Source organism: Schistocerca americana, chromosome 6 (assembly GCF_021461395.2).
Source record: "Schistocerca americana isolate TAMUIC-IGC-003095 chromosome 6, iqSchAmer2.1, whole genome shotgun sequence".
NCBI classification, from domain to species: Eukaryota; Metazoa; Arthropoda; class Insecta; order Orthoptera; family Acrididae; genus Schistocerca; species Schistocerca americana.
In genome coordinates this window covers 58310735-58382823 of record NC_060124.1, presented here as the reverse complement: position 1 = coordinate 58382823, position 72089 = coordinate 58310735, and the positions used below count along the sequence as shown (strand labels likewise).

At 43.6% G+C, this 72089-nt stretch overlaps 1 protein-coding gene across 1 annotated transcript; it reads right to left on the bottom strand.

Annotated features, from left to right (window-relative positions):
* Positions 1-11854: 11854 nt before the first annotated feature.
* On the bottom strand, positions 11855-67672 carry LOC124619956 (glycine-rich cell wall structural protein 1-like). Its single transcript, XM_047146619.1, has 3 exons — positions 67627-67672; positions 67310-67512; positions 11855-12094 (listed from the first exon to the last, which is right to left on the bottom strand). The coding sequence occupies exons 1-3, from the start codon at positions 67670-67672 to the stop codon at positions 11855-11857; spliced, it is 489 nt and encodes a 162-aa protein (XP_047002575.1).
* Between the last annotated feature and the right edge of the window lie 4417 nt (positions 67673-72089).

Sequence of the window (72089 nt, the reverse complement as noted above, 5' to 3'; positions counted from 1 at the left end):
ACGTGACTGACGCACAGTGTAAAGTAGTAGCTTAAAATTTGTCAGCTAATGGAAGGATTTATAAAGACTGTTGCATCTGATTGCATCATTAGCTGAAACAATATACATGGAAATTGGCAGTTAAATGTATCTCCGCCGCCGAAGTGTGTTGTAAGAAATTGACAGTAGCAGTTTCCTTTCATGCGTTGACCTCTGGCTAAGACTGTGGCAGCCTTCTGAATATATGACTGCCCAGTTTCTATGAATCCTATGAGTGTAGACGTTAGAATATAACAATACCAGTAAAATATTTCTCATGTGGTCAAGGAAATTTTTTGTGGATGACGACACCAAGAAAACCCTGTTAGAGACTCAGTCGTGCAGCTGGTTCACACAAGTAATCGTTTGCAAAACTTGTTTAAAAACTTCGTTCTATCTCTGAATGACATTTGCAATCTTTTATTGCAATGTCACGTAGCTACATCAAACACATGATTGAGACAGTTATGGATCACTCGGTGTTCGCTCCATCTTGAACTACGTTTTCTTAAATCCACTCTCCCGCAAGAAAACTAGTAACATAAACACTATCGCGCTAATATTTGGCTGGTCATAAATCCATATTTACCATATAGTGGTGAATCTTTCACGTTGTACCTGCGTTAGGACATTAAACTTATCGCTCCTGGTGCTTCGTTCAGAGCTGCATTGTGCACTTTCATGCTACTCCTGGTTCCGAGGCGGCAAGAATCAGCGGAAGCAGGTGCACCTCTGAAGATGTTCAACGCTGTCTGGACGAAACGTCAGGAACTTTGGGGACCTTGGCCATAACACCAGATGATTCACTAGCATGTAATTCCTATTTACTTACATCTCTGTGAGACGTAGCTCTTGGAACATCGAAAACAAAAAAAAGCGAGAAATATTACATGACCTTAAAAGATACAAAAGAGAAAAAGTTTGAGAAGACGTCAGACGTAGCAGCTTATTTACTGTCGACCGTTTTTAATTTATTAACAAAACGAGAAATCAAAGCTTATCAACACAATTTATTCACAAAATGAGAAATCAAAGCTTATCAACACAATTTTTTTTTTTCAAGACAAGGAAGCGGAATGGAGGATAAAGGAAAGGGACACCATTGGTGTTACGATATTGCAACGCCTGTGTTATTCCGAATTACGATGTGAAGTTCCTTCGGACATGCATACATGTATTAAGGAACATAGCATCCTAATTTGGAATAACACAGGCACTGCAATATCGTATTTATCCGCCGATACCGGACAAGCGAATTTCAAGTAAAATATCTCCCCTGTACGAGAATATACGTAATGGATGTGCGAGCACAGAATGTAGACATGGTCGACCACATATGGAAGTTTGGATCGGGGCCCTGAGTCGTGCACGGATTGTCAAATGATAAGGCGACCGCTCGCGGTGAGCTGGAATTCCGGGTGCGAACTCCGGTAAACCACAAAGTTTCATTGTCGTCATTCCATTACACACCTGGTGGTAGCCCATATTCGCAACTGTGCATACATTTTGTGTATACATTGATGTTAGATCATAAAAAAAAGAAAAGAGAGACAATGCACTTCTACTTGTGTAAGGCTTTATAACTCTATTATATAGTACAATAGGGAATAGAATAACACGTTATCAAGAACTCCAGCCTGAATCACAGCTTAACGTTCGCTCGAGAGGTGTCTACAAGGTCCTTCACGTACTAGATGTCGTTTACAGTCGGTCACAGAGTTAATTATTACCTCAGCTGTCGTGGTCGTTTAAGAGTGGGATGCTCGCAGTTAATGGACTGATTGCCTTTCCAGTGCTGGTCACGACAACAGGCTATTTGCCTTCGTGTTCCTCCGCCCCATTAACCAGCTCGTTCAGCTGGCCCGAAGGAGATTTATGTAGGCCGACGTGAGATCTGATCTAGGACTGTCAGCACTTAGCGTGACTCTACTTAGTTATAACGTCAGAGAATACAAGTTTAGAAGTCGGATTTCTTCTCATTTCGCACGGCTTCACGCGCTTATTTTTGTTACCTCTCCACATGTCCGACATAGTAAAACATTTTTTTCTGTATGCGTTAAATAAGTTTTTTTTCTCGTAATACTACACATGGGCGTCCCTGATATTCACTAATGTATCACGATATTGAAACAAGGTACGCAATCAGACGCACAACGCAACGGAGTTTATTATGATGGAGAAATGGAATTCGTTAGTAGGCAAAGAAAGGAAAGAAAAGTTAGCAGGTGAACAAAGGCTAGAGGAACGGAACAAAAGAGGGGAAGCCACTTGGTAGAATTCTGCACACAGCATAAAGTAATATTTGATTTAATACTTGATTTAAGAAACATGAAAGAATACTCTATGCATGGAACGGACTTGGAAACATTATAGTGTTTCATGTAGATTCTATAACGCTAAGACTGAATTTAGAAATCAGAATTTTCAATTGCAAAACATTTCCAGAGGCAGATGTGAACTGTGATCATTATTGATTGGTCATGAACCGCGTCTTAAAAGTAAAAAATTTCAAAAAGGTAGAAAATTGAGATGTGATCTGTGTAAGTTGAAAGAACAAAAAGTTGTTAACAGTTTCAAATGAAGGATTAGGCAACGACTGAATGAAACAAAGGAAAGAAATACAACTGAAGACGAACAGTAGCTTAAGGTCTGAAGGGCTGATATACTGAAGACAGCAGAGGATCAAATAAGCATGTTGCGAGGTTTCGGATAAGTATCTGGATAATGCAAGAGATAAATTAATTTAACTGATGAAAGTGTAGTGTGGGATTTAGGTGGAGTGGGATTTGGGTTGAAGGTTGTGCAGCCATGGGGTTCAGTTTAGCAACTGTGTTATTTAGTCAACAATTTGTATTCTTCGGGACTTGCTGTGCAGTACATATCTTTTAGGGACATTGTATAATTATAATTTATAATTCCAAGTACGCTGCTGAGTTTGACTGTTTTTATTTTACGATAGGCCAATTTCGGCTGAATTGCCGTCATCAGGTATCTGTAAGTAAACAGTATATAATTTTCCTACATTATTTCTAATTATTAAATGGATTTCATTATTACACATTTTACACACGTCTGAAGGTTTTTATATCCATGTGATATCGGTAGTATTGTCATTGTCCATTTGCCTGTTAGTACATTCCGATGATGGTATTATAGGAATAATGGATGTTGTCACCTTACCTAACTTACTACTTTTTGTAGTTTCCGGATTATACTCTTTACACTGGTGTTTTCCTGAAAGGTTGTTTGATAGGTAATTGTGTGGTTAAATGCAGTACTGTTATCATTGCTGTCATGTAGGTGTTGATCCTCACATGTCCATACGACATCGCTGGATACTGTTATTCTAATCTAATGTGTTAGTACATAAGTTCGCAACGTTTCCCCGTAAATTTTATAAACACAACAGATACTCATAGAGGAAACTTTAATCATCACTGACATATTCTCCTTCACTATTTACAACAATCTGCCAACTCTCGCGTATTTTTGATTTCACGACCAACGAATTCGTCGAGACATGTTCAGAGAGCATTTTTATCAGGAAAGAAAGTTCCTCGAAGGGCGTTCGAAAAGAGTGGAAAAAGTTAAAATCTGAGGTCGCAAGATCAGATGAATAAGGTGGGTGCGGAATGAATTCCCAAGCCAACTACAGTATAGTGTTTTTGTCAGTCTAACAGTACACTGGCGGGCGTTATCGTGGAGTAGCATTACTTCGCACAGTCTTCCTGGTCGTTGTTCTTCGATTACCCCAATACATGAATTCAAACAGAACAATATGTCGGAAATGTTCCGATTTCTCTTCTTGGCACTCCATTTTCTAGTGTCCACAGGTCCACTCACTGTCTCCAATGACAATACGACAACATGCAAACTCAATAGTGAACTACAAATAAAAAAATGACAATAGATAAACAAATCCATAGCAACAGGAGTACCAACATTGAAACAAAAACGCTACGAACTTACGCACTAACCCAATATTACCGTGACGACATTCGATATAGGCTATGTTTCCTCCTACATATATGCCATTATTCAATTATAAACGGAATTAAACATTTATTTCTTGTTATTTATGTGCTCCACGTCCTTTTCGATTTTCATAGGCGTGTCGTTCTGCCTGCTTGTTGATACGTTTTCCGGTGATGCTGTATGGTTACAGCACTGTTTGTTCGAATCCATATCTTGCGAATTTAGTTACAATGTAGTCTCTTGTTGTCTCGTGTTATTTGTTTGTATGCATCTATCCACTGTCTTGGTGGATAATTTCAGCGAAGTTCTCTATGTACTTACTGCTTGTGTTTCATGTCTATTTTCTCGTTTAATATTTTTTGCAGGTATTTGTGTGTATAACATGAAAGAAATGTCTCATTCCGTTTATAGCTGAATACAAGCGAATACATAGGACTAAACATAGCCTATACGAAATCCTTCTACGGAAATAGATTACAATTACAGCATATAGCGATGCCATATGGATATCCGAAGATCAGTACCTACATAACAGCAATATTCAGCAGTACTGCCTGTAACAATACAATACCTATATTATCTGTCAAACAAGCTGTCATAAAAATACTGATATAAAATACACTGGTGTCCAAAACTAAAGCAATAAACCCCTATTACCTCCACAAGCTGCGACATCGACTGTTGTTTTAAACAGTAGTATTACTGACAACATGACTCGTGCATGTGATGTTATTTATATATATTTGACGATGCTGGTGCTGTTTCCGCATTTAACATTTGACGATGCCACTATGGCTGCAGTACATTCGGACCTTGTTTTTATGAGACAGATCTGATGATGGTCATTAAAGACCGAAACCGGTAATCTATTAATAAACAGTTTGTGACCACAGACGTAAATTAAAGGAAACTTATTACACTAGTACCACGTCCGGTGTGGTAATTCACGATACAATTATACAAACTATCAACATATGTCCATACGACCGTGGTCCGCATGGAAGATTGCAGCGCCGATGATGACGTTAGAGCACCTATCAGACGGGGTAGTGTTTGGTGGGTAGTCCCATATCCACAATTGCTGTGCACATAGTCAGACTGTGCGACATGACACAGAGAAGGTGCCTACTAAACTCTCTGCCTTGGAGGGTCATAGGAAAAATGGACACAGGTCAGTGGCGCGATGGCTTAATGTGAATCGTTCTGTGGTTTCTCGGATGTGGTCGGTCTATACAGACCGAAACTATATCCCGAGGACTAGGGTAAGGCTGACCACGTGTGACATCAGAAAGAGAGGCTGTAAGGACACAACGGTACCGGCTTAGTACTGCACGGCAACTGGCATCTGACCTCTCACCATTCACTGGACGTGAAATTAATACAAAAATGTCCACTGTTTGATTTAAAATTTCCTCTAGTCCTAAAAACAGTCACGTATTCGATGCCGCGGGAAACCTATCTCTGTATGGGAACATTGTATTCAACTGGCAGCAGCACTGCATCGATGAGACGAACAGAAGTTGCAGAGATTCGTAAGTTTGTTAACACTGTCTCCCTCCCGCCCCGGTATCACAGACCCAGCCTATGGTGCGATATTGCAGTCTACAATGCCAGTGAACTTGAATTGAAACTGATTTGTGTTATCGGTAACAATACGATATTTTTGTTAGTAGCTAGATTCTTAACGGAAAAAATTTAAAGGCATTCATATGGTGCAAGCTATAAACTGAAAGTAACATCATATGCAGAATAACATGGAAAGAGAACAGCTTGAAACGTCCCCTCAGAAAAATTATCAGTGACTATGCTTAAACTGACACACAATATTTTTAGCGCAACGGAATCTGACTTTCAATAATCCCTACAAAAGAATGGCCCCGACTAACATTAAACTATACCTTTCAGAAATCAATTACCTCACAAAAATCTTCGTTACTCAAGCTACTGCAATACAGCGAACGCCACTACTGCCAGCTAAATAAAATATTCAAACTACTGAAGGCACTAACTACTGATAGGCATAATTAACAAATATAAGATTTTGATAAAGAACAAACAATGTATTTACCTTAACAGTACTCAAAAGTCATAATATATATATATATATATCAGTTCCTGACATTTACTGTCTCTGATGGACACGGACACACGTCCAGATCATCCGCTCTCAAAACTCCGCCACCTCTCCCCACATCCACCACTGCTGGCGGCTCACCTCCAACTGCGCAACGCTACGCACTGTTAACATCCAGCTGCCCAACACGACAATAGCCAACAACAATGCAAACCAGCCACAGACTGCACACAGCACAGCCAGTGATTTTCATACAGAGCGCTACGTGGCGTTACCAATATAAAAACCTAAACAGCCTACTTACATAGCCCCCATGCTCCCCACAAAAAATTTTACAAATTGTTTTGGGCAGTGGCCAATAATGATTTGATAAAATTTTTCATAATTACAATAACAAAGATATCAAATGAACACACTTATTGATACAATGTTGGTCAAAAGCTAAAATTTTCCCACAGTCCATAAAGACAAATGGTGCAAATGGCTCTGAGCACTATGGGACTCAACTGCTGAGGTCATCAGTCCCCTAGAACTTAGAACTAGTTAAACCTAACTAACCTAAGGACATCACAAACATCCATGCCCGAGGCAGGATTCGAACCTGCGACCGTAGCGGTCTTGCGGTTCCAGACTGCAGCGCCTTTAACCGCACGGCCACTTCGGCCGGCCCCATAAAGACAGTCCTGATCGTTCATCACAGTAAAATTGCAGTGTTTTTCTCAAAGTCTAAGCAGTAAAAGAAAATGCACACGGAAATAGTGGATTTCCATGCAGTCTTGAAAAAGTAGTGTTGTCCTGCCAACGGAAAGACAGTGCTGACTCTTGACATGCAGACAGGTAATGGGCCACAACAGAGCAAACCCATCGCAGAGTCTGTCGAAGTTTTGAAGAATATTGGTAGGTAGGTCATCACAGAGCAGACCCACTATAGTCCTGGTAGAGATTACGGTGTTGGTTGGCCACCAGAGGTGCAAACCCACTGAAGTCCTTGTAGAAATAATGGCAGTGGTGGGCCATCAAAGATGCAGACCCACTGTAGTCCTTGTAGAGACGGCCAGCAGCCATCTGTTGCGACTGTGCAGGTGCACATCACCATCGAAGAGTCTTGCGGACAATATAGCAAGTCCATGAACCACCACTCGTGCACTCACAAAATTTTTTTTTTTGAAATGTCCTTAGGACCAGCAATGCTGTTATCCAGTCCCTTGCTTGATTATCAACACACGTGCAAACACTAACGGTCCCAACGTCTCACATATTGTGCACATACTATGATCAACAGAAATGTGTGCAGTGAAATGTAACTTACAAGTTACTTAATTTGATGAACTGGTGTCAATTACAATTTTATAACATAATAATACAATAACAAAGGTACAAAATACATCATTAAAGAACATAACAGTACAGATGACATTTGCAGTAACACAGACTTTACAAAAGAATAGAAATAAACGTATACATCAGTACGTAAGTAGGCTGTTTAGGTTTTTATATTGGTAACGCCACGTAGCGCTCTGTATGAAAATCACTGGCTGTGCTGTGTGCAGTCTGTGGCCGGTTTGCATTGTTGATGGCTATTGTAGTGTTGGGCAGCTGGATGTTAACAGCGCATAGCGTTGCGCAGTTGGAGGTGAGCCGCCAGCAGTGGTGGATGTGGGGAGTGAGATGGCGGAGTTGTGAGAGCGGATGATCTGGACAGAGACAGTAAATTTTGTAAGACTGGATGTCATTAACTGATATATATATAGTGTGACTTTTGAACAATATTAAGGTAAATACACTGTTTTTTTCTTATAATTTTTTTTTTTATATTTTAATTACGCGTTGTTAACATTCAGCTGCCCAACACTACAATAGCCAACAACAATGCAAACCAGCCACAGACTGCACACAGCACAGCCAGTGATTTTCGTACAGAGCGCTACGTGGCGTTACCAATATAAAAACCTAAACAGCCTACTTACAAGCTGAGTGGCATTTCGGCCCTTCACCAACAGAAGAAAACCATTTGCGATTGGCGGGCTAGTAAAGAAGAACTGAAAAAAATGACAAAGAGTGACTGTGCAAATAGAAGACCGAATAGAAAATGGCCAAACTAGAAGATGATATATTGAAATGGATTGAAGGACATCGTCAAAATAGGATTTTAAGGAATAAAAAATAATTCAAATACACAAATCCGTAAGCTAACGCTACAGTGTAACTTCCCAGGTTTTAAGGGTGGAGTTGATTGGTGCTATAGGTTTATGAAGCGTCATGGACTTAGCATGCGAATCAAAACCAAGATATCTCAGAGAATTCCACAAGAGTATCTTTCCATCACTTTATCGTTCAACATCGAAAAAAATCTAATCTGGAAAAAAATTGGGAATTTGTGGTAAGGTCTTACGGGACCAAACTGCTGAGGCCATCAGTCCCTAAGCCTGTACACTGCTTAGTCTAACTTAAACTAACTTACGCTATGGACAACACACACACACACACCCATGCCCGAGGCAGGACTCGAACCTCCGACAGGGTGAGCCGCACGGTTCGTGACAAGGCGCCCAAGACTTCGCGGCTATCCCACGCGGCAAACTAACGTGGAATTTCCGAAAATAGTAAATGTGGACGAAAGTCCACTGCCATTTGATATGCCGAGTAACAGAACTCTTGCCATGAAATGTTCTAAAACTGTAACTATAAAAACAAGTGGACATGAAAGGAATGCACTACACTGTTGTCCTTTCATGCCGTGTTGACAGTATTTAACTTAATCCAGTGATAATTTTCAAGCATAAAATAATACCAAAACGTTCTGAAATATCGCCAGATGTTGTTCACTTACATGGCAAGGGTAGGTGGACGAGGCTTGTATGAAATTATGGACTAAAAGGGTGAGGGAGAGAAGGAAAGGTGCTTTATTGAAGAAGAGTTCTCTTATAGAGGTTACTGTTATTCCTGGAGGACTTAGTTGCAACCTCTTGACGTCTCGACAAATAAACCAGTTAAGGTGTATATGAGAGAGGAATGGGACAAATGGATGAAAACGACCTCCAATCAAACAAGTGTATCAGTGAATACAACAGTAGTGATCTAGAGTGAGAGAAAATATTGTAACGTTGTTACTTTAATTTGCTATGAAAGCGGTGCTGATAGACAATAAAAGCGGGTTAAAAGCTGTGAGCTATCTGGGGAAGTTAACCTTGCATTACTGCGCAACTGTTTCACCAGGTATCCAGTCTACCTTACCAAATTCCCAACCAGACTAACATTAATTATAATCTTTTAATAGTCATACGACAACCGGTGATATATATATATTTAAAGGAGAATTTAAATAAAAAGAAATAAATCAGATTATATTTGGAAATTTATTTTAACACTGATCATTGAAATTTCAGCATATTAAACTTGAGTCATAACTAAACTGGTGCCTTATTTAGGACTGTGAAAATGTGAGTTTGTAATCTTACGGAACACATCAAATATGGAGCCAAGATTGGGAGACTGCATACAACACTGCATTCAATAAAATAAAGCACAAAGAACGTTGAAACATATGCAAGAGGAAATTAACCACAACCAACCGATTCAATTGTCACCCAAAGAACTTACGTTCGTAGCGTAATCCTGTCCGTCATGTAATTACCACACACTGGTATACTAAATTCCCGAAAAGAATAGCTGATGGCTACTTTGATGATTACACCACATGCTTCACGCGGTCAACTTGGTTTACACAAAGAGCGTAACTCCACAATAATTTTGATAATTAAAATAAATTAGATCGAAAAGCAATTTACAAAAAAAAAACCTCGAACTGGTTACTATCGTCATACTATTAACCTGATGGGTCAAACAATTGTATAAGCACGTGGTACTGGTCTCACAAAGTACACCGCACGTGGGTTGAACATAAAGAAAAGTTGCTATATTGAAAAATATTGTCAAGACGAGACGTTATAATCTCACGCACCTTCTCTTTTAAGATTGATGATCTTAGTTAGAGTTACTGATCAACACGTGGTTCCACTTTACTCACAAAGTAGTGACAAAGCAACTACCGGAATATATTCTGAACCGTACACTCGAATCACACTGCGTTGCAATTTGAGATAACATTAGATATTTTAGAGCTAAACCTGAAATAAAGGTGATTAAATTTTCAGTTAGGCTGAACTTAAGAAATCCATTGTCCTACGGTCTTAGCCGACACGCGCTTAGCCGGAGATCTTACCACTTCAGACGCTCGCCGCGGACCGACTGCCATGGGTCCCTCCTGTGGGGTACCTCACAAATACAAACGGAAGTGACCAGAGAGGCAGCTTCCTATACCAACATGACAAGGGACAGAGAGGACCATACTAGGGATAGGAACCTCTTTGCTTTTAGAAAGCGTAGCTACCTGTTCCGACGTTGGTCCTACTGTTCCCTAGCAGACAGGCTTGTCTGCTACCATTCAGCATGCAACTAGAAATACATTTGTTCATTCATTCTTTCACACAGAAGGGAAGGGGGATGATAGTATCTTATCATATACAGTATATAAAAGAAAAGTGGATGTAGGTTCCGTATGAGACTGTGTGACATGAATTACATATAAACTGTGTTTTAAAGTGTAGTAGTGTGACAGATCGTTCTTGTTTATGTGTAAAAGTAACACGTTTCACTGCTCAGTCTCCTCCCAGAGAGTCAGAAAAACCACAGTAAATTTAGAAGAGGATTTTTATGCCGTAAATGACAACAGATTTAAGAAATTAACATGAAAGGAATCCAACAGAGACCTTTCAATATTACTGTTAAATCTTTCAAGAAGGGAGACATAAGTAACGTTCTCGATGGCAGTGAAGACCGTCACATACATGAAGAGGACAACGATGACGACGAAGAAGGAGAAGAAGGTTCAGATAACAATTTTCGGGGATTTCAAAGATTATTTTTTTCTTTTTTTTTTTCTTTTAGCCTGGCTTTGCAGTCTAATAATAGAAATGGTACTCCGTCTTCAGGCCACGAGTGGTCTACCGGGACCATTCGACCGCCGTGTCATCCTCAGAGGAGGATGCATATAGGAGGGGCGTGGGGTCAGCACACCGCTCTCCCGGTCGTTATGGTGGTATTCTTGATCGAAGCCGCTACTGTTCGGTCGAGCAGCTCATCCATTGGCAATCAGGAGGCGGAGTGCACCCCGAAAAATGCCAACAGAGCCTGGCGGCCTGGAAGGTCACCCATCCAAGTGCTGATCACGGCCGACAGTGTTTAACTTCATTGATCTCATGCGAACCGGTGTATCCACTGCGGCAAGGCCGTTAATAATAAAAATGGTGAAAATGGTATTTTAAAAAAATGCTTAAAAATTAAGGTGCGTCTTATAGTCTGTAGCATCCTACAGTCCATAAAATGCGATATTGGAATACTGCTTTCAGAAGAAAAATATGTTGCATAACTTATTGAACGCCTCTTTGTACATTCCTAACTCTGCCCAGGACATATACGACTCTTTTTTTCTATGACTGGAGCATTTTTCGTTCTGGTTGTTATTAAATGCAAGGCAACTGTGGCACGTTGGAAACTGGAATGATAGTACATCGCATTATGAGCACGTGGGAAGGGGGGGGGGGAGGGGGTTGGAGGGAGGAGAAAGTAAGCAAATGTGACATGTGCCCTCCCCCGCCTCTCTACACCGCGAGTCCGGAGGAAAATCCTGGATCTGTGCTTGTTACCCATTGCAGTTTAGTGAGCATTTCCGCGGCACTCTGACGGTCGCTAAACAACACCGCGACGAAATGGTCGTCGTGTAATGCTCTAACCGGGGTCAACTAAACGCTCCCACTCCGGCTGCCGGCCCAGACAGCGCCGGCGGCGCGGCCAGCGGAAGAAGACAGCGAGGTAATGAGCCCGCGCCGTTTGCTCAGCTGGCGCGCCGCCGCCCGCAGGATTAGGACTCGCCGCGCCCGCGCCGCCGCTAATCGGCTTGGCCGCCCCCGCCGCTCCCGCCACCCCCGCCTCCCGCGCGCCGCTCCCGCCACCCCGCCATCCGCACCGCTGTCACCGCCAGCGCGGGCTTCCCTCTCATACACGGCCCTATTCCTGACCCGACCCGGGGTTGAGGTGGGCCGGTACTGCACCGCACAACTCGGTCACCCAGCCAGCCGTCCGCGTTCTCTACTCCACCCCGCCTGCAAACCTTTCCTGTGCCACTGGACACGCCGTCACAGGTCACGTGGCTTGTTCGTACCGAGATCTAGCGCTGCCCAAAGCGAGGTTACGCAGTAGTTACAGCAAATTTCGAAAGCATCGGATCCAAAATCCCTGTCTGGCCAGACAGATATAGTGATGGGAAAAACCGACCGATTAAAACCTATACCGGTATTTTAGTACTGAATAACAGGTTATTTTTTATATCTGCTTGGTCTCGGTTATAACAGATTTTTTCATGTGACACCTGAGTTTCTCCTGGCGTATACAACTTTGAAATAACTTCCGGGAATTCAGGGAGGTAACACTTTCAGCGACCGCCGATATTTCGGCGGGAGAACACCACGCATGTCCGCTGCAGTTTGACTTGAAAATGGCGGGGTATTCTGCCGCCGAAATATCGGCCGTCGCTGAAAGTGTTACCTCCCTGAATTCCCGGAAGTTTTTGAGATTTTTTCATATTTAACTAATAACCAGGTAAAAAACCCTCATACAAATTTTCCATACTAGTAGTGCTAAAGTTTTTCTTCTTTAACTAACACTTAAAAAAAACTAATAATGTTTAATCGTAAAATTTCCGGTGCTCTGAAATATTTTTTATTATAGAAACTAGGAAAAGCGGTCGGTAGGTGTTTTAACAAAAAACGCCCGCAGTTAGAAACTAGCAATAAACACGTTTCGTAAGTATCAGTGCGACACTGCAGACACGATAATGTACCTATTCCCGTGTGGCGTCGCCTGGCGGATAGTATGCCTGTACGTGCAGCATGGAATACTATCCGACATCTGGTCTATATAGAAGTTTCTCGATGTCGTACTCGGACATAATCTGTAGTGCAGAATGTTACCATCCCTAGTCTGGAATTATTTTAAGAAGGACTGTAGCAATGAAGTACATACCACCTTTGCTTTAAACAATTAAAAACGAGAAGAGCACAACAAACTTGTGACATCATGTAAGTGGAAAACATTCACAATGTTACTTGGAAGAGAAGGTATATTCGATTGATATACTTGTATTTCTATTGACATACTGTCAACTGTGGATAATAACTGAACCCTTACTTCTGCAATTGCTCCAGGGTGAAAAATTGATACCACCCAAAAGTGATGAAGCAGAGAAATCATAAACTTATGAACTTTTGCCTTCACTGTCGCTGTAGACGTCGACTTCACCTTAGCCGACGGCCCCTGTGGCCGAGCCGTTCTAGGGGCTTCACTCTGGAACCGCGCGATTGCTACGGTCGCAGGTTCGAATCCTGCCTCGGGCATGGGTGTTTGTAATGTTCTTAGGTTAGTTAGGTTTAAGTAGTTCTAAGTTCTAGGGGACTGATGACCTCAGATGTTAAGTCCCATAGTGCTCAGAGCCATTAGAACCATTTTTTTTCACCTTAACAATCTTTGCTGGAGACACTAAGACCGATTTCCGCCGCAGCCGCGACCCCATATCGATCTTGATATCCGACTCCTTCACCTCCATTAGACGTTCTTGATCTTTCTTCGAAGTCTACGTTTGTTACTTGAAGTACTATCCATAAAAACCGAAATGTATTTGCAACTGGCTGGCTGATTTTTCAACCTCTTCAAACCGATAATTGGTTATTTCAGAAACTGTTAATTCTGAGCTATTTTAATAGGTTAAACTGCAGACGAAAAGAATCGGTATAGCCAAAAAGCAGTTGTTTCAGAGATAATCGCCATCCCTAGATAAATATAGGAGAAGACTTTTTTATTTTTCCTCAATGTCGATGTTATTTTTGCCAATTTCAATGTTACTTTTTGCTTACTTCTTTGTTATTTTTCTGACGATTTATTTTTCAGATATGTTGCTCAAACCGGAGCTCCGTTACCACACGCGTGTTGAAGCGTGTACGTTACGTACGATGGGGACACAACAGATGAGCTGCAGCTGAACATGACGATGGTGGTTTTTCTATCAGTTTTCTAGGATCTCGCGTGACTGCTCAGGCAGACGTTTATGCAGAAGCGAGAATTAAGAGAGGTTATTGAATTACTCAAACGCGCTAACAGCATGATTGGGGAGGACGGCTAGAAATTACGTGCGGTCTAGCTTTCAGCGATTCCAGCCGGACGGACCGTATGTGTTCGCTAGCCAATAACACTACTTGGCACGGATTTGGTTGACTGGTTGGTTGGTTGGTTGATCTGGGGGAGGAGACCAAACAGTGAGGTCATCGCTCCCATCGGATAGGGGGAGGATGGGGAAGGAAGTCGGCTGTGCCCGTTTCAAAGGAACAATCCCCCCATTTTCCTGAAGCAATTTAGAGAAATCACGGTAAACCTAAATCAGAAAGGCCGGACGAGCATTTGAACCGTCGTCCTCCCGAATGCGAGTCCAATGTGCTAACCACTGCGCCACCCCGCTCAGTGACTCGGATTCAACAGCAGCCACGAGTGAACTGCCCTGCGGCCTTAACGCTTCGTTGCCCCCTGGGTATAAGCTGCCGATTTGCTATTGCCTAGCAGTCAGCAACGAGAGTCGCCTACCAATAACTTACTACAGTGTCATAGGCAATAGCCTGCAGATACGCTGTTTCCTATCTACCAGAGCTTCGTTGCCCCTGGGTATAAGCTGCCGATTTGCTATTGCCTAGCAGTCAGCAACGAGTGTCGCCTACCAATAACTTACTACAGTATCATAGGCAATAGCCTGCCGATACGCTGTTACCTATCTACCAGAGCTGCCTTCCATTCAGCCACCAGGACAGCATAATCAACAGCCTACCATATAGCCATTTCCCTTCATCACAATCCCTCTTCGAATTGTCCAATGACAGCCCAGATACGTGACGAGGGTAGCCGTCGATAACTGAAATAGACAGTATATGGAGAGACATTCATCAGTATCCAGCAGTTAACCGTCCTGAAGACGACCGCAGCGAATCAGTGAAACGTCGGCATTTTAATAGCTTTCGTGTTTTACAGTGACGTTGCCTAATCCGCCAAATTAATGTATTCACTTACACTCTTTGTTTTTCTCTTATTCATTGTCCTTCAATATTGTACTGAAAAAGGAAACATAAATCTGTCGCCCAGCGCAAAGACCGAGCTGAATGGAAAGAATCAGAGGTGACTTATGTATATAAGAAGGGCAAAAGAAAGGACCCGTAAAATTACACACCAGTGTCCCTAACAACGATTTCTTAGTTCGAATATAATAACAGAATGTTGAAAGTGAAGAACGAATATAATAAATTTTCTTGAGACCGGGAAGCTTATGTCAACGAGTCAGAACGGTTTTAGAAATCATCGCTCGTGCGAAACTAAAAAATGGCTCTGAGCACTATGGGACTCAACTGCTGAGGTCATTAGTCCCCTAGAACTTAGAACTAGTTAAACCTAACTAACCTAAGGACAACACAAACATCCATGCCCGAGGCAGGATTTGAACCTGCGACCGCAGCGGTCTTGCGGTTCCAGACTGCAGCGCCTTTAACCGCACGGCCACTTCGGCCGGCTCGTGCGAAACTAAGCTTTCCCCTTTCACATATACTGCGAACTATGAATGAAGGGTAACAGACAGATCCCAAATTTTTAGATTTCTGGAAAGCATTCGACACGGCGCGCCATCGCAGATTGCTAACGAAGGTACATCATATTGAACAGGTTCCCAGATTTGTGAGTGGCTCGTGGCCTTCTTATGTAAAGCAACTCAGTATGTTATCCTCGACGGTGAGTGTTCATTAGAGACCAGAGTATCGTCAGGGCTTCCCCAGGGAAGTGAGACAGGACCGCTATTTTCTATTTGCATCAGTCATTTGGCGGACGGTGTGGACAGAAACCTGCAGTTGTTTGCTGATGATGTTGTGGCGCATGAGTAGGTGTCAAAGTTGAGTGATTCTATGAGGAAACAAAATTACTTACAACAAAATTATAGTTGGTATGATGAATGGCAGCTAGCTCTAAATATGAAATAATGAAAGTTAATCCGGATGAGTAGCGGTAGCGTCTTTTATTAGCAATCAAAGCGTCTTCGGTCCCGGGTTCGAATGCGGTCACTGCTTAAATTATGAATAAAAGCAGACGAAAACTTTCGGCAGAATCAGTCACCCTCATTCTGCCAACAACTACGTCAAAGAGGATGGAGGAGCGGACACACTCTTGCCCTTGGGTTGGGAAACTGCCTCTAAAAGGCGGAAAAATCACCAATGATCATCGGCATGAGGCTCCAGAAGGCACGTGTGGCTATAACAGAAAAAGTGTCATGATGATCTCTCCATTGACAGAAGATTCCGAACTAGTCCCCTACTCGGATGTACGGGAGGGGACTGCCTGCCAAGAGATGGATGACCATGAGAAAAAGATTGAATAATCGACGAAATGATAACGTTCTACGAGCCGGAGCGTCACATATCAGAAATTTGAACGTGTCATAGAAGCTAGAAAATCTGAAAAGGGAAACACTAAGACTCATTCTAGGTGTAGTGGGGGTCAGTGAAGTGAAATGGAAAGAAGACAAGGATTTCTAGGTGAAATGAGTATAGCGTACTATTAATAGCAGCAGAAAATGGGAGTAGGATTCGTTATGAATAGGAAGGTAGGGCAGAGAGTGAGTTACTGTGTACCGTTCAGACAGTGTTGAACTCCTCAGAATCGACCGCAAACGAGCAATAACACAATAGCTCTGTTACACATCCCGACCCAGTAAGCAGAAGATGCAGAGACGGAGCAAGTATGTGAGGTTATTTAACGGGCAATTCAGTACGTAAAGGGAGAAGAAAATCTAACAGTCTTCTGGGACTGGAATGTGGTTGTAGGGGAAGGAGTGGAAGAAAGGGTTACAGGAAAATGTGGGCTTCGTAATAGGAATGAGAGAAGAGAAAGGCTAATTGAGTTCTGCAATAAATTTTAGCTAATAATTGCGAATACTCTGTTTGAGAATCACAAGAAGAGAAAGTATACTTGGAAAAGTTCGGGAAATACAGGAAGATTTCAGATTACATCATGGTCAGGCAGCGATTCCTAAATCAGTTCTGGTTTGTAAGGCGTACCCAGGGACAGATATGAACACAGATCACAATTTAGTAATGATGAAGAGGAGGATGAAGTTTAAGAGACCAGTCAGAAACAATCAAAGGGCAAAGAAGTGGGATACGGAAGTACTAAGGAGTCAAGAGACTTTTAAGTTCACTAAGGCTGCAGATACTGCGGTAAGGAATAGCTCGGAAGGCGGTGCAGTCGAAGAAGAGTGGCCACCTCCAAAAAGGGCAATCTCAGAAGTTGTAATGAAAAACATAGGTACAAAGAAGGTAACTGTGAAGAAACAATGGGTAACAGGAAAAATAATTCAGTTGATCGATGAAAGAATAAGTACAAAATAATTGAGGGAAATTCAGGAATACAGAAACACAAGCCACTTAGAAATGAAATAAACTGGATGTGTAGGGAGGCTAAGGCGAAATGATTCAATGAAAAATGTGAAGGAATAAAAAAAAGAATGATTTTCGGAAGACTGGATTAGCATATAGAAAAGTTCGAACAACCTTCGATGAAGTTTAAAGCAAAGGTTGTAAAGTTCAAAGTGCAGTGGTAATTCCAATGTAAATGCCGAGGGCAGAGCAGACATGTGGAAAGGGTACGCTGAAGGCCTCTATGACGGGGAATGCATGTCTGCTAAGTGACAGAAGAAGAAACAGGGGTCGATATAGAATAAATACGGTATCCAGAATTTATATGGTCTTTGGAAGACAAAAAATTGAAAATGGAAGAGATAGGTAATATTTCATCGGAATTTCTAAAGTCAGTGAGGGAAGAGGCAAAAAAAAGTTATTTTCGTTGGGGTGTAGAATTAAGAGACCTGCGACATACCACCAGAATTTCATAAAAACATCATCCACACAATTACGGAGACAGCAAGAGCCGAAACGTGTGAGAATTGTCCCACAATAAGCTTAACAGCTCATGCACCAAGTTACTGACAAGAATAATATACACATTAACGGAAAAACTGAGGATGTGTTAGATAACGATCAGTTTGGCTTCAGGAAAAGTAAAGGAACCAATGAGGCAGTTCGGACATTGAGGCTGATAATACAAGCAAAACTACAGAAAAATCAAAAACACGTTCGTAGGGTTTGTCGACCTGAAAAAGCGTCCGACAATGTAAAACAGTGCAAGATCTTGGAAATCCTGAGAGAAATAGGGGTTAGCTATAGAGAATGACGGGTAATACGCATTATGTGCAACAACCATGGGGGAATAACAAGACTAGAAGACGGAGAACGAAGTGCGTGGATTGAAAAGGGCGTAAGGTAGCGATGCAGTCTTTCGCCCCTACTGCTCAAGCTATTCATCGAAGAAGCAAGTGACGGCAATAAAAGAAAGCTTTAGAAGTGGAATTAATATTCAAGGCGAGGATGACAATGACAAGATTCGCTGATGTAGTTTTTCGCCCCTACTAATCAAGCTATTCATCGTAGAAGCAATGACGGAAATAAAAGAAAAGTTCAGGAGTAGAACTAATATTCAAGGAGAGAATATCAATGATAAAATTCACTGATGACGTCGCTATCCTCAATGAAAGTAAGTAAGAATTAAAGGATTTGATAAATGGAATCAACAGTCTAATGAATACAGAATATCGGTTAATTGGAAGAAGTTTGGTTCATCTGGAAAAGAGACCGCATATAGGACGGTAGTGCGAACTATTCTTCAATACTACTCCAGTGTTTGGAATTCGTACGAGGTTGAATTAAAGGACGACATAGAAGTAATTCAGAGGTGGGCTGCCACAAAAGTGCAAACGGACTTCTCCACGGCAACGCAAGGCCTCACACAACTTTGCGCACCCGAAAGCAGCTCGCACAGCTTCATTGGACTGTTCATCTACCCTACAGCCCGGATCTCGCTACCATCTGTTTGGAACAAAGAAGTATGCTTTCCGCGAGAAGCAGTATGTAGATGATGGAGCGGTTATTGATTTAGTAAGACATTTCCTCCGAAGTCGACCAGTTAAGTGGTACCATGCTAGTATATACGCTCTCAACGTAAGGTGACGTTAGGCCATCACACTGAACGGAGATCATGTTTAAAAACAAGGTCTGGTAGCCAAAATGGAGGAGGAATGATATGGTGTATTGGAATTCTGAAGAAAACCAACATTCTTTAAAAAAAAAAAGTGTTATATTACTTACTGAACGCCGTTCGTATTCGAATTAATTTCGAAGACAGAATTAGAGGCGTTAAACAATCTTCCTTCCCGTACTCCAAATGTGACTGTAAGAAACCGTAATAAATGGAACAATGGGAATTACACTTTGCCATACGCTTCACAGGGATCGCAGATTATGGATATAGATGCAGTTGTTCACTTCTGACCATTAAAGTCGCACGACCAGAGCGGGTATCAAATAACCAAGTTATAGCTATGGCAGATACACAGTGTAGTAATGAAATATGTGATGAAATTTCTAAGTGATTTTGGACGCATGAAAGGTGTAAAATTAAGATCACATAGTTTACAATGAAAGGGTACAGTACCGCCCGACATTGAAAATAGGTACAACATACTTCATTATTTTTGTCAGAAAAACACATTTTTTTGTAAAATAACTCAATTTCAATTAATACGGCGAAGCCGGATACCAGTGTGGGAAAGAATGACAATTTATTTATTTAATTGATCACATGTGCTCTCCCACAAAATAAATCCCTACATCCAGTTTGGTGAAATCTGTGAAATGAATGAATGTATGGTCGTCTCCTAACCGCAGATAGTGAATGTGAATATATGATCATCTTTGAGACGATCCTTTGGCCACCTTTGGTGGGACCAAAGAGATGAAATTTACCTGAGCTTTGAGCGCCTGAAATGTGGCTCACCAATACGGTAGCAAGGTGCTCCCCCACTTCGACAGTGGTGCGCGAGAACCTGAAGAACGGCCATGTTTCAGCACTCTGCCGCTGGATCTTGTGCTGTTAAGACCTGTTTTAGTTGTGCTCCGTAAAGACAAAAGAGTGGAGACATGGTATGCATGTGGAATATTTAAGAGTAGTTTGAAATAATAATTTCTCTATTTCAGGAACTTTTGTGGGGAGAATTAAATGTCAGGCAGGTAATAGTAATGGTATTGCAGTAATCTTCGGAAGTGACCAACGGTCACAATGAAACCACTTGTAGCAATAAGTTGAAATACTTCCGTGTGCTTAAATTAAGCTGAATTACTAGCGTGTGTACAATAAGTTGAAATATTTAAGAAATAGCGTGTGTACCATAAGTTGAAATATTTAAGGAATGGCGTGTGCAGGACTTGAAATTAGAGACGAGTACTACCACGTGGTGAGTACTGTGTGAGTCTCAATCTGTGTATGAGACAAAGGATAAAGAGAAGTACTCGTCCATGGTACCAGTTGAGGACTCGCGTGTGTGATGCATATGTTCTTAATATTACTTTGCGTGATATGATTCGGTGTGACGCTTGATTCAAACTACAACACTCTGAGAGAGAAACAAGGTGAGTCGGCCGTCTATCCAGCAACGCCACTTGGCTTGCGTTGCACAGGAAGACGTGCATATATCTCCAGAGTTCATAGTAGGAAAGTTGAATTACGAAGTGGGGCAGTGTCGTGTGAAACTGGGATAAATATTAATTGAAGTGGGAAAGCTGAAAGTGATAATGTTGTGACTATTCTCTGTGTGGTATTTCATATTGTAGTGTGGTGTATGTCATGTAATTTGGGTATGTGTGGTTTGCATGGGAGAGTAGCGAGGTAGTTTCAAAAGATTAGTGGGTTATGCGTGCTCCTTTTGTACTGCTCGCTATGGAGGATAGTTTAGTGATGATGATTGTGAGAGTCGAAGTGTGAGAAATAATAAAAGATCCACCATCCTATCCATAAAGTGCACTGTAGCGGTAAATAATTACGAGACCATAAGGTAGAGAATCACCAATGTTAAGCCATGCCCACTGGGCGGAATTTCTCATGTGTTATTGTTGTAGGTTACAGAATTTGTGTTTTTGGGTTATAGAATTTATCGGAATAAATAAGTTAGTGAAAAGAAAAAGGTTGGTGGACTTTTCCTTCGAATTGTATGTTGTCATGATGTCCCGAATTTATAATGTGTGCGCCATTCATATTCAGTGCGGTGGCCACGTGTTGATAAAAGCCGTTAAATAAAAGACAAAAAGAAAATGTGGTATTGCCAGTGCGTAGTGAACAGTAAGAGTTCTGTAAATTACTGATAGTCAGATATGCGTTTCCGTTGCGTATTATTCATACAGAAGGATAATTTGTAACTTAATTGTGAGTACGAGAGTTCATGTTGCTCGATAAATAAGAATGAATCCACTCGCTTGGCAGACCACTCATCTTGCATGCCTGACTGCTTGATGCCACAGTATGAGCAAGGCATGTGGGTGCCTCTCACCAACTCTGGCGACAACAATGGCCCCAACCTAGATGCGCATCGATTCGAACTGAGATTGGATGACAAATATGAGTACATCATAGTATGATGGCTTCTTCCTTGTGCCAGAGTTCTTCAGCTATAGTGGCTGGCGAGTGGCGGCAGCACAAGCTCCCAGAAGCCTATGGTTAGACGTTTTCAGTGGTCGAGGCAACAGTCGAACACCTCCAGTATCGACGTATGTGAGGACAGACGGGCAACGTGTAGTCCTGTTTTACAACAAGGGCAGATTCTTCACGTTGGTAGTCGAGTACATTCGAAAAATTTTTGGACGCAGAGTAAAGGCACCGATAAGGTGACATCCAAGACGATTCCACCTTTTTTTTTTTTTTTTTTTTTTTGAGGTCATACGCTCAGTAGTCCAATCCGGTCACAGAATAGCTTGGTTACCTGCAACTTTCAGCTGACTAATACGTGCTCTCACTACCTTACCACCAGGTGTTTCCTGAACCAGAAATGTGACTGGAGAAAGCACCACTTGATGACCTCGTATGATCCCCAAAAAAAGTGGTATCGTCTTGGATGTCACTGAGCCATGCCGCGGATCGCGTTGGTGCTGTTTGTAGGTTTCCGCCCTCTGTTGGACGCCAGACCGTATCCTCTAGTTGACATGGTTGCAGTTGTTTGTCTTCTTCTCGTCTTGACCGGCGCCACTCGTTTCGCAAGCGTTGCCTGTCCGCTAGTGGTAGCAGCGGCGGTTATCGATATGTAGGAACTGTGGGGCGACGTCATTGTTTTATCGTGTCCTGTGAGTGTGGGGGACTCCGGAGGTGCCCCGTCCGCCCAGTGCGATAACAAGCTGTGACCACTGGCGGCGCGCATGGACTGCCGGATGGAAGAGCTGTGGTCACGAGGGTGTACGACCTCGTCGTAAACCGGATCCAGCAAGCTTTAAGATGAGTGCATTTCAATCCAATTAGAGAAATCTCCACCATTGTTATTTTTCGCGATTCTCCAGTGACTTGCGTTCGTGTTGCTGCTCGTAGTGTCGCCGAGGCGAAGAGCAGCGATTGGAGTGCTTGGGGAAAGCGGATCTGATTAGCTTTCCTCCACTTCTTATTACTATTTATTGCGTTCAGCTTGTTACAATTTGTTAAGTTCAACCAGCGGTATTTTTCTTGCTTGGTGGCCGCTAACGCCCCAGTTAGCAGCCCTGGTGGTTAGTGTATGTAACTGCAGTGTAAGGTTCCTCGCCTTTCCGCTGCTGTCCGGTAAGACGTTTACTTTTGACAGCTTTCTTGATTGTGGGCCGTTTGTGATTCTTCTAATCTGGTGGTAGTGATTCCTTTCTCGATTCAGGCGCTCTAAGCAGAGTATTCTGGGGGGCTTACTGGAGTCTGGCGGTTCCGGCTGTGGCGTGTTGTTCCATCGTTGCATTTGGTTTCTCGGGCGTCAGGTAGCTTCAGCAAGATTATCATCAGTCATTCGTTAGACTACCACTAGTCTGAGTTACCATCTTGTGAAGTGAATGCAGTTCTTGGGTGTCTATCTCATCGCTCGCGAAAGTGTTTGTTGCCGGACCTTCTCAAAGGTCGATTTCTGGAGCACAGTATGTGACTGGTCCTTGTGTTTTGTTATTGTATTATTTATTACCATACCTTGTAATACCTACATTAAAGGTTATGTATGTCTAATTAATAGTTCCGGTCGCCTTCTGGAATAAATCCAGCAGAGTAAGTGTTGTGTTACAAGGTTACCATCATGTTATTTCACCAGTTTGGTGGTCAGTTGCTTGTTTCTTTTAATTAACCTTCGCTTGTATTTGCTGTTTTACAGCAGGTTTCTATTTTTTTTTATAAAATTGCCTTTCCTGGCGTGTAAGGCCTTCAGCCGTGATTGTGGTCATTTGCTTTGAAACAAGTAATTCGATATTTGTATTTTAGCAGTAATCCTTCTAAAACCTTATTTACTGCCATTCCTGGCGTCTGATACCTTCTGCTGTGTTTGTGGCCACTTACTTTTTAATATTTCAATACCTGTAGGTTGTAACTGCAGCGAGTTCTTGAACATTCTTAATTTATTGCCATTCTTGGCGTGTAAGGCCTTCAGCCCTGAACGCAGTAGCTTCTTTATATATAAAAAAAACCATTATCTGTATTTGATGGCGATTTCCTAAACTGTAACGCAGTCAAAACACTATCATCTACACAGTTGTTTATTCCGTCATTAATAACGTGTGATATTTTTATTTCTCGTTGAGTCTGGAGTTACTGTTTTAAAAATAAATGTGTATAACTGTAAAAGGCAACCAATAGTAACTAATTACGGCCCCGTCCACAATCGTAACCGAATCCTGGCTTCTCTTGATTATCAGGTTTCAGTCACCTTACGGCGCCTTTGGTCTGCGCCCAAAAATTTTTCGGATACATTCGACTACCAACGTGCAGAATGATGGGACGCCTACCTTTGTTGTATCGATCAGCCCCCTCAGCCCCCCCCCCCCTCAAGTGTGCAAACAGGATGCTGTTCCTAGCACCGGGACAGCTCAAGCCCTCCATTGCTAGGTTGCTGGCTCGCAAAAGTGTTGTTTTGGCATACTACCCAGTTTCTGTCGTCCGTGAGATGCCACAGCCTTGGAAGTTATAGCAGAGTGACCATAGCATTTCTGGTGTGACGAATCTGCATTTTCTGTCGGCAGCTGCAAATACGTGACGCCAACATTGTGCCGTGTTGTGCGTCGGAAATTTCCGGCATGTAATTGTTCGGATGATATCGGCCAATTAGAAGGATCATCAGCATAGCCGCTGTAGCGTAATGTCTGACACAGCGACGTCAGAGCATATAAAGTGTACCAACTCCTGGGCAGTTGCATGCTCGAAGCGATAGTGGAGACGTTTTGGCAGCCTACCCTGCGCTTCAGCGTGGTGAAAGGAATTCTTGATAGTCAGTGTCGCGAAAATTTTGAATCTTCCTCTCCAAGCGGCGGTTTTCTGGGAGTATACAGAAGCAGAAGGAGTCAAGGTGAGTCACGGCCGAGGAGGCACATCGAGAGAGAGAGAGAGAGAGAGAGAGACAGACAGACTGAGAGCTACCTGGTCGCAGCCTTGCGCTGAATCGATAGCGTAAGTGTAGCTTTTTTAGGTCTAGCGCTGTTTTTGCTCTCAACAGATCACAATTTGCAAGATAAATTTTTGCAACTTGAGTTGCTTTTCAGTGTCATTACTTATTTGGATATTGGATCAGGTTTTAACCTTTGTTTGCAAGCTGCACAGATTTCGAAAAGCCAGTAGCAGTTCCATTGCAATACAGGGTGATTCAAAAAGAATACCACAACTTTAGGAATTTAAAACTCTGCAACAACAAAAGGCAGAGCTAAGCACTATCTGTCGGCGAATTAAGGGAGCTATAAAGTTTCATTTAGTTGTACATTTGTTCGCTTGAGGCGCTGTTGACTAGGCGTCAGCGTCAGTTGATGCTAAGATGGCGACCGCTCAACAGAAAGCTTTTTGTGTTATTGAGTTCGGCAGAAGTGAATCGACGACAGTTGTTCAGCGTGCATTTCGAACGAAGTATGGTGTTAAACCTCGTGATAGGTGGTGTATTAAACGTTGGTATAAACAGTTTTCTGTGCCATTTCAGCCAATAAAGTTTTTGGTCCCTTTTTCTTCGAAGGTGCTACTGTAACTGGACTACAATATCTGGAGATGTTAGAGAATTGGCTGTTCCCTCAGCTCGAACAAGAAGCACAACAATTCATATTTCAGCAGGATGGGGCGCCACCACATTGGCACTTATCTGTCCGTAACTACCTGAACGTCAACTACCCGAGGCGATGGATCGGCCGCCAGGCAGCCCGTGACAGAGCACTTCATCACTGGCCTCCAAGAAGCCCTGATCTTACCCCCTGCGATTTTTTCTTATGGGGGTATGTTAAGGATATGGTGTTTCGGCCACCTCTCCCAGCCACCATTGATGATTTGAAACGAGAAATAACAGCAGCTATCCAAACTGTTACGCCTGATATGCTACAGAGAGTGTGGAACGAGTTGGAGTATCGGGTTGATATTGCTCGAGTGTCTGGAGGGGCCCATATTGAACATCTCTGAACTTGTTTTTGAGTGAAAAAAACCTTTATAAATACTCTTTGTAATGATGTATAACAGAAGGTTATATTATGTTTCTTTCATTAAATACACATTTTTAAAGTTGTGGTATTCTTTTTGAATCACCCTGTATTCTGTTCAGTTAGCGGTTTCCAACGCTTATTGAAAGAACAGTCTATCCCAAGTGAGCTTCGCTCTAGCAGTCATTTATTGTACTTTTAAACGCATCAACATGCATTCCATTGTGGAACAGAATTTCTTAGACTTTTCAGAGGTTATTGCTCTTTCATTGAACTTCAAGCAAGCAATCATTTTTCTCTCAACCACATATAAACATTCGTTTTAATTGTAAAGCAATTTAGGGAAAATAAACTCAGTTTTTAAAAGAATATTTTTGTCCTACAACAGTTCAGATCAGGACACATTAAATAAAAAATATGACCGGTTTGTTCAGCGTAATTGAATTGTGCTCTTACTGTGACGGCATTCCGCTCTAAGTCATGTGCTCATAGACGGAACTATACTGAGAGAAAAAAAAATCGCAACACCAAGAACAAGTTGTGCGACGTAAACTAAAGTTGATAGGAGTGTTTCTACTTCAGAAAGATGAAACCTGTTAAAATTTCGCGCCATTCGCATAAGAGTAGCGCTACCAGCTCCACTATGAGGATGCAAATTAGATTTGTTTTAAATTCGTGCTGTAACGGTCATGAGCGTTAGTTACCTTTGAGAATAGGCGTGGTGATATGATGTTAGACAAGAAAGCCTTTAAGACTTCAAAGACACCATTATCAGCATCTCACTAGGTCTGAACGATGTCGTGTAATAAAGCTACGAGAAACTGGATGTTCCTTCTGAGGTACTACAGAAATACTTGACAGGAATGTAGTCACTGTACATGATTACTGGTAGGAGAATGTACGGTCGCAAAAAGACTAGGCTGTCCACAGCCGCATGGCACTGAATTTGAGGGAAGATCATCGTGTTCGGTTTATCACTCCAGCAGCAATTCGAGCAGCAGTTGGCACCATAATGACCCAAAGAACTGCTATAAAACGCTTACCTCAAGGACAGCCCCGAGTCAGACCCCCTGTACCGTGCACACCACTGACCACAAACCACCACCATTTGCGACTTCAGTGGTGTCAAGTGAACGCTCATAAGGGGGTGGAGGCCCTGATGAAAGGTGGTTGTGCCTCGGCGTCAGTGATGGGCCATGTATTCATTAGAACGAGGCCAGCTGAAGGCAAGCACCCAACCTGTCCGCGTGCTAACACAATAGAACTAAAACTGGAGTTATAGTCTGGGGAGCGACTTCGTATGACAGCAGGAGCACTCTCTTGGTTATCCAGTGTATCCTGACTGCAAATTTGTACGTCAGTCTGGTGATTCGACCTGTTTTGCTGCCTTTCCTGAACAGCATTCCGGTGGGTGTTTTCCAACAGGATAACGCTTGCCCACATACCGCTGCTGTAACACAACATATTCTACAGAGTGTGGACATGCTGCATCGTTCTGCTCGATCACCAGATCTGTCTCCATAAAAGTACATATCGGACATCATCGAACGGCAACACCACTTCTCCATAAACGGCGTTAACAGACCCTGTATTGACCGACCAAGTGCAACAGCCATCGATCACATAAACTGACATGCGGCACCTGTACAACACAATTCATGCACGTCTGCATGCTTGCTTTCAACATTTAGGCGGTTACACTGCTTTTTAATGTACCAGCATTTCACATTTGCAATAGTGCTTGCATTAACCTGTGATCTTGCAGCGTTAATCACTTAAATTTGTTTCCTGGATAAATATATTCCCCATATTTCAGTGCAGTACATTAATTATTTTTTGGTGTGCAGCTTCTTTTCCGGAAGTGTGTATATGTGCGGTAGGAAATTTAATTAATTTTGCATATGAGAACTGCTCTCATTTGCTTTTAATACAGTCCTTTTCAGCTTCTGTGATTAGCAATTTGCCTGGTTAAGGCAATATAAGGCTTACACCAGTTTGGACATCTTTTCTGTGTTGAGCACGTAAGTGTGACACGTAGATAACACTCTCCACTGCCGAGTCCTAGCACATCACGTTCACAGTGACGGTCTTACAAGCACGAACATTTCACTATATGACGATGAAGAACACAGTATGGCAACATTCGTTTCCCTTGGCCTCCACACACGGATAGGCCCATCGTGATGCTATAGGCGGATTATATGGTGGGTCTTCGTGGTACTTGACGTGGTTGTACCGTCGTGCACGACCGAATGAACAGTATCTGCCCTCCATCATCTAGTATTGTGGAGCCGCTGAGATTCTTCATTCTTTTGAGTATGTCGCTCTTGAACCATACATTACGCTTTCAGACAACAGTCTTGCTACCTGACCACTGCGAGAGACAATATCGCAGGACAATAAACCATAGATTCAACAGGCGACGATTCTTTCGTTGTGTAATTACACAACGTGCTGGTAAGCGTTTCTCCTTACAAGAGGTATAACCCGATCTACTCACAAACAATCAACATTGAAATACGTTTTCTTGAATGAGAATCCCACTCTTTGCGGTTGGGGTGAAATGCTAATCATTTGGATATCGAAGCATGCAGTACATTTCACAACTATTTCATGTTTGCAATAAACAATAAGACAAAAAGATTAGAAACAGTCACCACGAAGAAATTATCCCAATGAGACGGAAATCGGTAGAAGCGATGAACATGTGAAGACAAATAACTGATTACAGTTTCAAAAAGAAGGAAGGTTTACTCAAGAGAAACAACTACACAAATAGTACAACTTAATAAAGTGTTGGTCCACCTCCGGCCCTTAAGCAAGCAGTTATTTCGCTTGGCATTGACTGATAGAGTAGTTGGATGTCCTCCTAAGAGATTCCGTACCAAATTTTGCCCAGTTCGTCAGAATTACGAGCTCTTCCCATATATCTCCAAATATACTCAACTGGGGAAAGATCTGACAGCCCAGTTGGCCAAGACAGAGTTTGTCAAGCACGAAAACAAGCAGCAGAAGCTGGTCGGGTGTTATCTTCCTGAAATTTAAACCCAGGATGACTTGTTATAAAGCCGGCCGGGGTGGCCGAGCGGTTCTAGGCTCTACAGTCTCGAACCGCGCGACCGCTACGGTCGCAGGTTCGAATCCTGCCTCGGGCATGGATGCGTGTGATGTCCTTAGGTTAGTTAGGTTTAAGTAGTTCTAGGTTTTAGGGGACTAATGACCTGAGCAGTTAAGTCCCATAGTGCTAAGAGCCATTTGAACCATTTTTTCGACTCTGCATTAGGAAAACAAAACGGGGCGTAGAACACTTTCAACGTACCGTTATACTGTAAGGTTGTCGCGGATGACGACCATGGGGGTTCTACTATGAAAGAAAATAGCATTCCAGACCACAACTCCTGACTGTAGGGACTATGGCGGGTAAGTCAGTTTGTAGCCCGGACGCTGTCCGAGGCGTCTCAATGACTGCAGTAGAATAGCCTTTATTGATGAGCGTCACTTCGAATTGAGCCCCAATGACCAACTAAGCTGTACTGTGTCTTGTATCGACTATTCTTACAAAGAATTATGTTGGTCCTGAGATGTGGTTACCGAAACTTAGTATGTAGCAGTGCAAATCTTCTTGTGCTGCCTGGACATAATAATAGCGTAATCTTGAGAGAGTATGACTTGAAAGCTGCGGACATAGATGGCATCTACTGAACAATTGCGAAACGTAATGAAAATTGATGCTACAAAACTAGCTGCAGTAAGGTAACATGTGTCTTTAAATACGAGGCGTATTCGGAAAGTAAGGTACGATTTGGCGCTAAGTGAAAACCACTGCGGAAATCTGATGAAGCTCTGCATAGATGTATTGGGCGACGTCTCTAGTACGCCCGTTAATAGCGTCACGTCGCTCTTTCCAGTTCTGAGGGCACAGTGAACGCTTGGAAATGTAGTATGGGAGCCTAAGGAGAGATTTCGCCTCGATCTATGCAACTCACATAACATAAATACTATGTGTTTCTTTCGTCAAGATAATTCTCAGCCGCATTCCGCAGGGGCAATGAATACGCTCCTGTAGCGTTTCCGATGGGAAGTGTTTGATCACCCACAATACAGACCTTAATTGGGTTCGTCTCTGATCACATGAACCGGTGGCTACGAAGACAACAATTTGGCACAAACAACGAAAGGCAAACCAGCGTAGAGAATTGGCGGAAAGCACAGGAGGCTGCTTTCTGTGACTAACGTACTGAAAAGTTTCTAAAACGCCACGACAATGTCTAAGGTGGAGCGACGACTATTTAGAGAGGTAGCAGGAAGGTGTGGCTAACTGATGCGAATAAAAAATCTTTTGTTTTCACTGTGGCTTTCATTTCGCGACCGATCGGACCGTACTTTCCGAACAGCACTCGTATTTTACACGACAGGCCTGTTTCGGCTTATTCTCGTTATCAAGTAAACGTGTAAATGGAAGTGACAGCCATATTGCATCTATAGTAAGCTTTTTATGCTCTGTCGTGGTATGCAAAACGCGAAAATACGTTTTCGTCAGACATTTTTGTTCAATTTTGACAGTATCGTAGTAAAGAAGTGTCAAAAGTGAACTGTCAAAATATCTGACGAAAACGTATTTAAAGAAATATATTGCCGTATTGGAGCTAATTTTGGAGGATTCAGTTTGGCTAGGTCTTATACTGATGTATACTACGATGCGGGCTAAGCGGAAGGGAAAAAATTGCGAAACCGCCAGAGTTCTGAAACGGTAGGAGCGTGACATTTGGTGACAAGAGCGATTTCACAACCATGAATCATGACCACACTGATTCGACATTTGCATTTTGTCACCTCAGCCAATACTTTAAACAAATTTATGATTTTGGGAATAACTCAAAACATTTGCTACTGAGTGCTTCATGCTTTTGACAAAAAACTCCATTCATTAAAATACACATTTTAAAAAGCTGAATGAAATTACTTTGGAAAAATACTTCACATAGCCCTAATGCTACAATAAACTAAAACTTTAAGACAGTCGGGTAACTACGAAACAAACACCAGATGACATCAAATTAAACTTCGAATCACCATCTGGTGAGCAATATCTATGAGACAGACGAATTACCCCCAGACTTCAAGAAGAATGTAATAATTCCAATCCAAAGAAAGCAGGTGTTGACAAACGTGAAAATTACCGAACTATCAGTTTAATAAGTCACGGCTGCAAAAAATTAACAACAGTTCTTTACAGACGAATGGAAAAACTGGTAGAAGCCGACCTCGGGGAAGATCAGTTTGGATTCCGCAAAAATGTTGGAACACGTGAGGCAATACTGACCCTACGACTTATCTTAGAAGGTAGATTAAGGAAAGGCAAACCTACGTTTCTAGCATTTATAGATTTAGAGAAAGCTCTTGACAATGTTGACTAGAATACTCTCTTTCAAATTCTGAAGGTGGCAGGGGTCAAATGCAGGGAGCGAATGGCTATTTACAATCTGTACAGAAAACAGATGGCAGTTATAAGAGTTGAGGGGCATGAAAGGGGAGCAGTGGTTGGGAAGGGAGTGACCCAGGTTTCAGCATATCCCCGATGTTATTCAATCTGTATATTGCGCAAGCAGTAAAGGAAATAAATTCCGAGTAGGAATCAAAATCCATGGAGAAGAAATAAAAACTTTGAGGTTCGCCGATGACATTGTAATTCTGTCAGAGATAGCAAAGGACCTGGAAGAACAGTTGAACGGAATGGACAGTGTCTTGAAAGGAATATGTAAGATGAACATCAACAAAAGCAAAACGAGGACAGTGGAATGTAGTCAAATTATGTCGGGTGATGCTGAGGGAATTAGATTAGGAAATGATACTTAAAGTAGTAAATGAGTTTTGCTATTTGGGGAGCAAAATAACTGATGATGGTCGAAGTAGAGAAGATAATATGTAGACAAACTATGGCAAGGAAAGCGTTTCTGAAGAAGAGAAATTTGTTAACATCGAGTATAGATTTAAGTGTCAGGAAGTCGTTTCTGAAAGTATTTGTGTGGAGTGTAGCCATGTATGGAAGTGAAACGTGGACGATAAATAGTTAAGACAAAAAGAGAATAGAAGCTTTCGAAATGTGGTGCTACAGAAGAATGCTGAAGATTAGATGGGTAGACTATATAACTAATGAGGAGATATTGAATAGAATTGGGGAGAAGAGAAATTTGTGGCACAATTTGATTAGAAGAAGGGATCGGTTGGCAGGACATGTTCTGAGGCATCAGGGGATCACCAAGGGCAGCGTGGAGGGTAAAATCGTAGAGGGAGACGAAGAGATGAGTACACTAAGCAAATTCAGAAGGATGTAGGTTGCAGTAGGTACTGCGAAATGAAGAAGCTGCACAGGAGAGAGTAACATGGAGAGCTGCATCAAACCAGTCTCTGGACTGAAGACCACAACAACAACAACAACATCATGATGGCACTCTCACTTACATGCTATCGACTGTACTCAGTCTCAGGGCTATCAGGGTACAAATTACTTTCAGGGAACCAATTGAGAACTGCTTCCTCCACACAAAAACATTAAATTTTGCTTACATTACTCCATACACACACAATGAATGAAGTGGAAGCCAAACTTAATATTAAGTAAAACGGGGAAGACGAGGAAACAATTCGTCCATTGCAAACAAACGCCATACTTACGCTGACACATTCCCGTGAAATATATAGTTCAACATTAAGACAACTCAATTCTTATCACAAACATCACCCAAAGACACCACTATTAAGGACATCAGGGCAGTAGACAACAATGCAGGTTAAAGCCATGTCACTCGTACCACGACGAACAAAGGCATCCTGCAAGCAACATGACTCTATTAACCCACACTCCAGGTACACGCCACACTGCTGCAGCAGCACACAGCAGTAAACAAGAACACACACAAATAGCCTCTCGTAGCACAAAAAACTGAGCACGATGTCACTCTGATGACTTCGAGCATGGTGTCTCTTTGTCCACAAGCCATCAGAGACTTAAACATGCTAATACGAGGGCTAAACAGAAAGTAGGAATCGTTTTGGCGTTAGAAAAAACTAAGTCAACGCGCGTTTAGAAAACATTCCTGTGAAACACAACTAGCTCTTTATTCACATGAAGTGTTGAGTGCTATTGACAAGGATGTCAGATCTATTCCGACTTTTTGGATTTCCGGAAGTCTTCTGACACTAACAACACAAGCGACTTGTACTGAAATTGCATGCTTATAGAATATCGTCTCAGTTTTCTGACTGGATTTGTGATTTCCTGTCAGAGAGGTCACAGTTCGTAGTAACTGACGGAAAGTCATCGGGTAAAACAGAAGTGATTTCTAGCGTTCCCCAAGGTAGTGCTATAGGCCCTTTGCTGTTCCTTATCTATATATCTATTTGAGAGACAATCTGAGCAACCGACGTAGGTTGTTTGCAGATGACGCTGTCGTTTATCGACTAATAAAGTCATCAGAAGATCAAAACGAATTCCAAAACGATTTAGAAATGATATCTGAATGGTGCGAAAATTGGCAGTTGACACTAAATAACGAAAAGTGTCAGGTCATCCACATGAGTGCTGAAAGGAATTCAGTGTGAGACCTGAGTTTCTCCTGGTGTATACAACTTTCAAATAACTTCCGGGAATTCAGCAAGATAACACTTTCAGCGACCGGCAAACGGGGTGTCCTCCAGCCGAAATATCGGTGGTCGCTGAAAGTGTTATCTGGCTGAATTCCCGGAAGTTATTTGAAAATAAAAGGAATTCGTTACACATCGGTTGCAGGATAAATCAGTCTAATCTAAAAGCCATAAATTCAACTAAATACTTTGGTATAACAATTACGAACAACTTAAATTGGAAGGAACACATAGGAAACGTTGTGGGAAAGGCTAACCAAAGACTGCGTTTTATTGGCAGGACACTTAGAAAATGTAACAGATCTACTAAGGAGACTGCCTACACTACGCTTGTCCGTCCGCTTTTAGAATACTGCTTACCATATAGAACTGACGGAGTACATCGAAAAAGTTGAAATGGTTCAAATGACTCTGAGCGCTATGGGAATTAACATCTGAAGTCATCAGTCCCCTAGAACATATAACTACTTAAACCTAGCCGCGCGGGATTAGCCGAGCGGTCTAGGCGCTGCAGTCATGGACTGTGCGGCTGATCCTGGCGGAGGTTCGAGTCCTCCCTCGGGCATGAGTGTTTGTGTATTTGTCCTTAGGATAATTTAGGTTAAGTAGTGTGTAAGCTTAGGGACTGATGACCTTAGCAGCCAAGTCCCATAAGATTTCACGCACATTTCAACATTTCAACTTAAACCTAACTAACCTAAGGACATCAGATACATCCATGCCCGCGGCAGGATTCGAAACTGCGACGACAGCTGTCACGCGGTTCCAGACTGAAGCGCCGAGATCCGCTCGGCCACACTGGACGGCTCGCAAAAGTTCAAAGAAGGGCAGCACGTTTTGTATCATCGCGAAATATGGGAGAGAGTGTCACAGAAATGATCCAGGATTTGGACTGGACATAATTAAAAGAAAGGCGTTTTTCGTTGCGACGGAATCTTCTCACGAAATTCCAATCACCAGCTTTCTCCTCCGAATGCGAAAATATTTTGTTGACACCGACCTACATAGAGAGAAACGATCACCACGATAAAATAAGGGAAATCAGAGCACGTGCGGAAAGATGGAAGTGTTCATTCTTTCCGCGCGCTATACGACATTGGAATAATAAAGAATTGTGAAGGTGGTTCGATAAACCCTCTGCCAGGCACTTAAATGTGATTTGCAGAGTATCGATGCAGATGTAAATAGATGTAGATGTAAAAGTACAAGAAATACATTTTATTATATATATCTGAAAGAGCGACTGACATACTACTTTTCCACATAGTCACCAAACACATTGAGGCCTTATCATAGCGGTGGACAAGCTTTGAAAGACATTCGTCGTAAAATTCTGCCACCTGAGACTTCAGCCAGTGAGTCACGCCCGCCTGGAGTTCCGCGTCGACATGAAAGCCCTGATTTGCAAGCCAGTTCTTTATCTTGGGAAAGAAGTGGAAGTCGCTTGGTACCAGGCCGGGGTTGTAGGGCAGATAAGGGAAAATTTCCCATTTGAATGAATTAAGGACTTCTTTAGTGCGATTTGCCGTGTGAGGTGGGCCATTGTCGTGCATAAACAAAGTTTTGGACATCAGCTTTCCTCGGCGTTTGTTTTGAACTGCTCTTCTAAGGCTGTGCAAAGTTTGACAGTACCGGGCAGAATTTATAGTTGCTCCACGTTCGAGACGATCAACAAGAAGCACACTTTGCCTATCCCAAAATACTGTCGCCATCAACTTCCTTGCTGACAATGTTTGCAAATATTTTCTTGGTTTTTGGGGAGTCCTTGTGTGTCCCACTCCATGGACCGTAATTTTGTCTCGCAATTGACGTGTTTCACCCAAGTATCGTCACTGATTACGATTGGACCCAGTAATGAATCACCATGTTTGTGGTAGGCCTCCAGAAATGTCAATGTTGCCCCCATTCGCTGTTCTTTACGGTGCTCTGAAAGCATTTTGGGCACCCATCGTGCACAAAATTTGTGATAGCCTATCTTTTGAGTGACAATTTCAAAGAACGAAGTCCGTGAAACTTGTGGAAAAGAAAGCGAAAGCGCCTTTATTGTGAAGCGACGGTCTTCACGAATCGTTTCATCAACTTTAGCGACAAGATTGTCAGTCACAATGCACGAGCGTCCACTCTTCCCTTCATCATGAACGCTGTTTCGGCCACGTTTAAACCGAATGCACCATTTCCGGACGGAACATTCACTCATTACGTTGTTTAAGTACACTTCGCACAGTTCACGATAAATTTCTATAGGTTTTAGTTTTTTTGCCAACAAAAACTGTATCACAGACTGCACCTCACAACTGGCGGGATTTTCGATTCCAGCGCACATTTCAAATTCGAATATCGAAAAAACCAGACGCGCAGACGTTCCCGTTGTCACGGATGGATGACGACTGAACTGCCGAGCAAGCACGTACCAAAACGTACGAGATCGGCGCGCGCCTAGCGGCATCAGACGGAAACGCTCCCTACTTTCTGAATAGCCCTCGTATGAACCTGCCACAATCGCCTCCATCAGTACGGGACAAGCATTTCGTACTTGGCAGCAAGAAGATAGCAGAAAGACTATCTGCACTCAGCGCTTGCAGTTCCGTAACACCCGTCCAGGAACTGTACTCCTTGGATGGCAGAAAGACACGGCAGGCACACAGCCACACAGCCTGTATGCGTTTTTGCATGCACGACAGCCACACAGCCTGTATGCGTTTCTGCATGCACGACAGCGAGTAGGTAATAAACGCGTGCCCTGCGCCCATTGCTAGCAGCTCAGCGCTCTGAAGGGGCTCAGTGGTTCAAAAAATGTGTGTGAAATCTTATGGGACTTAACTGTTAAGGTCATCAGTCCCTAAGCTTACACACTACTTAACCAAAATTATCCAAAGGACAAACACATACACCCATGCCCGAGGGAGGACTCGAACCTCCGCTGGGATCAGCTGCACAGTCCATGACTGCAGCGCCCTAGACCGCTCGACTAATCCCGCGCGGCAGGGCTCAATGGTCCCTGAAGTATCTTGTGCAGTAGCTGGTACGTGTGGTGAAATGCCGTTTTCGAAATTACACATACATGCTCAAAGTAGACTTCATCCGAGTGTGTTAGTAGTTGCTACAGTTGGATGGACCTACAGTTATGGCTCGTATATTATCGTGTAGGAATAACCCGTTCCTCTTCTTCTCCTTCTTCTTCTTCTTCTTCTTTCGATCACCTCCCTCCTCACCATCACAGAACCAGTCACTTACAACAAAGTCCTGATGCTTCACCCAGCCTGCCATGATATCAACTACATCAGGTTTTGGTGTACAATGAACTTTTATAGAAAAATGACCGTTTGTAGTGTGAGGATCTCGGCTGCTGTAGATGCTTTACGGTTCTTCCACTGACACTGAGACTGAGAGCACATCCATCTTATACTCCCTGATGTCATGCTCACATGACTGGATGTAGTGTACCTGCAGTCCTATCGGCTCCTCGGCTCCCACTAATGTTCAGGTGGGGAGGTGGTGAATGATATGTTTGTATTGGTTACCACAGGAAATGGCAAGGGGAAAAAAAAACGATTTCAAGCGTCCTCTGTGGCAGTGTTGTGAACTACCTCAGTCAAGTCTCATACATCAAGGTGAATAAGGTGAATACCTCTTGTCCATTCTGTCTGGGGTAGTGGAATAGGACGAAACTGTCCCCTGCAGTGTGGACTGATAGGCCATTTCAAGAAACATCAACAGCTCCAGCACAGACAATAGTCTTCATGAGTTTCAGAATGAATCTTCAGCCCATTCTACCACATCGCCATTATTTGCTGAAAATTATTCACCTCACACTCATCCATCATCACCTCCATCCATTCCCTCGTAGATAGTTATGGATTTTGTCGTCAGCTGTTTTCTTACAGATTATAGACTTATTAAACTGTCCTCTGTTCAATATCCTTCCCAGGAGGACACTATCTACTAAGGCACTGCAATAACGAAGTTCTGAACTGAGCTAAAATAGCCAGAAAAACGCATACAATGCCACAACATCTCTCTTTTTTTTCATCATCACGTAAGTGCTAGACACTCCATAAGGAGTCCTTCCTGTCTGACAGCTCAAGATAGACTCATAAAGTTAGGAGTGGAAGCCAGTTGGAATCCTGTTGCCACTTGGCAGTGGCACATGGAACTAGAACCTCAGTAGGGGACCAACCACCACAAATGTGAGCTCTACCCAAGTGGGGGAGCCCTGGCCCCTGCAAACTGATTAAATAAAGAATATGCATCAATATATTACTGACATGGGTTTGAATTTCATGTCATGAGATCATTTCTCTCCATCACAGACTGAGTCTTCTTCCCACCAATTTCCAGGTGGGGGAGGGAAGGGGAGAAGTGGAGAAGGGGAGGGAAGGGCTGCGGGGGAGGGTTCCTAGGAATGGGGAAAGTGGCTCAGAATTGAACAAGTGTCCTTTTATTAAATGAAACAACAAGTTTACTGTTACCAGTCACCGTTTTATTTTTTCCACGACGCGTTTCGAAGGTTTAAACCTCCATCATCGGGTGGATTTACATTAGTTAGTATTGCATATGTGTGTATGTTGTGTTACGGCTTTGGAGGAACTTGTGGCACTGCCTAGTGGAGAAACAAGACGCTATTTCAGAATATGGTTTTGGATAACTTTTGACAAAAAATTAAACTGATATCTAATGGTAAACTTTAATAAGTAAACTAGAGTACCTCCAGTGGTCACAGGTTCCTTTTTCTGTCGTAACACTTCACATGTATACTGCCACATTTGTAAACAAATATGGCGTCTGGAATCAGCTGGGTACAAGGTTCATACAGTAGAAGAGAAGACATAATCGCAAAGTGCAAAGAAAATACATCGTAACAACATTATTACAGAATAATCGTTTAAATCATTTGGAGGTGTTTGTTTTGAGGTGTCAAATATATGTGTGTGTACTTCAGGTGGTATATAAATCCAATTTTGAAATGTTAAAACAGCTAAACATTCGTACTCGTTTATGCAATCAGGTGAAATGTTAAAATGGCTTAAACTTCATACTTGCTAGTAACAATTAGGTAAAATGTTACAGGCTTGAGTTACAATGATCATATTGGCTACAGCAGTAAAATCATACAAAGATGACACTCTTAGAAGAAAGAGAGAGAGAAAAAGAGAAAGAGAAAGAGAAAGAGAAAGAGAGAGAGGGAGAGGAAGGAGTGATTATATGAGAGCAAACATTTACATGGCAAGGAGTCTTAAGATTACATGTTGCATATATTAGCTGCCTAAAGATTGGGATAATACACTGGTTAATGTTATAAAGTATGCAGATAAATATACATTTGTGCCAGTAGTTGATGTACATACAGTTTTAAGCTGACAAGGGGTACAAGCTGTTGGTGTGATGGATTATCTGTGAATGAGGTCAATCTCTTGTACTCTTGGCAGCTGTCAATATTTATGGTAAATATTAGGATGTGTGCACGTGTGTGTGTGTGTGTGTGTGTGTGTGTGTGTGTGTGTGTGTGTGTGTGTATTTTAAGAGTGTAGGCAGTTGCTGAAAACAGAGATGATACTATTGTAAATATTGCCATTTTTGTCATTTAAGATGGATTCTGGTTGTTTCATTTGGTGTTTGTATATTTGGAGTGTTTCAAGGATGTCTAGTTTCCTGCCTTTTGGTTGGATGTGTAGGATGCTAATACTTGTGTTGTTAACGTGGTGTTTTGTTTTATGTAGGTGGGTAGCTATTGCTGATGTGTGGTATTTTTTGTTTTTTAGTGCTGCCATGTGTTCCTTGAACCTTATCTCAAATGATCTGCCTGTCTGGCCTATGTAGAAGCAGTCACAGTCCAAACATTCAATTTTGTACACACCTGTGTGATGAAGTGGGTTTCGTGTGCCGATGTTGTGGGGTAACTTCGTGGAAAAAATAAAACGGTGACTGGTAACAGTAAACTTGTTGTTTCATTTAATGTCAGTAACAGTCACGGTAAAGCCTAACCTAGAAATGTTCGCATTTAAAGTGTCCTTTTTCCCAGAGGGGTGTCAGAGGAGGTAGGAGAGGGAGTTCAGGTGGGAGGTTTCTCAGAAGGACAGATGATCCCAGAGGTCATAAATCAATTAGCATAACAATAGGTATCCCCAGGAAGTCATAAACCACTGACAAGAACAAGAAGATTAAGGAGAGGGGGAGGAGTGGCTTAACTGATCAGTTCAATTAATTAGCATAGCAATTTGATATCAAAAGTGTCCTACAACCTGCTTTACCCTACTACCAACCAGCAGTTGAGGAGCATTGTGGTCATGTTCTTCATTACAACAGGGTAGAAGGTAACGTCTGGATGCCTTCACACAGAGAAGAAGCATTGGGAAATTGGAAGCAGAATGCAATCTGAGCAACACAGCACAGGAGTTTAGTATTGCTCTCAGCATTGTTCCATGTGCATGTGGACATTACAAATATCAGACAATGCTGTCCAAAGGAGACGATGTGATTGACCATAATCAACTAAAGCAGCAGATAACTGCAAAAATTTGCAACCGCTAAAAGGGCCCCACGTTAAGTAGCAGCTACAACTGCAACCACATTTAACAGGACTGTATGACATGCAATCTCACGCTCCACAGTGGCATGGAAACTGCATGTGGGTGGTCTCTTTGCCAGACGATCACTACTTTGTGTTTCGTTGACACCAGTAAATCGGCGGCGCCATTTGCAATTGTGCCAATGGTGTAGGGACAGGACCAACGTGTATAGGAATTGCGTAATCTTCTGAAATGAAAGCAGGTTCAGTGTATGGTTCTGAACATGTGGCGAGAAGTGGGAACACGTAATACAGCCATGAACATTGTCGAACGTGGGCGTTTTGTTGGTCTAGATGTAATTGTGTAGGGACATATAATGTTGCATCAACACACTGACCTCCAAATATTTGAACATGGTATACACACTGGTCAACGTCATTGTGACACTATAATACTTCCCCATGCGCGTCTCCGCAGTGGTACATTAGGCACTGACTTCATTTTTGTGGATCACAATGCGAGAACGCATCGAATAGCGCAGCTGAAGGAGCTCTTGAAACGAGGGGACATTTGGCAAATGGATTGGCCTAACCGTGACTTTCTGTGTAATTATTGTCTTTGAATGAAAGTGCCATTTCTGTGCGTCTCATGGCGTGTTTCTTTCAGTTACCTTCTGTCCTGTACTGTATTATACTGTAGCAGTAATTTCAGTAAATGGTCCAAAAGAGTTTCATGGAGCTACGTTACTTGGCAGTGACACATCATGCAAAAATTACTTTCGTCCTTAAGTCTGGCACACCATTGTAGCATCTGATATTCCTCCCCACTGATCCTGTCATCAAATAAAAATAAAGTATCTCAAACTTTAATGTACACTTCAGAAAATAAAACAGCAACCATAGGCTACTACTAAATACGCTGATGAAGGGTGCCTGCAATAGCGGCAAAAGCAAGAGTAGTCTTATAACTTATAGGGTGTAATGGATATTAGTACAGACATTTCTGTGGTGGCTAAGGACGGTGTAGTTAACAACATTACGTCAGTATTTACGTCATTTGCAGACTAAAAGCTATAGCTAACTACCTAACTAGCTGTTAGAGTAGTATGTTTTTAGGTTGTTTAGTACCACCAATTTCTGTGTGGGTAGAATTAAAGTGCGGCTTCTTACAGAGATCTAGTGTGCACTGAAACTATCGAATGGCAGGGAGGCTGATAGATATTGTAATGTGTTAATGAGGAACCGATTCGCGCTGCAAAAAATAGTTCCAATTGTGGCCATGAGGTGCAAATCTGGCACTATGAATGCAAGAAAGATGCATAGAAATGCATCCATTTGTAATGCATTATAATTGGGACATGAACAGAAAATGCCAAACATGTGAGAAAAGTATAATGTTTATTTTATTGTTGACTGCTGCTTGCAAAATTTATTCAATGTGAACATCAGAGGCGTCGACGAGGTGCATCATCCATAAACAGATGCTCACTGCAGTTCTGGTGGAGGCTGGGCAACGTGCTCCTGAATACTGGCCTTCTGGTCATATGGGTACCGAAATTGTCCCTAGTAAACGCGTTCTTTCAGACACCCTAGAGCCAAAAGTCACACGGATTCAGATCAGGTGATCTTGCAGGCTAGCCATCTGGAAAATCTCATAACACTTTGGTGTGACGTCACGTGTGCTGGACAGCTGTTGAAATTGCTCGTCAATATTTTATAAAGTTTTAGTCTTCAGTTACTTATTTTAAAGTTTATTTGTGTTAATATTATCTGTAAAGGTAATTTATTAGTGGATTTTCATTAATCTCAGTCTTTCTTCCAGTGTTATTGACTCACGTGGTCTGTTATTTGTGAGTGTGCTTTCGTCGTTTTTCCAAAGCCTCACGCCTTAGTAGTGTGTTTACATTTTGCGGCGTGCAGTACAGCTGTAGCGGTTATAAAGCTAAGTACTGACAAACATATTTGGGCTCTGTTATACAGTTATTAAAATTAATAGCTCTCAGTGGTGTTTCGTGCTGTTTGTGGCGAAATAACGATTTAATAAACTTTTGGAATCGTTCGCTCGATGTGTTTTTTTTTAGTTTTCTGTGCGTTGAAATCGTTTGGTAATTTTCATGCTTTAGTTTTCAGCTGACGTTTATTATTGTCTCTAGTGAAATATTTAAGTAAAATTTTCATTCAGTGTTTTAACTTCGTTGAGTGTTCCACTGGCCGACTGAATTTTTGGTTTTAGCCAATAATTTTGTGAAATTTTGTTGGTATTGGTATTAGCTGTGGTGTAGTAGTGTTATACAAGTAGTTGCTTTCCTAGTAGACAGAGAATTTTGAGACCGCTATTGTTAGTTCTATAAGTAGTGCTAGTGGTGTAACTGAACTTCGGTAACGTAGACGTGTAGTTTTTTAGTAACGGTAAAATTTTACTATGAGTGAGAAGTGTGGGCTCTGTCATAGGTTTGTTCTAAGTATTTTCACTGGGGGGAAAAGGAGTGGGGAAGCCAGTGGGCACTCTAGCGAGATTCTCTCCTGGCATTTCAGAATCTGTAGTAGAAATAAAGGAGCAGGAGCTAAGATCTGTGCCCTTCAGGTGCAGTTACAACGAACAAAGGAGAAACTAGATAGTTTGAGGAGGGTGATGGGTGGTGAGGAATGGAAACTGGCAGTTGGCAAGAAGGCACCTAGAAAGAGGAAGTAATCAGACAGTTATACTTTGCGTATATACAATAGATTTGACAAACTGTCAAGAGTTGAGAGGAGCCTCGGATAGCTATAGATGTAGGGAACATGCAGCAGTCCTCAGCAGTTAGGAGGCCTAGGTCAGGAAGAAGAAGGTTCTGCTGTTAGGTAGTTCGCACGGTAGAGGTGTGGGCTAGCAGTTTCAGGAAATGTTGGGGAGTGAGTACCAGGTCACCAGCATTGTGAAACCTAGTGCAGGGTTGGCTCAAGTGACTGACAGCATAGGGGGGTATGCAGGAATTTTACGATGGAGGGTCAGGTAGTGACAGTGGGTGGAGCAGGGAACAGTTTTGACAGGGACGGAGAATATGATGTAGATGGTGCCCTGGCAAAGATAGCTACTCAAACTGGTGGCACTAATGTGCATATCGTGCAACTGTTTCAGCGTCATGGTCGGCCTCATCTTAATGCGGGTGTTAGGAGCGTTAACATGGCGCTGGGGAGGGCGCTGATAGCGGAGGGCATGGGTCACATCTCAATGGTGCCAGTTGGGTCTGTCAGTAGATCAGGATTCACTAGGCATGGCCTGCATCTCAATACGTATGGGAAGGGGAGGCTGGCAAAGCTTATTGGTGACAGTGTAGTGGGTGGTGGTGGTGGTGGGATCATTAATGGAAAAATTCCTCTAATAGTTAGTGTTAGAGCTGCACCTTTTATAGATTGAAGTCAGCTGACAGGTATACCCGCTTAAAGGAAGTGCCTCTAACTAAGGGCTCACCTTCAGAGAATGTAATGTTTCCAAGCAGAGAAGGAACTAGCATATTTCATCAAAGTATGAGAGGTATTAGAGATAAAGTTAGTGAGCTGCTTATAGATGTTGACACTTAAATAATTTGACAGTTCAGAGGTTTCCTTTACCAGGATTCGGATTAGCTGGCTTTCAAGAAGTTCCTTGTGTGGTGGGGGAGTGTCTACATACTTAAAAAACACTATTCCATTTGAGTCCATAGACGTGTCACGGCACTGTACTGAACTGATATGTGAATGTTGTGCAGGGACAGCTGAATTTAGTGAAACTAAAGTTCTAATTGTCGTTTTTTATAAGTCCCCCAACTCTGACTTCAGAGCATTTCTGCTCAAGCTAGGGAGGTTTCGTGATTCACTTTGTAGGAAGTACCAGGAATCAGTTATATATGGTGACTTCAACATAAATTTTGTATGTGATGGTGCAAGAAAAAGGATGTTGATAGATCTCATAAATTCATATGATCTGATGCACGCTGTGTTTTTTCCAACTAGGGTGCAGAGGAACAGTACCACAGCCATAGACAATATTTTTATTCATTATTCATTATTAGATGGGCATTCTGTCTGTAAAAGGATGAATGGCCTTTCATGCTATGATGCACAAATTTCAACACTAAAAGGCTTTAGTGCTGAAACAAATGTCACATTTAATTTCAAACGATGCAGGAAACTTAATCCAACAGCAATAGAGTGCTTTTTAAACCATGTCAAGGAATAAGAGTGGCAGGATGTTTATAGTGCCAATAAGATAGATGATAAATATAATGCTTTAATTAACACATTTCTCATGCTCTTTGGGAGTTGCTTTCCATTAGAATGTTCTAAACAGGGTACTAGCAGTAATCGGCAGCCTGGGTAGCTGACTAGTGGGTTAAGGCTATCATGTAAAACAAAGGGGGAACTATATCAAAATGTCAGAAGTAGTCACAATCAAGCCACAGTAGCCCACTACAAACAGTATTGTAAGATTCTTAAAAATGTTATTAGGAAGGCAAAGAGTATGTGGTATGCAAATAGAATAGCTAATTCACTGGATAAAATTAAAACCATATGGTCAGTTGTGGAGGAAGTGTCAGGTCAGCAGCAAAATGTCGACGATAGAAAGTCAGTTCGCAGTAAAAATATTTCTGTTACTGATGAATCAGATATATGTACAGTGTTTAACAATCATTTTCAGAGCACTGCTGGTGAATCAAATAAAAATTTAGTTTTTACAGGGAATCATATAACTTTCTAGGCAAATGCCTTTCTGAGACTGATGTCTGAGATTCTCCTCTGTGATACAGACAAGAGGGAGATTGAGTCAATAATTAAATCACTGAAGACTAAGAAATCTCATGGTTATGATGGAGTGCCTAACAGAATATTGAAGTACTTTGCTGCACATGTTAGCCCTGTATTTAGCCATATTTGTAATTTTTCCTTTAGGAATGGTCAGTTTCCTGAACGATTAAAGTACTCAGTAGTAAAGCCGCTTTTTAAGATGGGAGAAAGGGATAATGGAGATAATTTTAGACCTATTTCTATGCCATCAGTATTTCCAAAAGTTATTGAAAAGGCTGTGTATGTAGGGATAATTGATCATTTCATATTACACGATTTGCTATCAAATGTACAGTTCGGCTTAAGAAGTCGCTTAACAACTAAAAATGCTATATTCTCTCTTCTCTGTGATGTAGGGGATAGGTTAAGCAAAAGTTTTCAAGAACAAGGCATATTTTTTGATTTAACTAAGGCATTTGATTGTGTTGATCACAAAATATTTCTCCAGAAGTTGGATCATTACAGAGTACCAGGAGTAGCTCACAATTGGTTCATCTCTAACTTTAGCAACATACAGCAAAAGGTCATTATTCACAATGTTGAGAATGGCTGTGATGTGGGGTCTGAGTGGGGACAGTCAAGTGTGGGGTGCCCCACGGATCAGTGTTGGGTCCATTCCTGTTCCTTATTTATATAAATGATATGCCCTCTAATATTACTGGTAACTCTAAAATATTTCTGTTTGCTTATGACACTATTTTGGTAGTAAAGGATGTTGTGTTCAACTTTAGCTCGGTTTCAAATAGTGCACTTCATGACGTAAGTTCGTGGCTTGTAGAAAATAAACTAATGCTAAACCACAGTAAGACTCAGTTTCTATAATTTCTGACACACAATTCAACAAAACCTTACGTTTCACAGAATGGGCATATGATTAGTGAAACTGAACAGTTCGAAAGTCTACGTGTTCAGATAGATAGTAAGCTGTCATGAAAAGCCCACGTTCAGGATCTTGTTCAAAGACTTAATGCTGCCATTTTTACTATTCCAAATTGTATCGGAAGTGAGTGATCGTTCGACACGAAAATTAGTCTACTTCGCTTATTTTCATTCGCTTATATAGTTTGGTATTATATTTTGGGGTAACTCTCCCCATTCTAAAAGGATATTTTTGGCTCAGAAACGGGCGGTTAGGGAAATAAGTAGTGAAAGTTCACGAACCTCTTGTCGACCCCTGTTCACGAGTCTGGGCATTCTGACATTGGCCTCTCCATACATATATTCCTTTCTGTCATTTATTGTTAACAGTATTAGCTTATCCCCAAGAATAAGCTGCTTTCACTCAGTTAATACTCGGCAGAAATCAAACCTGCATTTGGATCAGACTTCCTTAACTCTTGTGCAGAAAGGTGTGAAGTACACTGCTGCATCCATTTTCAATAAGATACGTGCAGACACCTAACAGGCCCTGTGAGTCTATTCTCTTCAAAGAAGAATAAACTGGAAGTAAAGGTAATTGTGAATCCACTTCACACAGTCACATACAGTGAGCGCAAGGGCTGTTCGTGCCCAACGCATGGTTTAACTGTTACGGCATACAATCAAGCGCCGGCACGCCAGTCGGGAATGAAAGAGAAGAGATGGCTGTGAGAAGGCGTCAACCAATCACACGCTGACCGACCACTCTCCAAGACGACAAAGCTACAGCAGCGGCCCCTATGTGAAGAGGACATAACCGCCGCGACCGGCTCATGATGGCTCAGTTCATTTAGCGACTAGGAGAGCAGCGTCGCTTGTACTCTCTATGTAGTACAGACTTGAGATTGTCTGTACTGAAGAAGATTTATTACTTTGTATGTCGCTTTGAGACACATCTGTGTAATTCCCAAACTTAAGTATTGTAATTTTCTTATTTTAATACGACTTGTTTGATTGTTTGTCTAGTGACCCAAGTATGCAGGCTTCCTAGACACTACATATTTGGCGACGAGGCATAAGAATGAATACCACAACAACAAACCAGAGACTGGCTGCCACAGTTATGTTTGTCAAAGGTTTTTGCGTTTTGCAGGTGCCGTTATTCTACTTTGTCTTTTTTTTTTTTTTTTTTTTTTTTTTTGCAACGGCTTGGTTACATGTTTTAACAGTGTCTCTTACAGTGTTTTTTCACTTCAGTGTTTTCAGATGGCCGTGGCAGAAATTTTCTTTGCCTGTGTGCTTATTTTTCTTGCTTGCTTGTCTGTTTATTGCCTTTGCCTATTCCATAATGAGCAACCCAACTCTCCCACCCTCTGCTGAGGCGCCTCAGCTGCAAGTGAGAGATGCAATGCAGCTGTCACAAATGGTTCAAATGGCTCAAGCACTATGGGACTTAACATCTGAGGTCATCAGTCCCCTACACTTAGGACTACTTAAACCTAACCAACCTAAGGACATCACACACATCCAAGCCCGAGGCAGGATTCGAACCTCCGACCGTAGCAGCAGTGCGGTTCCGGACTGAAGCGCCTAGAACCACTCGGCCACATCGGCGGGCACAGCTATCACAGATGTTTCAGTTTCAGACGCAGCAGGCTGCCTGCCTCCCAAACACGGTAGAGCAGTTGTTGGCGAACCAAACATCTAATTCAGCTCAAAATGCAACAACTGTAGCTCCGAATGCCGTACCGCCTTTTCGCCAGTTTTATGAACAACAAAAGGAATCGCTTGAGTGGTTGCAACAATATGAAGCCCACATCATTGCTCACAAAGTTTCAGGTACTGTGAAACCAGATTACTTTCTGGCAGTGGTAGGAAGTGCAGTTTTTCGCCTCTTTCAGCAATTGTTCCCTAACGTCACTCAGAGTGAATTTCCCTATGGTCAGGTTGTAGGTTCTCTAACTAACTATTATGACCAACATGTGAATACGGTGGTAGCTACTTACCAATTCTTTAATTTCAAGAACATACTTACCGCGAGTGGGTAACAGATTTACTGGGTATGACGAAGAAATGCAAATTCAAATGTGCGTATGGTGCATTATATTCAGATGTTATGAAGTCGTGTACAATGTAACTGATGTCAGAAATAGAGAACAAATTTTAAAACTGTCAGGTCCATCATTTAATCACGCAGTGCAAATTATAGATCGTGTGGTTCAGGTGCCATAGTGGCCGATAAATTTGAGCAGCCGCCAATTTGTCGCACTGAGTCGTCCCTGCCGGCCTTTGGTGGCCGAGCGGTTCTAGGCGCTTCAGTCTGGAACCGCGCGACCGCCACGGTCGCAGGTTGGAATTCTGTCTCAGGCATGGATGTGTGTGATGTCCTTAGTTAGGTTTAAGTAGTTCTAAGTTCTAGGGGACTGATGACCTCAGATTCTAAGTCCTATAGTGCAGAGAGCCATTTGAACCTTTTTTTTTATATTATTATTATCTTTTTCTTTTTGAGCCCCTTGCTCATGATTGGCCACATAGGCAGCGACAGCATATGTACCCCACGCCGCATAGACAGTTCTCTGAACAGATGGCTACGTCAGTGAATAGAATTAAGCCATCCCCATAGTGCTATTCACGGCTCGAACGCCAGGATTGCCCGTCCAGACAAGCGCAGTGTTACGCTTATGACAAGAAAGGCCACGTACAATTCGTATGTTTGCAGTGGAACAAAACATAAGAATTCTGCCCACTCACAAACATTTAGTCACAAAGCCCATGTTATCAAAGCCCGCCGCAGTCATTATCAAAACTAGGAACCAATCAGTTTTTCCGGAGCTACGCCAGTCCATCAACCTTTTTGTTCATTTCATATTAGTGGAAAACGTGTGACATTTCAGTTGGACACGGGTGCCTTTCTTACACTGCTGAATATATATGAACTGCTAGGCTCCCAACGCCTGTCTGAAACTAGTATTCACCTGGCGGCTTATGATGACAAGACATTCCCGTTCCCAGAACATGTACTGTGCGTGCCAAGTATCGCTTGCGTACGTGAACTGTGACTTTCACTGTGCTACAATCACGCGACTGTGAGAAAATCTTTGGCCTTGATTCGCTTGAATTTTTTGACTTTCAAATTCAGGACAATGTGTTGCCAGTGACTGCTTTCAACGTCGAAGAAAGTGTGAACGTTATACAGCCGAAATATTAGAAGAAGAAGGAGATTTCTTGCGGCTGCACACCCGAAACTTAATGGAACAGTCTTTACTCCGCCAAAACCTGAAGATTCGCATCAAGTACCTCTGCAGGGAGGAGATGGTCTTATGTTTCGACGATTGGATAAGCTTCGGCACTTGAGAGCGAGATTACTGAGCTCTTTAAGTTTTTTACTAAGGTGCCGTGACCAGGGCATAATTCCGAAGTTTGCCAGATTAGTACATTTTATAAAAACGACGTCTATGAATAAGATTTTAGCAAAAGCTGCCTCTGCTATTGTTAAGGAGAGGATCCATTTTAATCGCCGAAAATTAGACCTGGTTTCTGAAGAACTTTATCGCCTACACCTGACGATGTCTGTGGAGATACCCTATGATTCTTGGAATTGGATTGATGGTACAACTTGGGCCAAATCAGACTGGATTCGTGAGGTGCCCACATCCCGACAGACTGCAAAATTTAGTCGACTGAAGACGACATCGCAGCGAGAAACTGTTATTCGACGCCCTGTTATTAATATGACAGGTAGAGATTTGGACGATGCTACGATGATGGTTTTGAGTAAGGGACTGAATTTTGCACCCACGCCACAGGTTCTGCCATTGCCTTCGTTTATCAGCGCCATTGAAGAAGCTGTTCGACCACTTCCCTCTGATTCAGCAGAGGAAATAAGACGTGAAACACGCCGTGCAATTATGAAGGCTCGCCCACAAAGGAGCAATATATCTGCGGCAGAGAGGGCTGCGCTACGCAAGCTTCGCCTGGATACTCAAACGGTGGTACTCCCAGCAGATAAGGGAAATGCTACTGTGTTATTGTCTCGGGACGAATACCATGATAAAATGTACAATTTATTGAGTGATAGCATGTACCGGAAGATCAGCAGGGATCCCACTAATCGAGTGGCGAAGAAAACTGTTTCGCTTCTGAATGATTCTCCCTTTCCACCGGAAGTTGTTCGGAGATTGAAACCAAGTGGTCCGGTGCCTCCTAGACTTTATGGACTACCAAAGGTCCACAAGAAAGATGTTCCTCTACGCCCCATAGTGAGTGACATAGGCACTCCGACCTATGACGTTGCCAAACATCTGGCATCAATGTTGAGGCCTCTTGTGGGAAAATTTACTCACCACATAAGAAACTTGCCTGAACTCATTAGTAAACTGAAATCATTGAAAATGAACCCGTCAGATATATTAGTTAGTTTTGATGTGGTGGCTTTATTTACAAAGGTTCCCTTTCCAGAATCTCTACAACTTATTGACAGAAGTTTTGACAAAGAGATTTCAGCTTTATTTAAACATGTTCTGACCTCCACATATTTCTTATTTAACAACGAATTTTTTGAACAGACGGACGGAGTCGCCATGGATAGTCCCTTATCCCCTCTGGTGGCCAATTTATTTATAGAGGACTTCGAGGAAAAGGCGGTTGAATTTGCTGACTTGAAACCCACGGTATTCTGGAGATATGTTGATGACACCTTTGTAGTTTGGCCCCATGGTGAAGACAACTTGCAACACTTCTTAAGACATCCGAACTCCCTCAACGATCAAATAAAGTTCACAATGGAAATTGAAAAGGAGGGATGCCTTCCATTCTTGGATGTTTTGATTCGGCGCAGAGAGGATGCCACTTTGGGACATGAAGTGTATAGGAAGCCGACGCACACCGATCTGTATTGACGTGCAAATAGCTGCCACCATCCTGCCCAGACAATGAGTGTTCTCCGAACTTCGACTCACAGAGCGCATATTATTTCTGACGAAAGCAGTCTGCAATATGATCTTTCCCACTTACAAAGAGTGTTTGAAGACAATGGGTACCATCCACAACAAATACAGAGGGAACTGAAAATGAAACCGAAAGAGGCCACAAAGAAAGCAGAAGAAGATGAAGAAACCTTTAAATCGATGGCCTTCCTGCCATATGTGTGTAGCCTCTCATCAAAAATAGGACGCATTCTCGGCAGACACAAAGTAAAAGTGATTTTTCGTCCTCCACCCAAGACAGCTGCACTCGTGGGCTCCGTCAAAGATGATTTGCTGCTCCGAAAATCGGGAGTTTACAAAATTCCGTGTGAATGTGGCCTTTTTTACATCGGACAAACAACTCGTACTGTCCAAGAAAGATGTACAGAACACCGGAGGTACACACGACTTTTACAACCTAACAGGTCGGCAGTGGCAGAGCACTGTATTGATAATGGTCACAGTACGTTGTATGACAACGTCGTAATTTTGGCAACTACATTATCCTTTTGAGACTCGATAGTGAAGTAGGCAATTGAAATTCGCTTGACGACGAATTTAATTTATAGAGGTAGTGGTTTCAATCTCGATAAATCATGGAATCCGGCACTTGCTGTAATAAACTCGCAAAGACGTCGTCCTAGTGCAGCTCACAGTGATATATCGATATGCCAACACAGATCAACTGCAGAGTCATAGATACAGCTCGCGCTTTATGCACGTCTCTGCCGCCGACCAACGTCTCTGGCGAATTTGCATCTGTGGCCGCATGCGCAGTCGCGCGGTACGACAGTATAAAGGGACGAAGCGAGCACTGGAGCGGCAATGCCTATGACCGTGTATGGCATCCCGGTCTCCTGTTTAAACTCCAAACCTACGCCCTGCCTATCAATTTTGTCCGTCTGGTCGCTTCCTTCCTCTCCCACCGTCCTTCCTATGTCACCCTCCACAACACCAACTCCCGTATCTTTTATCCCACGACTGGCGTCCCCCAAGGTTCTGTCCTCTCCCCTCTCCTTTATCTCTTGTATACGGCTGACATGCCCAAGCCACCCCCACCAGTCCACCTTCTCCAGTATGCTGATGACACCGCCTTCCTGGCTCTCTATCCTACCCTTCAACGGTCCCAACGTACCCTCCAAACCCACCTTAACCAGTTCACCACTTGGTGTAACCAGTGGTTCCTCCGTCTCAAACCCTCCAAAACCCAGGCAATCATCATAGGCCGCACCACTCGCTCCTTTCGCCTCCATGATTTCTACCTCACCCTTTATGGTCATCCCATTCAGCTCGGCCCCACCATGAAATACCTTGGCCTCACCCTCGACAGACACCTCACCTGGACCCCTCATCTCCAGACCGTCCAGCAGAAAGCCCATTCCCGCCTCCGCCTTCTGAAACTCCTGTCTGGCCAGACATGGGGATTGCATCGTTCAACCATCCTCCACACCTACAAATCCCTCATCCGTCCTATCCTCTGTTATGCCAGCGTTGCCTGGATCTCCGCCCCCACCCGCTTTTACAAGGCCCTCCAAATCCTTGAACGCCATGCACTTCGCCTTGCCTTTCGTATCCGCCTTCCTTCCCCCACACAGCTCCTGCATGAACTGATCCCCTTCCCCCACCTCCTCCTGTTCCTCCAACATATCCGCATCCTTTACACTGTCCACAGGCTTGATCTCCCCCACCCTCTGGTTTCCTCCTTCCTCTGCACCCCCCGCCCATTACCACGCCTCTATCGCTGTATCTCTCCCTCTCTCCACCTCCACACCCTCCATCTCCTTCATCAGGGCAATTTCCAATGCATCCCCCTCCCGGAGGACGAACTTCGCCGTGACATCTATCCTTCCTTCCAACTATAACCTGGCCTTGTTCCCCCCCCCCCCCCCCAGGGCCCCCTTTTTCCTCTCCCCTCCTTCTCCCAGAGCGGATTTTCCTCCTCCTCCCCCCCCCCCTGAGACCCTGCACCCCATACTTGCCTCTTTCCTTCCCACATCCCTCCCTACCTGGCCCTCTTCAGTGCGCCCCCCACTCATCTCCCCCTCTTTTCCCCTCCCTCCCTCCCTCCCTTCTTCCAGTCTGCCTCATCTCCTTGCACCTAGCAGATCCCCCATTTTGATCATTGTCAGTGTGCCACATCAGTGTTGTGTTTAGTGCTGTTTCTCCTGTGCGTCAAGAGGTGTGATTTTAATTGAGTACTGCCTTGAGGTTCGCCGTCAGTGTTTGTTCTGTGCTACGCCATCCGTCGATACCTTTTATGCTCCAGTCATACTGTGCCTTGTGTTCTTTTAATTGTTGCAGTGTGTGGCTTTCTGTGTGTGCTACTTTTAAACAGTTTTTTATCTCCGATTTACAGTCTCCTGGACATATTAGGTGCTGGTCGCTACTTTTCCAAAACTGATTTGCGCGACGCATATCTTCAAATATCACTAGATGAAGAATCACAAAACGTGTGTGTTGCGAACACTCATTTGGATTTGTTTAAATATTTGCGTTTGCCTTTTGGCAGTGCTTCCGCACCCGCCATTTTGCAAAGGAATTTGGAACAACTGACTGCTCAAGTATCAAACTGTTCAAACTATTTGTCAATTTTGTAGTAGCAGGTCGTACACCTGAAGACAACATTACAAATTTGCGTGCTTTGTTTCGTGTGTTATCTGACGCAGGGATAAAGCATAGACTGGACAAATGTGATTCTTTAAACCTGAGTTCCAGTATTTGATCACGTCATAAACAGTCAAGGTGTACATCCTCTTCAGCACATTTGTTAGCCATGCGGGGCCTGCCAGTTCCTCGCAATGTCATAGAATTGCAGACAGTTTTAGGGAAAATGAACTATTATATTCGGTTCATGCCGAATGCTGCACATATTGCAGCCCCACTGCTTCGCTTGCGTCGCAAGAACGTCCCCTTGGTTTGAACAGATGAGTGCCAGGAAGCTTTTGAAAAACTTAAAGATGCATTGCTCAGTGATCGATGCTTAGTTCACTTTGATCCTGACAAACCAGTTGTGTTGCAAGTTGACGCTTCCAAATGGAATCAGTGCAGTGCCTTCGCACAGATTTGGTGATAAAAACAGATCTGTTGCTTTCACATAGAAAGTGTTGTCCGAACCCCGGTGTTACTACTTACAAATAGAGGCATTGGATATTGTGCATGGTGTCACCAAATTCCACCACTATTTGTATGGCAGAAAATTCTACTTAGTAACGGATCACAAGCTACTGCAGTCTTTGTTGCATCCGATGAAGCCGTTTCCTGTACGAACTCCCGAAAAATAACAAAGATGGGCTTTGTTGTTGTCTCAATACCAGTACGAGATTGTGTATAATCCGACAGCTAAACAAGGTAATGCGGACGCACTTTCACGTCTTCCATTTGACCCTGATACAGATTTTGACGGTTCTACTGCATATTGTTGTCACATCTATGCTCACGATTCTGAATTGCTTCAATCTTTTCCTCTTAACTATAAGAAAATTGCACAGACCACGGAAGCTGACTCACATTTGAATATTTTGGTAAAATACATTCGCACATCTTGGCCTCGCTGATTGCATAGCATGAAGAGCTCTGTAGTGCGCCGATACTTTGCACGTCGGTATAGCCTCGCTATACAGCAAGGTGTGATTCTTGTTCATAATGACAGTGGACAGTCATGTGTGTTGATACACAAAGCTTTGCAAAAAGAAGTGTTGCAGTTACCTCACTAAGGACACTGGGGGACTGTTCGTACGAAACAGTTAGGGCGTCGACACTGTATTTCGCAGGTGTGGACACCCAAATAGAATAGAGGACGCCACAGTGTTTACACGTGCGGAAAATCAGTCCGCTCCACCACAAAAATTCTCTGTTTGGCCTAAGTAGCAATCACCATGGCAACGTGTGCACATAGACATTGCGGGATTTTTTTGGAACACTCGTTAGTTGATTGTGGTAGACTTATAGTAGTTTCCTTTTGCTGTGCCAATGAACTCGACAACGCCACGCAGCGCATTTCAGGCGTTGTCTTCTGTTTTTTGCCTCGAAGGTTTGCCTGAAGTTATAGTGTCGGACAACGGCCCTCAGTTCACGTCACATGAATATGAAATATCTAGTGAACGCAGTGGGCATACAGCATCTAACTACTGCATCGTCCCATCCACTGTCAAACGGCGAAACGGAACATTTTGTGAGAACATTCAAGCAGCAGATGGCCAAACGTCGCACCGCACACACCAAGGATCAAGTATTGTAACTGTTTCTCGTCTCGTATCATTCTCATCCACGAGATGGACCATAGCTGGCGGAATTGCTTCACGGCCGCCGCCATCGGACAGTGCTTCACCTGCTCCACCCTGCTCAGCATCCGGCGCTGAAGGAAGGCCGCAAGAATCGCTTCTCGCTGCATGATATTGTATTTTTCAGTGTTTTCAGCGGCAGCAGACGCTGGGCGCGAGGCGAGATCATTCGTCGGCTTGGCATATGCGCGTACCTCATTTCAGGCCCAGACAGATTGCAGCGCCGACATCAAATTCGCCACTGTCATGTGCACGGTGATTCTTCTGTATCTCTTCCCCAAGATTCACAGATGTCGAGGATAGCTCGGCCACAGCTACTCCCAGAGAGTGTCATTACGACACCGCGGAAAGACCCCAGGAAGACGGAGCCTTTGCCTCCAATGCCTCCTCTCATCCTACCGATGGAGCTGGACCCGCCCACGCCGCAGCGCCCGATGCCTTCGACGTCTTGGTATGGCCCTCAAGAGGTGGTCGCGTACCCTTCTGGGCGTTTTCCGGGGGACGTTTCCAACAGAGTGAAGGTCGGATGGCGGAGTACGATCGAAAGTCTGACGTCTCCTGCAGCCACAGCTTCCGGTCCATCAGAGCGTTCATGCTCCTGACTCTCCTCCCGTTGCCGTGCTCCATATACGACAATGGTCCTTCATTTTGGAGGGGGCGGGGGGGGGGGGGGGAGAAATCAAACGGCGTAAAGTCAAGCGCCGACACGCTACTCGGGAACGGAAGAGGAGAGACGGCTGCGAGAAGGAGTCGGGTAATAGCACGCTGACCGACCCCTCTCCAGGACGACAACGTGCAATAGCAGCTTCAAGATTAGCGACTTGGAGAGCAGCGTCAACGCTAGTCACTTCGCTTGTCCATACTGAAGACGATTTATTATTTCATATGTCGCCCTTTGCTTGCGACGCATCTGTGTAATTGCCAAAGTTAAGTATTGTAATTTTCTTATTTTAATAAAACTAGATTATTTATCTAGCGAAACGACTATGCAGGCTTTTTAGGCACTAAAATATTAGAACCACAGATTCGACACTTCGGTGCATTCACTCCACATTGTAGCGTAAAATGTGCCGCGTCATTCCGCAGAATATTACCCGGCCACACATCATCAACTTCGACCCATGCCAGAAACCGAAGAGCAAACGCAGAATATTGCTTCGTATCATGAGTATTCAGTAGCTGCAACGCCTGTATCTTGTACAGGTACCAGTGTTTGATAGACTCCCAAACTGCTTGGTGTTGACCACAGTACGGACAACTCTCGTGACACTGCGCGGGCACTAGCACTACCTTGGGAGCATTCAGCTTGGTCAGTTACAGCGACGAAACCTCGTCAATAACTTCCACTGGGATAGTATGATGATTATATTAACAAGGTGTACTCAGTGAATGATACCTAAGATTACGCAGTGTTGGGGAATATGTTGCCACTGTATCGTAACAGAGAGAGGGTAAATAAACTGGGGGGACAGAGAGCGTTCCTGGTGACGTCGCATTACATCAGCCACGTAAGAAGAAGGCAACATATGTTTATAGACAGCAAAACGGAGGGCTTTGATTGGCCCAAAACACAAGGAAGCACTTACCTAGCCTGTGTTAAAGTGGCAGAGCGCGGGAAGGGATAGCGGCGGTGAGCAGTTGCGTGTTGGAAATAGATCCCGCTGATCATGGTAGAATATGCCTTATCAGTTACACTGTGGCTCTGTTCAGAGTTTATTAAGTGTAATAACAATGCAATTTCCATATTGCGCAGATGGATCATATATGGTAGTGTAAACCTGTTTTGTAAACCACCATAAAGGGAATTACTAGAATTAAAAATGGTATCACTTCAAAAAACTTGCGCGCAGTTATTCGACCACTAACTCCAGTCAGACTTCATATCATTCTACACCTTTACACTCACTCATCCAGATCCTGATGTGGCGAATCCACGACCAGCCTTCTATTGTGTAGAGAGGAAATCATCGTCTGATTGACGCAGGTCATTGTGTTTCAGGAACTTGCAACGACATACGTGCTTGGATCAAGGAACAGTCGGAATTGTAGTTGTAAATTGTTGTAGCTGTGCTGGGAAAGTCACTGAGCTTCAAGCGCTAATAGAAAGCACTGAAGCTGAAATCGTTATAGGTACAGAAAGCTGGCTAAAGCCTGAGATAAGTTCTGCAGAAATTTTTACGAAGTCTCAGACGGTGTTCAGGAAAGATAGGTTAGGCAGAATTGGTGGTGGAGTGTTTGTGTCTGTCAGTAGTCGTTTATCTTGTAGTGAAGTCGAAGTAGATACTCCGTGCGAATTGATATGGGTGGAGGTTATACTTAACAGCCGAACTAAGTGAATAATTGGCTCCTTCTACAGACCCCCAGACTCATATGATACAGTTGTTGAACAGTTCAGAGAAAATTTGAGTCTCGTAACAAATAAATACCTCACTCATACGGTTATAGTTGGTGGGGACTTCAACCTTCCCTCGATATGTTGGCAAAAATACTTGTTCAAAACCGGTGGTAGGCAGAAAACATCTTCCGAGATTGTCCTAAATGCTTTCTCCGAAAAATATTTCGAGCAGTTAGTCCACGAACCCACGCGAATTGTAAATGGTTGCGAAAACACACTTGACCTCTTAGCCACAAACAATCCAGAGCTATTACAGAGCATCATGACTGATACAGGGATTAGTGTTCACAAGGTCGTTGTAGGTAGGCTCAATACCGTTTCTTCCAAATTCACCAGAAACAAACGCAAAATAATTTTATTTAAAAAAGCGGATAAAGTGTCACTCGAAGCCTTCCTAAGAGACAATCTCCATTCCTTCCGAAGTGACTATGCAAAAGTAGACGAGATGTGGCTCAAATTCAAAGATATAGTAGCAACAGCAATTGAGAGATTCATACCTCATAAATTGGTAAGAGATGGAATTGATCCCCCATGGTACACAAAACATGTCCGAACGCTGTTGCAGAGGCAGCGGAAAAAGCATGCGAAGTTCAGAAGAACGCGAAATCCCGAAGATTGACTATAATTTACAGACGCGCGAAATTTGGCACGGACTTCAATGCGAGATGCCTTTAATAGGTTCCACATCGAAACATTGTCTCGAAATTTGGTAGAGAATCCGAAGAAATTCTGGTCGTATGTAAAGTACACAAGCGGCAAGACGCAGTCAATACCTTCGCTGCGCAGTGCCGATGGCACTGTTACCGACGACTGTGCCGCTAAAGCGGAGTTATTGAACGCAGTTTTCCGAAATTTCTTCACCAGGGATGACGAATGGAATATTCCAGAATTTGAAACCCGAACAGCTGCTAGCATGAGTTTCTTAGAAGTAGATACCTTAGGGGTTGCGAAGCAACTCAAATCGCTTGATACCGGCAAGTCTTCAGGTCCAGATTGTATACCGATTAGGTTCCTTTCAGATTACGTTGATACAATAGCTCCCTACTTATCAATTATATACAACCGCGCGCTCGCCGATAGATCTGTACCTACAGATTGGAAAATTGAGCAGGTCGCACCAGTGTTTCAGAAGGGTAGTAGGAGTAATCCATCGAACTACAGACCTATATCATTGACGTCGGTTTGCAGTAGGGTTTTGGAGCATATACTGTATTCAAACATTATGAATCACCTCGAAGGGAACGATCTATTGATACGTAATCAGCATGGTTTCAGAAAACATCGTTCTTGCGCAACGCAGCTAGCTCTTTATTCGCATGAAGTAATGGCTGCTATCGACAGGGGATCTCAAGTTGATTCCGTATTTCTAGATATCCGGAAAGCTTTTGACACAGTTCCTCACAAGCGACTTCTAATCAAGTTGTGCGACTGGATTCGTGATTTCCTGTCAGGAAGGTCGCAGTTCGTAGTAATAGACGGCAAATCATCGAGTAAAACTGAAGTGATATCAGGTGTTCCCCAGGGAAGCGTCCTGGGACCTCTGCTGTTCCTGATCTATATAAATGACCTGGGTGACAATCTGAGCAGTTCTATTAGGTTGTTCGCAGATGATGCTGTAATTTACCGTCTAGTAAGGTCACCCGAAGACCAGTATCAGTTGCAAAGCGATTTAGAAAAGATTGCTGTATGGTGTGGCAGGTGGCAACAGACGCTAAATAACGAAAAGTGTGAGGTGATCCACATGAGTTCCAAAAGAAATCCGTTGGAATTCGATTACTCGATAAATAGTACAATTCTCGAGGCTGTCAATTCACTTAAGTACCTGGGTGTTAAAATTACGAACAACTTTAGTTGGAAAGACCACATAGATAATATTGTGGGGAATCCGAGCCAAAGGTTGCGTTTCATTTGCAGGACACTTAGAAGAAGCAACAAGTCCACTAAAGAGACAGCTTACACTACACTCGTTCGTCATCTGTTAGATTATTGCTGCGCGGTGTGGGATCCTTAACAGGTGGGATTGACGGAGGGCATCGAAAGGGTGCAAAAAAGGGCAGCTCGTTTTGTATTATCACGTAATAGGGGAGAGAGTGTGGCAGATATGATACGCTAGTTGGGATGGAAGTCATTAAAGCAAAGACGTTTTTCGTCGCGGCGAGATCTATTTACGATATTTCAGTCACCAACTTTCTCTTCCGAATGCGAAAATATTTTGTTGAGCCCAACCTACGTAGGTAGGAATGATCATCAAAATAATATAAGAGGAATCAGAACTCGAACAGAAAGGTTTAGGTGTTCGTTTTTCCCGCGCGCTGTTGGGGAAGGGAATGGTAGAGAGATAGTATGATTGTGGTTCTATGAACCATCTGCCAAGCACTTAAATGTGAACTGCAGAGTAATCATGTAGATGTAAATGTAGACGGTGGACATGCGTGTCTCCACCGGCAACGCCGCCGATTTCAGGCGATCTGTCACCAACAGTTTCTGGGACCTGTCTTGCTAACACTAAGGTAGTGCTGAAATAGGACCTCTAGGACCTTTAAGTCGGCGATACTCACTCAATGCAGCACTGTAATTACTTTCTTCCACATAAAACAGTTTCAGTAACACTGCACAGTCTCTCTGCTCGGTAACCATACTATTCACTCATGTTATGTCTTGTTTCATGACAGCATGGATGTCATTCCGTCATGCAAACAGTATACAGCACCGGATTTGCACCTGGTAGCCATAATTGGAACTAATGTTTTCCCCTGTATAAGTAGGTAGGTGCTGCATTAATGCATAAGATCTTCTATCAAGTTTTGCTACCATGCGATAATTACAAACCACAATGGACGTCGGTTAGTAGTTAATTATAATCAACCAGTAGATATGGCAAGCAATTTATGATTATTTTCGCCTGAGCAGTAGTGTGGATACGTGAACTCAAAACGGTTGCCTGTACTGACAGGTGGTGCAGTTATGACTGTGCATAAAACATGAGATCATAAAGTTTATGGCGTTTTTGTAGGAAGACTGTTCGACTTAGAAAAAAGAAACGAACACACTGATGTCTCTACATACCCTAATGTGACAAAAGTCGTGAGATACACCCTAATATCGTGCTGGACCTCGTTTTGACCAGCATAGTGGAGCAAATCGACGTCGCATGAACTCAACAAGTCGCTGGAAGTCTGTTGCAGAATATTCAACCATTCTGCACCTATATCCATCCATAATTGCGAAAGTGTTGCTGATGCAGGATTCTGTGCACGAGCTGACCTATCGATTATGTCCCATAAATGTTCGATTCGATCCATGTCGCGCTATCTGGGTGGCAAAATCATTCGCTCGAATTCTCCAGAATGTACTTCAAACCAACCGCAAAATACTGTGGCTTGGTAACATGATTGCACGAATGGCTGCAAATGGTCTCCAGGTAGCCGAACATAACAGCTCTGGGTCAACAGTCAGTTCAGCTGGACGAAAGGACCCAGTCCATTCCATGTAAACACAGACCACACCATTATGGAACCACCACAGCGCCTTGTTCACAACTTGGGTCATGGCTTCGTGAGGTCTCGCCGCACTCGAACCCTACCATTAGATCTTACAACTGATTTCGGAACTCATCTCACCAGGCCACGATTTTACAATCGTCTAGAGTCAAAGCGATATGGTCACCAGCCCAGAGCGATGCGTTATGTTAGCAAAGGTACTCGCATGTGATGTCATAGCCCATTAAGAGGAGGTTTAGTATCTTTTGTTCAAAAAATCTATTTCCTTTAATTGCATTTCGGATCCGTAAAAGTGTTCAGAATCCACCCCTGAAATGGTTTTTCCGAATGCGGAACGGAATTGTTTGTTATTCGCGGTTGAACAGAAAAAATGCAGCTGCCTGAAATCGGCCTTTTTACGCGCCAGTTTTTTTCTTTCGGAGGACGAGTTATTGTACCGATGCTTGGGAGGAAACACACAAAATTCAAATGAAAAAAAAATGGTTCAAATGGCTCTGAGCACTATGGGACTCAACTGCTGAGGTCATTAGTTCCCTAGAACTTAGAACTAGTTAAACCTAACTAACCTAAGGACATCACAAACATCCATGCCCGAGGCAGGATTCGAACCTGCGATCGTAGCGGTCTTGCGGTTCCAGACTGCAGCGCCTTTAACCGCACGATTCAAATGAAAGTCTGTACGCGTGTGTTTGGAAGTTAGCTCCCAAGCATTTGCATTCTGTGGAGATTCGGACTTTTCTGGCAATGAGCAGCGTCAACGAAGGGCATTCAGCAATTCTGAAGAGAATGACAACGATGGACGGCACCCTGGGACTCTATTCGACGCAGTTCGCCAAGCATTCGGACGACCACCGGATTCAAGCGGCCGAAAACCGCTTGTCACCGGCCGTATGAGCGGCTCTGGAGCAGCGCAGGACGGCCCAGATCGAGCAGAACGCTCTGTATGAGGAAGAGGAAGGACTAGTTTATGGACTCGGAATAGCAGATTGAACGTAAGTTGCAAAATATTGCATTTATACGTAGTCAAATATTGAGGAAGCAGTGAAGGAAACGAAAGAAAAATTCGGAGTAGGTATTAAAATCCATGGAGAAGTAATAAAAACTTTGAGGTTCGCCGATGACATTGTAATTCCGTCAGAGACAGCAAAGGACCTGGAAGAGCAGCTGAACGGATATAAGATGAACATCAACAAAAGCAAAACGAGGATAATGGAATGTAGTCGAATTAAGTCGGGTGATGCTGAGGGTATTAGATTAGGAAATGAGAAACTTAAAGTAGTAAAGGAGTTTTGCTATTTGGGGAGCAAAATACAGATGATGGTCGAAGTAGGGAGGATATAAAATGTAGACTGGCAATGGCAAGGAAAGCGTTCCTGAAGAAGAGAAATTGGTTAACATCGAGTATAGATTTAAGTGTCACAAAGTCGTTTCTGAAAGTATTTGTATGGAGTGTAGCCAAGTATGGAAGTGAAACATGGACGATAAATAGTTTAGACAAGAAGAGAATAGAAGCTTTCGAAATGTAGTGCTACAGAAGAATGCTGAAGATTAGATGGGTAGATCACATAACTAATGAGGATGTGTTGAATAGGATTGGGGAGAAGAGAAGTTTGTGGCACAACTTGACCAGAAGAAGGGATCGGTTGGTAGGACATGTTCTGAGGCATCAAGGGATCACCAATTTAGTATTGCAGGGCAGCGTGGAGGGTAAAAATCGTAGAGGGAGACCAAGAGATGAATACACCAAGCAGATTCAGAAGGATGTAGGTTGCAGTAGGTACTGGGAGATGAAGAAGCTTGCACAGGATAGAGTAGCATGGCGAGCTGCATCAAAGCAGTCTCAGGACTGAAGACCACAACAACAACAACGTAGTCAAAATTTCAAACGCGTTTTTCTCGAGATGACCTTTTTGTTATCGCGCGGTATGGTAACTGCAAATCTACTGAACCGATTGGTATGATTCTTTGTTTCCGACGAAGGTAACTAAATTGTCTAGGAATTGTAGCATTTTTGTTACTATAAATATTATATTACTATAAATATTTTTACTTGCCCGACGAAGTCGAAAAATCGATGATAAAACTCTATTTTTTCAAATGGACGCCATTTTTTTCCTATGGTCCAAATAACTTAAGTGAGGTACAACTCCTTAAGAATCTTACATACTTCGCTAACGCCAACTCCATTTTGTTTCCAGACGAGCCGGCTGAACTGCGACACACCGCGCGTGGAGGTCTATATCGAAATTTTGTTGCGTTCCGACGGCACTTCCGCCTTTGCTCTTCGACATTTCCGGTCGAGAAAAATGCAGTTTGTAGAGGAAATATCAATACACATTTTGACCAAATTTGACATTGATATCTATAACATATCCCGAGCAAGAACAAATTCCCAAAGAACATGCTTTTTTGGGGCCAAAGATAGTAAACGCCGCATTTCACCTCACTGTCCAAACGGATATGTTCGTCGTACGCCCACACCGATTTTTGCGCTTATTTCGCGCAGTATTACTTGCCTGTTAGCACTGACAACTCTACGCAAACGCCTCTGTTCTCGAACTTTAAGTTAAGGCTGTTGGCCACTATGTTATACGTGATGGCGGGTAAAGACTGAAAGTAGGTGTTCTCGGCACGCTCTTGATGCTGTGGATGTCATGATATTGAACTGCCTAACGATTTCCGAAATGGAATGTCCCATGCGTCTAGCTCCAACATCATCGCGCGTTCAAAACCTGTTAATTCCTGTCATGCGACGATTATCACGTCGGAAAACTTTTCACATGAATCACATGAGTACCATTGACAGCACCGCCAATGCACTGCCCTTTTATACGTTACTGGTCATTAAAATTGCTACACCACGAAGATGACGTGCTACAGACGCGAAATTTAACCGACAGGAAGAAGATACTGTGATATGCAAATGATTAGCTTCTCAGAGCATTCACACAAGGTTGCCGCCGGAGGCGACACCTAGAACGTGCTGACATGAGGAAAGTTTCCAACCGATTTCTCATACACAAACAGCAGTTCAGCGGCGTTGATTGGTGAAACGTTGTTGTGATGCCTCGTGTAAGGAGGAGAAATTCGCACCATCGCGTTTCCGACTTTGATAAAGGTCGGACTGTAGCCTATCGCGATTGCGGTTTACCGTATCGCGACATTTCTGCTCGTGTTGGTCAAGATCCAATGACTGTTACCAGAATATGGAATCGGTGGGTTCAGGACCGTAATACGGAACGCCGTACTGGATCCCAACGGCCTCGTATCACTAGCAGTCGAGATGACAGGCATCTTATCCGCATCGCTGTAACGGATCGTGCAGCCACGTCTCGATCCTTGAGTCAATAGATGGGGACGTTTGCAAGGCAACAACCATCTGCACGAACAGTTCGACGACGTTTGCAGCAGCATGGACTATCAGCACGGAGACCACGGCTGCGGTTACCCTTGACGCTGCATCACATACAGGAGCACCTGCGATGGTGTACTCAATGACGAACCTGGGTGCACGAATGGCAAAAACGTCATTTTTTCAGATAAATCCAGGTTCTGTTTACACCATCATCATGTTCGCATCCGTGTTTGGCGAGATCGCGGTGAACGCATATTGGAAGCGCGTATTCGTCATCGCCAAACTGGCGTATCACCCGGCGTGATGGTACGGGTTACACGTCTCTGTCACCTCTTGTTCGGATTGACGGCACTTTGAACAGTGGACGTTACATTTCAGATGTGTTATGTCCCGTGGCTCTACCCTTCATTTGATCCCTGCGAAACCCTACATTTCAGCAGGATAATGCACGACCGCATGTTGCAGGACCTGTGCGGGCCTTTCTGGACACAGAAATTGTTCGACTGCTGCCCTGGCCAGCACATTCTCCAGCTCTCTCATCAACTGAAAACAATGGTGGCCGAGCAACTGGCTCGTCACAATACGCCAGTCACTACTCTTGATGAACTGTGGTATCGTGTTGAAGCTGCATGGGCAGCTGTACCTGTACACGTCATCCAGGCTCTGTTTGACTCAATGCCCAGGCGTATCAAGGCCGTTATTACGGCCAGACGTGGTTGTTCTGGGTACTGATTTCTCAGACTCTATGCACCCAAATTGTGTGAAAATGTAATCACATGTCAGATACTAAAATGTAGACTTTCACGGCCAGAAATATCATGTCCATTATAAATATCCGGGCTGTTATGCCGTGGTCGGTTGATGAATTCTGTGTCGATTCCCAACGTTTCGTCTCCGACTGCGGGAGACATCTTCAAGGGTGTCCGTAGCTCGATGGAAGGTCCAACACACCCACTAGCTCGCTACTGACTGCCGCTAAATTCCGTGTCCGAGCGCTCCCGCGCCGCGGCGTGACGTCACGTGTTTTAAAACGTCAGTGCAATTGGCCGCTGTCCGTTGCCGTCGATCGCCGTTGCCATCACCCAGTAGTGGACGGGTGGTACACATCTTCTTTAACACAGGCATCCATATACCGTTTAATTTCACGCCCTCCTCCTTTCGGTTGAAATTATTTGGGTGTTTAGCGATTTCGATTGCCTCCCTGTAGAGCCTTTCGTAATATCCGCTTGTGGCCGTTGGTACTTGCGTTTCCTCGAAACGAATATTGTGGTTCCCTGGCTGGAAAGCATGCTCCGCAACAGCTGATCGTTCCGTTTCTCCTCTTCTACAATTTCCCTTGTGCTCTTCCAAACGTTTAGAAACAGTTATTTTAGTGGTACCCACATAAACATCACCGCAGTGTTGTTTGACGACCAAATACTTCAAGTGGAATGAACAGTTTTATGAGCAAACGGATGGCGTGGCTATGGGAAGCCCCCTAAGTCCCGTAATTGCAAACTTCTTTATGGAGAAATTCGAAGAACATGCCTTAGGTACTGCCAGCAAAACCAAATGTATGATTCCGATACGTGGATGACACGTTTGTGCTGTGGAGACATGGTAGGGAGGAACTAAGCCGGTTCCACGAATATCTGAACAGTATAAACTCAAGAATTCAGTTTACAATGGAGGAGGAGGTAGACGGCAAATTACATTTCCTCGATGTGCTTGTTTTTAGAAACGAAAATGTTAGTTTGGGCCGCTCAGAATATCGCAAACCCACGCACACGGACCGTTATTTGCACCGGGATTCGAACCACAACCCACAACAGAAGCGGGGTGTTATCAAGACGTTAGCGGACAGAGCTAGAAATATTTGTGAACCGGAGTTGATCGACGCTGAGATGGAACATCTCCACAACGCTCTAATGAAGAACGGATATTCGTCCGCCGAAATAAAACGTGCGTTGAGGCAGCCACGCAGAAATCATAACGAAGTACAGCTACTGCAAAATGTAAGGTTTTCCTGCCGTTTGTTAAAAATGTAACGGAAAGAATAGTGAGGATCTTGACGAAGCGGAATATTACCGTAATTTACAAGCCCACCAGGAAGATACAGGAATACCTTAGCCTGCCAAGGACGCTCGCAAACCACTGGAAAAAGCTGGAGTGTATAGGATCCCATGCAGCTGTGGTGATGTTTATGTGGGTACCACTATGAGAACTGTTTCTAAACGTTTGGAAGAGCACAAGGGAAATTGTAGAAGAGGCAGTCGAAATCGCTAAACACCCAAATGATTTCAACCGAAAGGAGGAGGGCGTGAAATTAAACGGTATATGGATGCCGGTGTTAAAGAAGATGTGTACCACTCGTCCACTACTGGGTGATGGCAACGGCGATCGACGGCGACGGACAGCGACCAATTGCACTGACGTGGCCGGCCGCTGTGGCCGAGCGGTTCTAGGCGCTCACTCCGGAACCGCGCGACTGCTACGGTCGCAGGTTCGAATCCTGCCTCGGGCATGGATGTGTGTGATGTCCTTAGGTTTGTTAGGTTTAAGTAGTTCTAAGTTCTAGGGGACTGATGACCACAGATGTTAAGTCCCATAGTGCTCAGAGCCATTTGAACCATTTTTTTGCACTGACGTTTTCAAAACACGTGATGTCACGCCACGGAGCGGGAGCGCGCGGACACGGAATTTAGCGGCAGTCAGTAGCGAGCCAGTGGGTGTGTTGCACCTTCCATCGAGCTACGGACCCCCTTGAAGATGTCTCCCGCAGTCGGAGACGAAACGTTGGGAATCGACACAGAATTCATCAACCGACCACGGCATAACAGCCCGGATAATTATAATGGACAATCGCATGTCAGTTGTAGTATAATATATTTGTCCAATGAATAGCCGTTTATCATCTGCATTTCTTCTTGGTGTAGCAATTGTAATGGCCAGTAGTGTAGTTTGTATACGCAATAGAAACGCCATCTGTATATGTGCATATCGTTATCACATGACCTCAATTTATTACGATGTCACATATAAAAATATTTGCACTTATACCCGTCATACAGTGCATAACGCGGCTACACAATGAGATTTGTGACGTATGTTGAACGCCGCTATCGTGGTGTTCCGATGTTGATGGCCAGCAGCGCAGACGGCAGCCGCCCCTGGTCAGAGCGAGCGCCAGCCCGTCGCGCCGGCGGCAGGGAGAGAGCAGCGCCGCGTCCGCCGCCCGGCTGTCAGGCTGTGCCGTGACGGGCGGCGCCCTGGGCGGCGAGGCGCGCGCGGCAGGTGTCAGCGGGGCGGCGCCGCCCAGCCGCCCAGCCGGTGGATCGATAGCGGCTGCCGGCCCACCTGGCCGCCGGCCGTTGCCGCCGCTGCCGCTGCCTCTGCCGCCGCCGCTGCCGGCGATGGCCCACCTCGCGCCCTTCTCGGCCGCGTAATCAATATTAATGAACTTGCTAATTTGCCCGCCGGCGCGCCGCCCGCCTACAAGGGTCCCGTTAGCGCCGGAAAAAATGTCATCGATGAAGAGCACGAGGTGGCGCCCTGCGCCCTGCCGGTCTCACACGGGGCCCGAATGGCCTGCGACGCAAGGTTAACCCTGTACTGTGTCCCGATTTCCATTCTTCTTCTTCTTTCTCGACATCTCTGCCTTAACGGAAGCCGTGTGGACGCTCTCCACTTTCCTCACCGAGCGAAGTGGCGCAGTGGTTATCGCACTGGACTCGCATTCGGGAGGACGACGGTTCAATCCCGTCTCCGGCCATCCTGATTTAGGTTTTCGGTGACTTCCCTAAATCGCTTCAGGCAAATGCCGGGATGGTTCCTTTGAAAGGGTACGGCCGATTTCCTTCCCCATCCTTCCCTCACCCGAGCTTGCGCTCCGTCTCTAATGACCTCGTTGTCGACGGGACGTAAACACTAATCTCCTCCTCCTCCTCCACTTTCCTCTGCGTTGCACCCCTTCCTTGTGATGGTAACTTGGACTGTTTTCGCTGGCATCAATTTTTTTCCCGTTTATCACTGCAGTCTTAGAATGGAGGCCGAAATGCACACGTTTTGGCTCACGCAGGCTGGCGTGAGGAGGGTTCAAAAAAAATTCAAATGACTCTGAGCACTATGGGACTAAACATCTATGGTCATCAGTCCCCTATAACTTAGAACTACTTAAACCTAACTAACCTAAGGACAGCACACAACACCCAGTCATCACGAGGCAGAGAAAATCCCTGACCCCGCCGGAAATCGAACCCGGGAACCCGGGCGTGGGAAGCGAGAACGCTACCGCACGACCACGAGCTGCGGACGGCGTGAGGAGGGTAGAACTATACTGACGTGAGGTCTGGAACGTGACAAGAAATAAGAATTCAGAAAGCGGACGTAATTAGTTTCCTACTTAACTTTAATACATTAATGATGAACGTCGCTCTTGATGGTACATGATTCACAATATTATCTGTTCAGAATACATTCTTGAAGATAGTAATTATAGTAACTGAATATGGCGCCTTGCTACGTCGAAGCAATTGACGTAGCTGAAGGTTATGCTAAACTGTCGTCTCTGCAAATGAGAGCGTATGTAGACAGTGAACCATCGCTAGCAAAGTCGGCTGTACAACTGGGGCGAGTGATAGGCAGTCTCTCTAGACTGGACCTGCCGTGTGCGGCGTTCGATCTGCAATCACTGATAGTGGCGACACGCGGGTCCGATGTATACTAGCGGCCCGTGGCCGATTTAAAGGCTACCACCCAGCAAATGTGGTGTCTGGCGGTGACTCCACAAACTTGTTCGCGAGTTCTTTCTTAATACATGCAGCAGTCTGAATGTTGTACTCGTTCGTATTTCCATTAGTTGTATTGTGCTCGCTATCAAACGTATCTCCCGTCAGGTACACATATGATGTACGCTTTACATGCGAAGCAAGATACCGCCTCATGTAAGTACAACCTCAGAAATATGGCGTCGCTGACAATTTATTTATTCCAGTCTTACATTAATTCATCTCCTCATCCATCCTCTCTCTATCCATCTTCTCCTTCCCCCTCCCTACCTCCTTCTTTCCCCTCTCTCTTTCCATCCCCTCTCTCTTTATCCAGCTGTCCTCCCTCTTCTATCCAGCCTCCCTGTCCCTCTTTCTGTTATAACTACCCACGTCGTGCTGTGCCCGACTTATAATTTCACGACGCAAGTCTCCTGGGTTGAGCAGTTATTGCCCGATGACGACACGCAATACAGTTTGTTAAACAGGAGTTCGCCGTTATTAATTATGTTTTTAGATTTAATTTTATTACTCGTACAGAGACTCAACATTCCTTTGTTTAACAGCTCGTCGTCAAAATAAGTATGAAATGATAATATCTTTGTAATACATAATGTCGACTATTGAGTTAAAGTTCGTACCTATTTTGCCATTTTAGAGAAGAGAAACCTTAAGCGATTCTGCTTCAATAGTCTCAATATCAAATGTTCACTAATTTCAATTTCCTTCCTATCTCAGTTCAGTATTTAACACAAATTGCCGGCCGCGGTGGCCGTGCGGTTCTGGCGCTGCAGTCCGGAACCGCAAGGCTGCTACGGTCGCAGGTTCGAATCCTGCCTCGGGCATGGGTGTGTGTGATGTTCTTAGGTTAGCTAGGTTTAAGTAGTTCTAAGTTCTAGGGGACTTATGACCTAAGATGTTGAGTCCCATAGTGTTCAGAGCCATTTGAACCATTTAACACAAATTATATATCAATGTCATTTCAGAGATATTACGTCGGTACCACACTAACGGAATAACACGTAAGTGTCATTTAACATCACTTTTATTAATAATCCTTTTTCTTATGACGTAAATGTTAATGAATGATCACTGTCTAGGAGGAAAGACGGATTGATCCTAATCATGAGATAATAGCTTTTAATGAGCCCGCAATCGTTAATTAAATAAAAAGTCGCGTTCAAGGATTATATGCGAACAACTTTCGTGTCGTCCGTTTTCACGTATCTGTCAAAACTAATCCTGACACCCACAATTCGAATTAACACTGACGTTAACCCCTTTTGTCGGAACATCGAATCGTAGCTATTATGTGAAAGTTTATTATAGTCCCCGAATTAATTCCTTTCAGATACGCGCACGACCCAACAGCAGAACGGAACACAAACGACTTGTTTTAACAACCGAACAACGCAATGACGTTACATTACGACAATGTCCCCCCAATGAACATCTTTTTGACTTCATCTTTTATACTCTGCTTAGTTAATTATTCCAAATTACAATTTATTCACCTATTTATCGAAAACATCTAACAAAAAAAATAAAATAAATTTATCCCAACGTAAAAGATCCGTTTTACTGTCCATCTCCAACACCCCCAACACCCCCTCTATGAGTCCACGTCCTCCACCCCTATTCTCTCTCCATCTGCTCTTGCCCCTCTTCTCCCGCCACCTTCTGTCATTCTGCTCCCCTACCCTCTATCCACCGCCTTTCTCCTCTGTTCCTCTCTTTCTGTCCCCTCTGATTCCATCTCCTTCTGCCCCTCTCTCTGTCAATCTCTCCCTCCCCCTCTCTCTACCTCCTCCTCTACATCCCCCTATTCATCTCTTACCCTTTTCTTTTCTGTCCACCTCTTCTGTTCTCTACTTTCTATTTATCTCCTCCTCTTCCCTTTCTCTGTCCCTTTCCTCCTCCCACTCTGTTTGTTCATTTCCTCTCCCCATCTCTCTGACTGTCTCTTTTTCCACCTGCCTCTGTCTATCAACTCCTCTTCCCTATCTTTGACTACCTCCTCCTCAATCCTTTCTCTGTCAATTTCCCTCTTCTCTATGTCTGTCCATCTCCTTCTCTTTCTATCTGTGCCCATTTCCTCCTTCTCCTCGCTGTCTATCCATCTTATCGTCCTTCCTTCTCTGTCCACATCATCACACTCACCCCAATAGGAGGGTGGTGATTCTTACCTCTACAGTATTTCTTTCCATCTTGAAACTAATATGTATGCCAAATTTAATTGAAGACGTTTCAGGTGCTAAGGCTCAGCTTTTTACCCATAGCTTTGTTGCATACTCACGTTTCACACATGTTTAACATATTTCACGTGTATTTGTTCACATATTTCACCTATATGTCTAGTGAATTTCACCAAACGCTTTCGTTTTCGCGCAGCTCAATGTTTATAGTGTCGTATCTCCTGAGTTACGTGCAGTATAATAATAGGATTTTGCAGGTACATTCAGTGGTATGTGTGCCTAGTGTCTGCGAAATGTGTTGTGAATTAGTAGTAGAGCAGTAATGAATCAGAACGTCATGCCCCTCAGTGTTTAGGGCGTCATATCTGCTGAACTGTGTGTCGTACGATGATATATTTTTGTAGGTAAATGTAGCGATAAATGTTGATAATATGTGCGAAATGTGATGCGGATAGAGTTAGTAGAAACGCGGCAACTTTTTCTCCCATCTATGCAATACTGCGTGCAAAATGTGTCACGAAAGCAGTTAGTAGTAAAGAAGTAATAAATTAGAACGTCATGCTTCACGTGGCAGTTTTTCTACAAGAACAGTGAAAATGTAGTAAGCGACAAACTTCTTTCCTTTTATCTTTCTCTGTGGGTCCTCAAATGAAACGTTTCGAAAAAGTTTGAAATTATGTGTAAGGTTTATTGCAAGTCTCTAAGTGCTGTCGTTCTCAGTACCGGATAACTTAAGTATGGATATTCTCGAGTCGCGGCCTACACTGCTCTTTCGCCCTCATAGCCACCTTTTTGATAGGGGATTGGTTGTTATCCCCACAGTGATTCTTTCGGTCCGCAACCGGTAGCTGAGTGGTCAGCGCGACAGACTGTCGATCCAAAGGGCCCGGGTTCGATTCCCGGCTGGGTCGGAGATTTTCTCCGCTCAGGGAGTGGGTGTTGTGTTGTCCTAACCATCGTCATTTCATTCCCAACGACACGCAAGTCGCCGAAGTGGCGTCAGATCAAAAGACTTGCACCAGGCGAGCGGTCTACCCCAGGGAGGCCTTCGTCATACGACATTTCATTTTCAGTGATTCTTTCCAGGCACTTCTGTTAAAATCAGTCT

What these genes read in the sequence shown, in the direction of transcription:
- LOC124619956 (XM_047146619.1), bottom strand. Translation starts at nt 67,672, where the DNA reads ATGTCGAGAAAGAAGAAGAAGAATGGAAATCGGGACACAGTACAGG. An exon ending in AAATCGGGACACAGTACAGG is followed by an intron (nt 67,513 to 67,626) that starts GTTAACCTTGCG and finishes GGACCCTTGTAG; the next exon opens with GCGGGCGGCGCGCCGGCGGG. An exon ending in CCGCCCCGCTGACACCTGCC is followed by an intron (nt 12,095 to 67,309) that starts GCGCGCGCCTCG and finishes TGGCGGTGACAG; the next exon opens with CGGTGCGGATGGCGGGGTGG.